Source organism: Oncorhynchus kisutch, linkage group LG14, assembly GCF_002021735.2.
Source record: "Oncorhynchus kisutch isolate 150728-3 linkage group LG14, Okis_V2, whole genome shotgun sequence".
In the NCBI taxonomy this organism is placed as follows: Eukaryota; Metazoa; Chordata; class Actinopteri; order Salmoniformes; family Salmonidae; genus Oncorhynchus; species Oncorhynchus kisutch.
Window position 1 is genome coordinate 18,074,723 of NC_034187.2, and position 72,089 is coordinate 18,146,811.

General features: G+C 41.6%; 1 protein-coding gene across 1 annotated transcript; it reads left to right on the forward strand.

The window, feature by feature from the left end:
* Positions 1-9,522: 9,522 nt before the first annotated feature.
* LOC109904577 (serine/threonine-protein kinase D1) lies at positions 9,523-59,200 on the forward strand. Its single transcript, XM_031787957.1, has 19 exons — positions 9,523-9,932; positions 27,768-27,906; positions 32,652-32,783; positions 35,961-36,124; positions 38,523-38,546; positions 38,799-39,003; positions 40,221-40,298; positions 40,710-40,902; positions 43,840-43,963; positions 44,335-44,412; positions 44,702-44,990; positions 45,299-45,351; positions 45,939-46,011; positions 46,319-46,425; positions 46,689-46,850; positions 47,516-47,614; positions 49,383-49,650; positions 51,239-51,324; positions 58,043-59,200. Exons 1-19 carry the CDS (start codon positions 9,726-9,728, stop codon positions 58,274-58,276), a joined length of 2,715 nt encoding a protein of 904 aa, XP_031643817.1. The 5' UTR covers positions 9,523-9,725; the 3' UTR covers positions 58,277-59,200.
* The last annotated feature ends 12,889 nt before the right edge of the window (positions 59,201-72,089 follow it).

Sequence of the window (72,089 nt, forward strand, 5' to 3'; positions counted from 1 at the left end):
AACTGGGAATTCCAGAAAAAAACTAGCCCCGACTGGAAAATATGTTTGGAATGGTCATCCAACTTGGACTTTGAAAGTGGGGAACTCGGGCCTCTTTCTAGAGCTACGACCTGAAGATCAATGAAATCATCATGATTAGACCGTGTTTTTTTCCCCGAGTTCCCAGTTGCCTTGAAAGCACCATAAATCCAGAGAATGCCAGACTTTGATGACAAATTTTGCCCACAAAGGACCGCTGTTCCAGCTTCCTGTTCAAGTGAGCACAGCACAATGTATGATTGTATGATGCTGCATAAAATATTTAATATGCCAGGTTGCCAGGTTGATATGTGTGTTTTTTTTAAAGTCAGTAAATGAGGCTGAATTAACTGTTTCACTGCCAGACGAGAGTCCGCTGATAGCCAGGTGTAGCAGTGGTAAAATGTTGGGACTGCTGTTGGGACAGCTTTATGTAGGCCATAACCATTTGTGGGCATGGTTTGTCACTGTTATAGTGCAATTCATGTATTGTTTAGCTTTGTGTTGTGTAGTGGCTTTGCTGGCATGCACCCCACTTGTTTTTTTGTTTGTTTTTTTGCCCACCCAGATTTACAGTTGAAGTCAGAAATTTACATACACCTTAGCCAAATACATTTAAACTCAGATTTCACAATTCCTGACATTTAATCCTAGTAAAATAATCCCTGTTTTAGGTCTGTTAGGATCACCACTTTATTTTAAGAATGTGAAATGTCAGAATAATAGTAGAGAGAATGATTTATTTCAGCTTTTATTTCTTTCATCACATTCCCAGCGGGTAAGAAGTTTACATACACTCAATTAGTATTTGGTAGCATTGCCTTCGAATTGTTTAACTTGGGTCAAACATTTTGGGTAGCCTTCCACAAGCTTCCCACAATAAGTTGGGTGAATTTTGGCCCATCCTCCTGACAGAGCTGATGTAACTGAGTCAGGTTTGTAGGCCTCCTTGCTCGCACACGCTTTTTCAGTTCTGCCCACAAATGTTCTATAGGGTTGAGGTCAGGGCTTTGTGATGACCATTCCAATACATTGACTTTGTTGTCCTTAAGCCATTTTGCCACAAGTTTGGAAGTATGCTTGGGGTCATTGTCCATTTGGAAGACCGATTTGTGACCAAGCTTTAACTTCTTGACTGATGTCTTGAGATGTTGCTTCAATATATCCACATACTTCTCCTCCCTCGTGATGCCATTTATTTTATGACGTGCACCAGTCCCTCCTGCAGCAAAGCACCCCCACAACATGATGCTGCCACCCCCGTGTTTCACGGTTGGGATGGTGTTTTTCAGCTTGCAAGCATCCCCCTTTTTCCTCCAAATATAACAATGGTTATTATGGCCAAACAGTTCTATTTTTGTTTCATCAGACCAGAGGACATTTCTCCAAAAAGTGCGATCTTTGTCCCCATGTGCAGTTGCAAACCGTTTTATGGCAGTTTTGGAGCAGTGGCTTCTTCCTTGCTGAGCAGCCTTTCAGGTTATGTCGACATAGGACTAGTTTTACTGTGGATATAGATACTTTTGTATATGTTTCCTCCAGCATCTTCACAAGGTCCTTTGCTGCTGTTCTGGGATTTATTACACTTTTCGCACCAAAGTACGTTCATCTCTAGGAGACAGAACGCGTCTCCTTCCTGAGTGGTATGACAGCTGCGTGGTCCCATGGTGTTTATACTTGCGTACTATTGTTTGCACAGATTAATGTGGTACCTTCAGGTGTTTGGAAATTGCTCCCAAGGATGAACCAGACTCGTGGAGGTCTACTATTTTATTCTGAGGTCTTGGCTGATTTCTTTAGATTTTCCCATGATGTCAAGCAGAGGCACTGAGTTTGAAGGTAGGCCTTGAAATGCATCCACAGGTACACCTCCAATTGACTCAAAGGATGTCAGTTAGCCTATCAGAAGCTTCTAAAGCCATGACATCGTTTTCTGGAATGTTCCAAGCTGTTTAAAGGCACAGTCAACTTAGTGTATGTAAACTTCTGACCCACTGGAATTGTGATACAATGAATTATAAATGAAATAATCTATCTGTAAACAATTGTTGGAAAAATTACTTGTCATGCACAAAGTAGATATCCTGAACGACTTGCCAAAACTATAGTTTGTTAACAAGACATTTGTGGAGTGGTTGAAAAATGAGTTTTAATGACTCCAACCTAAGTGTTATGACTTCAACTGTACATGCTAAAATCCCCTTTTGTCATTTTGTTCACCTGACCTAGAATTCCTCACAGTCAAATGCCGACCGTATTATCTCCCAAGAGAATTCTCTTCTGTTATTGTCACAGCTGTGTATATCCCCTCTCAAGCTGATACAACAACGGCCCTCAAGGAACTTCACTGGACTTTATGCAAACTGGAAACCATATATCCTGAGGCTGCATGTACTGTAGCTGGGGATTTTAACAAAGCAAATTTGAGAAAAAGGCTACCTAAATTCTATCAGCATATCGACTGTAGCACTCGCACTGGAAAAACACTGGACCATTGTTACTCTAACTTTCGCGATGCATACAGGGCCCTCCCCCGCCCTGTTTTTGGCAATTCTGACCACGACTCCATTATGCTCCTCCCTTCCTATAGGCAGAAACTCAAACAGGAAGTACCCGTGCTAAGGACTATTCAACGCTGGTCTGACCAATCGGAATCCACGCTCCAAGACTGGAATATGTCCATGGTAGCCTCAGAGAATAATATTGATGTATACGCTGATTCAGTGAGTGAGTTTATAAGGAAGTGTATAGGAGATGTTGTACCCACTGTGACTATAAAAACCTACCCTAACCAGAAACTGTGGATGGATGGCAGCATTCGCGCAAAACTGAAAGCGCATGCCACCGCATTTAACCATGGTAAGGCGACTGGGAATTTGACAGAATACAGAGTAGTCATTTCCTCTGCAAGGCAATCAAACAGGCACAACGTCAGTATTAAGACAAAGTGCAGTCGCAATTCAACGGCTCAGACATGAGACATATGTGGCAGGGTCTACAGACAATTATGGACTACAAAAGGAAACCAGCCACGTCGCGGACACCGACGTCTTGCTTCCAGACAAACTAAACACCTTCTCTGCCCGCTTTGAGGATAATACAGTGCCACTGATGCAGCCCGCTACCAAGGACTGTGGGCACTGTGGGCACTCCTTCTCCATGGCCGACATGAGTAAGTGACTCACTTCTGTCATCATGAAGTGCTTTGAGAGACTAGTCAAGGATCATATCACCTCCACCTTACCTGTTACCTTAGACCAGGGGTGGGCAAACCTTTTGGCTCGAGGGCCACATCGGGATATGGGGGGGGGATCAATTGATTGTTAAAATCAATTGCTGGAGCCTCCCGAGTGGTAAAGCAGTCTAAGGCACCTGGCTTCCTAGTTAAGCGGGCATTGTGTTAAGAAGCAGTGCGGCTTGGCTAGGTCAAGTTTCAGAGGATTCTCGACCTTCGCCTCTCCTCGACCTTCACCTTTACTTTGCTCCCCCCCTTGCCCTATACCCACTTCAATTTGCTTACTGCCCAAAAAGGTCCACAGACGATGCAATCGCCATCACACTGCACACTGACCTATCCCATCTGGATAAGAGGAATATCTATGTAAGAATGCTGTTCATTGACTAGCTTAGCATTCAACACTATAGTACCCTCCAAGCTCATCAATAAGCTTGAGGCCCTGGGTCTCGACCACACCCTGTGCAACTGGGTCCTGGTCTTCCTGACGGGCCACCCCCAGGTGGTGAAGGTAGGAAACAACAACGACGAGACAGCCTACAGGGAGGAGGTGAGGGCTCTCGGAGTGTGGTGTCAGGAAAATCTCTCACTCAACGTCAACAAAACAAAGGAGATGATCGTGGACTTCAGGAAACAGCAGAGGGAGCACCCCCCTATCCACATCAACGGGACAGCAGTGGAGAAGGTGGAAAGTTCCTCTGCATACATATCACTGACAAACTGAAATGGTCCACCCATACAGACAGTGTGGTGAAGAATGCGCCACAGAAATTTGGCTTGTCACCTAAAACCCTCACAAACTTTTACAGATGCACAATTGAGAGCATCCTGTCGGGCTGTATCACAGCCTGGTACGGCAACTGCACCGCCCACAACCGCAGGGATCTCCAGAGGGTGGTGCGGTCTGCACAACGCATCACCGGGGGGCAAACTATCTGCCCTCCAGGACACCTACAGCACCCGATGTCACAGGAAGGCCGAAAAGATCATCAAGGACAACAACCACCCAATCCACTGCTTGTTCACCATCCATAAGGCGAGGTCAGTACAGGTGCATCAATGCTGGGACCAAAAACCATACAGACTTGAAATCATTGGCCACTAATAAATGGAACACTAGTCACTTTAATAATGCCACTTTAACAATATTTACATCAAATCAAATCAAATTTATTTATATAGCCCTTCGTACATCAGCTGATATCTCAAAGTGCTGTACAGAAACCCAGCCTAAAACCCCAAACAGCAAGCAATGCAGGTGTAGAAGCACGGTGGCTAGGAAAAACTCCCTAGAAAGGCCAATACATATCTTGCATTGCTCATTTCATATGTATATACTCCATTCTATTGCACCTTAGCCTATCGCACCTTAGCCTATCGCACCTTAGCCTATGAGGCTCTGACATTGCTCATCCACATATTTATATTTATATATTCTTATTCCATTCCTTTACTTAGATTTGTGTGTATTTGGTATTTTTTGTGGAATTGTTAGATATTACTTGTTAGATATTGCTGCACTCTCGGAACTAGAAGCACAAGCATTTCACTACACTCGCAATAACATCTGCTAACCATGTGTATGTGACCAATAAAATGTCATTTGATTTGATGATTCGGTATTGGTTGAAGTGGAATGAGTAGAATGGTATCAAATACATCAAACACATGGTTTCCTCTATTCCAGCCATTATTATGAGCTGTCCTCCCCTCAGCAGCCTCCACTGGGACAAACATAGGTACAAGATGGACGTTTCATATTTTTAAAGTATTGACCTTGGGTGAATCGATATAATCGGAGCTAGATTCCACAAAGCCTAGTTTTGGCTCCACGCCGTTGATGAAGTCTATAGGAAACTTCCTTCACCATCGTGTGAAGTTTAGTTCGCTAAGGTGACCTATGACCTAAAGTAACACACACATCTATAACTGGAAACAGATTAGACACTTACATCTCTTGAAATAGGTAAAGTGCAAGGGCTGAAAAACATCTCTCTAGTCTCTTTCGATATCTTTTGGCATAATCTATTTCAACAAGGGGATCCATAATTATGATCCAGATGTATTTGTAATCATGAAGCGGCAGAAATGATTATCTAATCTTGCCATTAGATCAGGGTAGGTATTTTCTTTGGACCTTTGCATGTACAATAAGCTGCACACCATGTTCAACAGTCTGTACAGTGAATCACGTACAGTGAATTACCTGATGATAGAAATTAATATTGAAATATTCACTGTATGCATAATGTCTAGCTAACTGTTCCCAATTTTTCTGTGAACAATTAGTATGAAACATAAATAAATACTGAGATTAAGACAGATGATAGTCTTGTCCTGTATGATTGTAGAGCATGGCTTTTGCAACGCCAGGACTGTGGTTTTGATTCCTGGGGCCACCCAAAATCTACATACAGTAGAAATATATGTCTGCTAAATTATATATATATATATTACAATAGGCTTCACAGACAAACTTTGCAAATGTACTGTATATACTGACAGAGATAATAGAATATATCTTCATCAAAAAGACGACAGTCTCACACTGTGTCAGCCTTCCATACAAACACACAGAAACACATCCTCTTAGAGGATTCATAATGGTTCTGTTCCTCTCTTTTTTCTGGGAGAATTTACAATAATCAGAGTAATTTGCTGCCACGGTCAGCAGGCCTGAAATGATGGAATCCAACCATCCATCCATCCATCTCGATGAGAGTCTAGCATGGCTTTCATATGACATACAGTATGTCACATATTGAAGTTGACATAATGGTGGAAACTGTAACGATCTTCTTCATCTGAGGAACAGGAAAGATCGGACCAAAACGCAGCGTGGTAATTGTCCATTTTAATGTAATATAACTGAACACGAAATACAAAATAACCAAGTGAAACAACGAAAATCAAAACAGTCCTGAAAGATGACACAACACAAAACAGGAAACAACTACCCACAAACACCAGGTGGGAACAGGCTACCTAAGTATGGTTCTCAATCAGAGACAACGATAGACAGCAGCCTCTGATTGGGAACCATACCAGGCTAAACACATAGAAAACATAGAAAAACAACATAGAATGCCCACCCCAACTCACACCCAGACCAAACCAAAATAGAGACATAAAAAGGAACTAAGGTCAGGGCGTGACAGAAACAGGACTTTGTAAGAGGACTTTGTTTTCTGTCAAAATGTAATACTGTAAGGTGGATACTTTAGTTAAATCTCCTTATGTAATATATCATGATGCATTATGCTAGCTATTAAATCACGTAATGCTACATATATTTGTATGCAGTTTGACAATGAAAATGGGTTGAGGTTCAAAGTATAATTGTGGATACATTGTTCATAGAGATAAATCTCTATGACAGTGTCACTCGGGGCACTGTAAATGTACTGCTGTGATGTCTCTATGCCTTAATCAGCTGCAAGCTGCCCGTAAAATACTCAAAGCTGATATGATGGAAAAGCATATCTGCTGGTGTAAATGTATTACAGCTGAGCTGAAGCATTAATGTGTACAAGGTTGAAGCGTAGGAGGAGAAGCATCAGCTGTCCCCTCTCTCTCTCCTAGCAACCACTAGTCTTGAGCTCTCCCAGCCTGTTACCAACATGCCAGCACACATGCTGTTCTAGGAACACTGTTTAGCAAATCCACAGTATTTCTTACTGTTCTAAGAATACTGTTTAGCAAATCTACAGTATTTCTTATTGTTCTAGGAATACTGTTTAGCAAATCTACAGTATTTCTTACTGTTCTAAGAATACTGTTTAGCAAATCTACAGTATTTCTTACTGTTCTAGGAATACTGTTTAGCAAATCTACAGTATTTCTTACTGTTCTAAGAATACTGTTTAGCAAATCTACAGTATTTCTTACTGTTCTAAGAATACTGTTTAGCAAATCCACAGTATTTCTTACTGTTCTAGGAATACTGTTTAGCAAATCCACAGTATTTCTTACTGTTCTAAGAATACTGTTTAGCAAATCCACAGTATTTCTTACTGTTCTAAGAATACTGTTTAGCAAATCCACAGTATGTCTGTCACATGTGCTCCCTCTCCGGCCTCCCTCTGTCACCAGGCTGCTCGTTATGTCGCACACCTGTCACCATTGTTACGCGCATCAGCACATTATGACACTCACCTGGACTCCATCACCTCCTTGGTCACCTGCCCTATTTACAGTTGGAGTCATTAAAACTAGTTTTTCAACCACTCCACAAATTTCTTGTTAACAAACTATAGTTTTGGCAAGTTGGTTAGGACATGTACTTTGTGCATAACACCTGTGGATGTATTTCAAGGCCTACCTTCAAACTCAGTGCCTCTTTGCTTGACATCATGGGAAAATCAAAAGAAATCAGCCAAGACCTCAGAAAAAAATGTTACACCTCCACAAGTCTGGTTCATCCTTGGGAGCAATTTCAAAATGCCTGAATGTACCACATTCATCTGTACAAACAATAGTACGCAAGTATAAAAACCATGGGACCACGCAGCCGTCATACCGCTCAGGAAGGAGATGTGTTCTGTCTCCTAGAGATGAATGTACTTTGGTGCGAAAAGTTCAAATCAATCCCAGAACAGCAGCAAAGGACCTTGTGAAGATGCTGGAGGAAACAGGTACATAAGTATCTATATCCACAGTAAAACGAGTCCTATATCGACATAACCTGAAAGGCTGTTTAGCAAGGAAGAAGCCACTGCTCCAAAACTGCCATAAAAAAGCCAGACTACGGTTTGCAACTGCACATCGGGACAAAGATCATACTTTTTGGAGAAATGTCCTCTGGTCTGATGAAACAAAAATAAAACTGTTTGGTCATAATGACCATCGTTATGTTTGGAGGAAAAATGGTGATGCTTGCAAGCTGAAGAACACCATCCCAACCGTGAAACACGGGGGTTGCAGCATCATATTGTGGGGGTGCTTTGCTGCAGGCGGGACTGGTGCACTTCACAAAATAGATGGCATCATGAGGGAGGGGAAATTATGTGGATATTTTGAAGCAACATCTCTAGACATCAGTCAGGATGTTAAAGCTTGGTCGCAAATGGATCTTCCAAATGGACAGTGACCCCAAGCATACTTCCAAAGTTGTGTCAAAATGGCTTAAGGACAACAAAGTCAAGGTATTGGAGTGGCCATCCCAAAGCCCTGACCTCAAACCTATAGAAAATGTGTGGGAAGAACTGAAAAAGTGTGTGAGAGACTACAAACCTGACTCAGTTACACCAGTTCTGTCAGGAGGAATGGGGAGCTTGTGGAAGGCTACCCAAAACGTTTGACCCAAGTTAAACAATGTGAAGGTAATGCTACCAAATACTAATTGAGTGTATGTAAACTTCGGACCCACTGGGAATGTGGTGAAATAAATAAAAGCTGAAATAAATCATTCTCTCTACAATTATTCAGACATTTCACATTCTTGAAATAAAGTGGTGATCCTAACTGACCTAAAACAGGGATTTTTTACTAGGATTAAATGTCAGGAATTGTGAAAACTGAGTTTAAATGTATTTGGCTAAGGTGTATGTGTACTTCCGACTTCAACTGTATTTATTTTACTGTTTTACTGCAATGCTGTTATGGACCACTAGGAATTTATCCCTGGGGGCAGGTTTGAGATCAGTTCCCCCTCCAGAATCACTCATAAGGACCAGGTAATAATAATAATAATAATAATAATAATAATAATACGTTGCTGGGTGATTATACCTGTCCTATTTCACACATGTACAAGTGTGTATTAATATACATGTGTGAATTGGAAATGTTTTTTTGTTGTTGCATATCCCAACTACAGGTGTTGAATAGCTCCTCTCATCACTTGTACAAAATATTTGTATTTTATTCAACTTTTAAAATTATAATTAATTAGCCATAATTAGTCACGTCTTTTATTTTTTATTTCTACATATGATTGTCCCATTGCCTTATCCATAAAATATACTTCTAGATTTGGCTCTTGGCTGTAACAGAATGGAAGTCTAGTCGGTGGTAATATTTCCATTGAGTCAACATTTCGGATGTTTGAGAGGACAGCTCTTGTTCAGCCACATTGGTACCCAAACCTATAATTAAACTTTAAAAAAAGAGAGGATGAGGAGTAGCCTACCATCCATTTCGCTCCTCGTCACCGCTCAGCTCTTCTTTCCTCTCGCATCACCCTGTCTCACTGATGATGAGATCTATCATCAGTCAGCCAGGCAGGAGGCGGGCTCTGATCACATCCGAACAATCAAACATAACTGACGTAGGCTATACTTCATCGTCTTTCACCTCTCAAATGATTTAAGAGATTTTTCATAATCTCTCTGATTTTTATCATTCGTTTTATTATCCTTATAATCTCGTCATATTTTGCGTTCATGACACGGTCGGAGATTTGACATTTTAGTTTGATATTCAAAACAGGCGGCTGTTTAGCGGTTAGACAAGTACGTAGATTTACTCACCTATGTCAAATCGGTATTGTTTTGACTCCCGGGAGATTCATATGAGCGCTCCGCCAGTGATCCGACCGCCAAGTCCCCTGTCCCCGGGGTCCAATGGCATATCTTTCCAGATACAGATCGGGTTGAGCCGCGAGCCTGTTCTTTTGGACTCTGTCGACTTCAGCCTCGCTCAGGTCCGGGAGATGGCATGCTCCATCGTGGACCAGAAGGTAATATCCTATAACTTCTGTAGCGCCATTCTTATTATGGATTTAGTTGGAAAACATGTCATGCACAGATATAGGCTAGGTATTAGTGAACTATTAACTTTTGCCTACATGTTTACATTCGGGTATACAGATTTCAGTCTATTATATTGCGTGACATAATCCATACCACTGGTCACAGACGTCAATTCAACGTTTATTCCACGTTGGTGGAACATATATTGTATTGCAATTACATAGAAACAAAGTTAATTCAACCAGTGAATGCCCAGTGGGATCTGAACCAGAGCCATACAGTAGGTCATGTTTGCCTAAACATTACATTTTTTGTGTGGTTCCATTCTGATAGGACGAACAACTCAAAAAGGTCCATGGTCATTCTTAGGCAAAATAACCAAGAAGGAAATAAGTGGCTACAGTGTACACTTTTTTTTAGACCCCCCCAGTTGAGCAAGAGTAGTGGCAGCAAGGGAAAGAGACCGGTGAGAGGAAGTGGTTTCTGATAGAATTACAGGGGGGTGGGCAGCTACTCCACAAATGTATTGGTCATGGCAATATATACCTACAAAGAGGGTTTTATCATTACGAGAGAGGAAAAGTTCAACATAAGAAAGGAAATGTTAAACAAGCTAAGGACATTAAGAATCCAGATGTTTAATAAAGTTGTAATTGATCACTGATTAACAACATGGTAACTACAGGTGTAGAATCTTAAATTGAGCCTGTTTGCTTCAGCAGGAAACTAATCCTGCAGCAAAAGGTTGATACATTTTTTGTAAGGGAAAATCAAGTCTGAAATGTCAAAGTGGAAATGACAAACTTCAGAAGCCTTTTAAAACCTCAAATACTCTACAAGTTTTACATTTCCTGCATTTCAGGAATGTTCTCCTGCATCACAGTGATCAAATTAAGATTCCACATCTGTAAGTATCTCTTAATAGCTGTATGTTCACACTTTATTAGAGACTATTTTACAGCTCTTTGCTGTACTGCTGGCATGCCAGCACCACCCCAGTGAAGACTCTCAGTAGGCCTACACTACTGGCTCTGCTTGAGCCTAGTCTATAGTGTGCTCATTAATAATGACAGGCTCAGAGGGGGAGGATGTTTAAGTTTTGACTGTGAAGGTTTATATTATAATGTTCTATACTGTGCCTATGGATGCGTCGCAAATGGCACCCTAATCCCAATATAGTGTACTACTTTTGACCTGGGCCCATAGGCAATAGGGTGCCATTTGGGATGCGAACTATGTGTGTTGTGAGCATGTTGAGGAGTTATAGTACATTCCATGCACAGAGATCACTGACATTGTAGAACAGTTTTGAATAACAAGACAATTATCTACCATTCGAGCATGTGGTGATCACCTCCTTCCTCCATAATCATCAGGCCTGTTGTAGCCGACATGGTGTATGTATGACCATCTATTACTCCAAGATCTGAGGTCGTATAAACCCCTTTCATATCTAGAAGAAAAACACCTATTCTTTATAGCTTACCGTATTTTGTTTATATCTGAAAAGGGTATGGGCTAAAAAACACAGTTTGTTAAAACCCACCTGAAAACTATCTCTCAAAGACAATTTTATGTAGGCCTACATATGTTGTAACTTGATAGTTTAATTTGGTGATGACGTCTTTACCCACTGGGTACAGATTTCAATATAACGTCTATTCTACATTGGTACAACGCCATTTAATTGAAATGACGTGGCAGCAACGTTGATTCATCCATTGTGTGCGCAGTGGGTATAGTCTCCCTTCATTAGTTTATTTCCGTTTCAACATGATACCGTTTCCACAGGCCCAAGTTATTGTAATTGGTCATATGAGAAGTTATCTGTAACACATATAAGGTTCCTGGGTTGCACGTCTGTCATCCTCTGAAGCATATGTGTTAAAATGTAGGCTTTTGTTGTTGTCTAAGGGTTACAGTAGTAATACTGACATGACACTAGAAAGCAGAAACACCTTCTGTCCCAGGGTTATTAGTGTGTGTTGGAAAATGACACTAAATTCTTAATTAAGTAAGGCACAAAATATATATGAACTACAGGACATTGTACCTCAACACCTTGTTGTAGACACATTTGATCACAGAGAGAGGTTCCCTCTCGTGTATAGATGCTCAGAAACACTCATTTAAATATTACAAAGTGAGGTGAGATCTTAAATATGTGTGTGTGTATGTGTGTGTATGGGGGGGGGGGGTGTATATGTGTGTGTGAGTGTGTGTGAGTGTGTGTGTGTGTGTGTGTGTGTGTGTGTGTGCATGTGTGTGGGGGTGTGTGTGTGTGTGGGTGTGTGTGGTGTATAAAGTGACAAAGCTAACAGTATGCAACAGGGCCTAGACACTGTGCATTATGCGAAAGTAAGTTTGATTTCACATTAGCATGTCCTGGGATGGATCAAGTTGACTTCATAGAAGTTAAGATTTGGCCCTAAATGCCTAGAATTAGTAATCAAATTGCAACTGTACTAAAAGCTAGTTTGGCACGATGATTGGTCTTTCCAGGATAAATGACCTCCTTGGGAGTGGTTGCATCGAATGCTTGACAAATTCAAGGTCCAATCAAAGTTTACAGCACTACTCTGGCAAGCTCTCTGGGTCTTCTTTTCCAACTTAAAGAAGTCTGGTGTGCCGATTAGAATGTCTATTTATAGACCAAAGTATAGAGATAATCTTACTGTGGCAAAGAGAGAGTTAGATCATTTAAGGGCAATGATGATATTGATAGTCATGTCCAAAGAGGAGTTCCTTGAAAGGGTCTTGTTATAGCTTAGATGGACATGTCAATAACCTTCAATGACTGTCTGTCTGAAACTGATACTTATACTGATTCAGACACTGAGTGCAGTTACATGCACAGAATAATGTGATTATTGTGTGTAGTCAGATTAATGTAATAGTTAATTAAAACGATTGCATGCTTTGCAGAAAGAGGCGGCAGGGTAGCCCAGTGGTTAGAGCGTTGGACTAGTAACCGGAAGGTTGCAAGTTCAAATCCCTGAGCTGACAAGGTACAAATCTGTCATTCTGCTCCTGAACTAGGCCCACTGTTCCTAGGACGTAATTGAAAATAAGAATTTGTTCTTAACTGACTTGCCTAGTTAAATAAAAAAATAACAATTATCCTGTTTCTATGGACACATTGGAAATCAGGCTACCTGATGATACTGCCAATGAAAATAATAAACATTCTACATGTTCTTTTTGGGAAGCATGTTTGTTTCTGAGTTCAGACATATAAAGTTTGTATGTGAAAACGACTTGTAAGAAATTATTGTTCCGAACTTCACTCGCGCTAAAGAGGGAGGCTCACTCGGCTGGTGCTAGCACATGTACAGATCAAATACACCGCTGGAATGATGGTTAAGGTGTTTAATAATTCAGATTGCTCTGAAAACTAGGTGTTTTAATTGGCGTATGCTTCATTCAATTTTGACCTTACGCCAATTAAGATAAGCAGAGTAAGGTGTTTATTGTATAATCTATTGTATAATCTGACTCCTGCCATAATTAGTTTAATTTTGAATTATTAGTGTGCATGTAAACATACTCACTGTAAAGTTCTGCCTTTCAATTATGTTGTGTGGTTTTTATTACAGTTATAAAATGACATGCGGAACGAAGATTTACAGTAGTAATCTGTAGTTAAACAAACAGAGATCCAGATGTAGAATCTTAATTTGAGCCCGTTTCTTACAGCAGGAAAATAATCCCACAGCAAAAGGAAATGTTAATTATTATTATAATTAATGGACATTTTTGTAGGGGTTGATATATTTTTCTTAAGGGAAAATCAAGTCTGAAATTTCAAAGTGGAAATTACAAACTTCAGAAGCCTTTTTAACCAGGAAAGTTATCCTGCAACAGGTTGATCAAATTAAGATCTGTATAGTATGCAGATGTAGGTGTCCATGATGTATATCGGATTGTCGTGTCATCGTCCACCTAACATGCAAGTCCTGATCCAAATAAGATCTTGCAACCATGAACCAGCATAACCATTACTATTGACATGACATGTATGAGTGTTGAACAGTCCTTTAATAAATTCACCCGATGTTGGACAGAGAAACGAGGATGGGCAGTCACCGCCTTGACCTCTTCATTACTTCTTCAACCAGGGTCCTGGTTCCCATCAAAAGGCTGTCTAATAGACCTAATAGACTGTTAACAGGCCATCACATTGGAATCCACTAGAGCCAAGCGTTATCAGGACTAATTAAAAGGATGGTGCCTTTGTTTGAAGTTTTACCACCTTTTTACATTACCACTCTTTACAGCTCTTTTCATTCAAGTGTCCTTATTAATCAGGTGGCACCATTTTAGTTCCTCACAGGAAGTGCTAACTTCCTTGTTCAGTCTGTGTCAGTCCATAAGTAGAGCTGTGATGGGAGCTGTGATGGGAGCTGTGATGACCACATAGACTAAGCATCCATCCCACAAGTCCTTCAACCAACCTCAACCTTCCATTACAATTCTTCTACTTCTTCTTCACACCAAGCTGTCTTTATTTCTTCACCCACAATAATAAAGACTCATATTCAACACTGGGATGCTCTCATAAATTCATAATGTTGTGAATATGGTTTGAGAAACAGAAGTAATGTATGTTATTGCATTTGGAGATAAAGATGGTGATTTTTATATCATGATGATAGCCAATTCTATTTCCCTTTTTCGCTACGACTGTATGGTATACATCTGGTAGTTTTGAACTTTCACCCCTGGTGTTATACAAATGAGAAACATTAAACAAACATTATCAAGTTATAGTTTCCTATACGTGTCCCCAAGATGAAATTAATTAGCAAAATGATTACATTCTGTGGTCAGCTCCCCAAGGTTTGTCTCCTAGTTAGAGAATGGTCCCCCAGTTGCTTGGCAACTGATTTTGATTGCCTCTGAAGTATCCATATGAGTGCCATTATCCTGATGAGAGCCATGTGCAGTAGGGTCACGTACTAGCAGACGCACACACACACACACACACACACACACACACACACACACACACACACACACACACACACACACACACACACACACACACACACACACACACACACACACACACACACACACACACACACACACACACACACCTTGGGAAGAACAGAACCGAAGATGAAGGTTGTGCGATGTGCATAGGCCATTGTGGGGCAGCTGTTTTGGAAAGCATTCTAAGCACCATGCATCTTCATTAGCATAAAAGAGATGCTGTAGAGGGTCACCATTCCCTTTGAGGATCATGGCCCTTTTCTGCCCCAGCACTCTCATGAGTGCTCTCCCCTTAGTGTCGGCACCATAAAAGCCTTCTTTGGTCTCATCTGCTAATTAACTAGGATGTACAGTATAAATCTGTAGTGTCGACTTTGTGTTATCTAGTGTGTTCTTACAGACTAATATTCATCCTCTCTGGTTGCACCCTTTAAAGCTGCAGTCCGTAACTTAAACAACAACAAAACACTTGTAAACAACTGGAGGAATGGAACTGTACTAAAATGACATAGATGCCGCTATGGATGCAAGGATTGACCATCCATGAGATGCAGTAACGTGTTTGTTTACACTTGCAAACAATGGAGTAAAATATTATTACCTTTTGGGTTCTGATGGAGTGTCATGACATATGAATAAGATTAATAGCTATATAACATACATTTAAAAGTAAAAATAAATAATTTATACCAATTCTGGATTTCCCCTTTAATATTTTATATTTATGCTAGTGACCCCCCCCATTAACGAGCATTGTACTGATCCTCACCACTGAGAACAGGTAGAGAAAGGCAACAAAATACCTCTGCCTGACTGTTAATTACTTTAGTAATTAAGTAAACACTGCACTCTCAATAATTGAAATGACAAAAAATAAGCTGTGGTTTCTGTCAGTGTTGGGAAAAATTAAAATCGATACTACAGCCTCATAGCACTCACGTCTGTAGCCATGAAGTGCTTTGAAAGGTTGGTCATGGCTCACATTAACACCATCATCCCGGAAACACTAGACCCACTCCAATTCGCATACCTCCCCAACAGATCCACAGATGATGCAATCTCAATTGGACTCGACACTGCCCTTTGCTACCTGGACACCTACCTGTGAATGCTGTTCATTGACTACAGCTCAGCGTTTAACACCATAGTGCCCACAAAGCACATCACTAAGCTAAGGACTCTGGGACTAAAGACCTCCCTCTGAAACTGGATCCTGGACTTCCTGATGGGCCACCCCCAGGTGGTAAGGGTAGGCAACGACACATCTGCCACACTGATCCTAAACACTGGGGCCCCTCAGGGGTGCGTGCTTAGTCCCCTCCTCTACTCCCTGTTCACCCACGACTGCATCGCCATCATTAAGTTTGCTGACGACACAACGGTTGTAGGCCTGATCACCGACCATGTTGAGACAGCCTATAGGGAGGAGGTCAGAGACCTGGCAGTGTGGTGCTAGGACAACCTCTTCCTCAATGTGAGCAAGACAAAGGAGCTGATCATGGACTACCGGAGAAGGAGGGCTGAACATGTCCCCATTCACATCGATGGGGATGTAGGAGAGCGGTTCGAGAGCTTCAAGTTCCTTGGTGTCCACATCACCAACAAACTATCATGGTCCAAATACACCAATACAGTTGTGAAGAGGGCACGACAATGCCTATTATCCCCCAAGAGACTGAAAAGATTTGCATGGGTCCCCAGATCCTCCAAAATTTCTACAGCTGCACCATCGAGAGCATCCTGACTGGTTGCATCACCGCCTGGTATAGCAACTGATCGGCCTCTGACTGTAAGGCACTACAGAGGGTAATGCGTAAGGCCCCGTACATCTGCTTCTGAAGTTTGTAATTTCCACTTTGGAATTTCAGATGTGATTTTCCCTTTCGAAAAATGTGTAAACCTCTACAAAGATGTCCATGAATTATAATCCACATAATGATTCACCTTTCCTGTTGCTGGAGGCTTTTAAAGCTGTACTTCTAGTTGGCCTAATTCATGCTAATGTTGGGTTTTTGAGCTAATGCCCAATTGACTCCCATTCACTCCTTGCGGAGTGCACTCCTTGTCCCAGAATCAACTTTTTAGGAGATGGGAAACTCCATTGGAATCTTATTAACGGCCATTGTGTATGTTGGCCACACATCATCAACGGGCCGCGTTGACTAGATAGAGTTCAAACCATTTTTAAGCTTGAAAGGTTGTTACACATACACAATGGCCGTTAAAACGATTCCAATTGAGTTTCCCATCTCCTAAAAAGTATCTCTGTTATGGTGACAATGAGAAACCGTCTTAAAAGAGAACTATGATTAAATATGGTGTGAAATTATTAACCAAGAACGTATTCTCTTTGTCGACTATAGTTGTGTCTGGGAGAAAGAGCGTAAGAGATTAGTAGAGGGTACAGTACATTAGATTAGTCCATGTTAGATTCAGGTGTTAAATATCTCAAGTGTTTGTTAATTAGTACAGTCCATACTGCATAAGATCAATTTTATATACATACAAAATACATACAGTGTACATACAATATACATACAGTGTACATACAGTATACATACAGTGCATATACAGTATGCGTACTTATTTAACTAAGTGAGTGAGCACCTCAGACCCTTGGTTATTCACTGTAAAATGAAAAGTACAGTATAATAACAAGTAGGAATTTCATTTACAGTGAGACATGTTAATTGATTTTGTTCCGGTAATTCGTCTTTATTTAGATTTTCTTTTCTCTACTGGTTATGGACGCCCACCCATCATACCCCATGGTACCAATCATTTCTCAGCTCTTTAGTAGCTATCTCTCTAGCTTTCATATCAGACATTCTCTCTTAATGCATGCGTTCAAGTCTAGAGTTATAAAATATGAACTTTCCCCAAATGAATACCGGTTAAATTGTTCCACATTTCCTGTTTATTCCCTTCTGATTCTGCGAATTTTCCCAACTGATATTTCTGAAAAACCTAGGAATTTGGAGATAGTTACTGGAATTTTGCAACTCTATTCAAATACACTAGTATCCCTGAAGAGTTACATAAATCACATAATAAAAAAGAACAAAACGTGGCAGGGTTAGTCTAGACTAGAGAGTTTGCAATTGTATGTGTTGTGAGCATTTATGTGTACTGCACCTCGTATCACTCTGAGGGCTAAAATAATAGCAATAGCTGCAGCAACAGCTCTTCTATGTCCGCCAGTCATAGGGGTTTGTGTGTACAGAGTGAGGCAGAGAAACAAAAGCCCAGAAGTGTAACAGTATTGACCAGTGGTTGTCACACCACAGCCAGCAATACTCACAGTGAGAAACACATGATCAACCTCTGCTCATACCATACAGGGATAATAACCTGGCTGAAGATGTTTACATTTTAGCAGACACTCTTATCCAGAATGACTTACAGTAGTGAGTGCATACATTGTCATACTCCTACTCTATTTGCCTATAAAATAAAAAATGACAATACATGACATATTGTATACTGTATCATAAAAACTTTCTTTGAGGACCTAGTTACAACACCTAGTTATAAATTCCTGGTTTACAGGCCACATCAGCCCTGCAAGTCACATTATGCTCGCTTGCAAAGTGATGTGTAATTCCTATTGGAATCCAGCCAGAGTGAGGATATCCAACAATTGGAACTTTTAATCAACCTCAACCTGCATACAGAATGACTGGGTAGAGCAGATTGATTAATCAAGTAATCTAAACTGGAACAACCATCTTAGTAGGGGCTCAATATTCTCCTACTTTCTGCTCAATAAAATCATCAAAGTGCTACATTGAAGACAGAAATCATGGCAAAGATCTCAACTACTGTACATCAGTACTGTATATGTAAAAGGATGAAGGGAATAATATATACATGTACAAATATTCCCATGTAGGTACAGTTGAAAACATTCTCACCTATATTTTGAAATGTATCATATTAAAACTCCTGATGTTAAAGTTAAAACACTGAGGTAAACACTAATGCTCTGGCACTATTTCAAAGAAAGAAAAAAGCATTACAATAAACAAGCTTATTTAACTTCAGAAGGGTTACAAATAATAATCAATGTACCTTTCTTCCAAAACGGTTCTTATGTTGTTTAAGGTAGAAAGAACCCTTTGACTTACAAATAACCCTCGTCTACTAAAAAGGGTTCTTCAGATGAAAACGGCACAACCCTATCCCTCTGCACAGAACCCTTTTGGGATCCTTTTGAAATGTAATGCTTTGTACAGTCGAGTATGACAATATCTCACCTTCGGTGGTGACAAGGGCTTGGACAAGTCAGGCAATCTTGAGGCGTCTCTAGCTGTATGTGCTATACTGTGTGTGCTATTTAGTATCACCCAAGCCACATCCACACCTCTGTCTCTTGATAGGGAGTTCCTTTCCATTTACACAACTCAGTCAGGACTCTGAGCCAAAGACCACACTATCTCTGGGGTAAAGGTGTCAGTTAGTAAACACAAGGAAAGGTGTATAACCTTTTGCGTAATGTACTGTATTTTGGGAGTACATGCCATTTCTCATGAGAGGAAGGTGATCCTATAAGATTGTCAGGATTTGTAAGTTGCTATTCGATTGAAATGGTGTCTTCCTAGAAGTTCACAGATGGTGCACAGAGGGACATGTGAAAATGTATAATTTTTTGCACTTTATTTTATAAATATTCTTATTGAATTGTGAATGTGATTGATTCTCCATGTGGTTAATATATTATTATTATTATTATTTCTGGTCACATATACTGGATAGATGCAAAAGGGCACTTTTTTTATTAAAGGGCACTTTGTTGAAAATGTAATGTTGATGCACAACTTCTACTTAAAATATCAAAGTCACTCATTTCGTGGAACGACCCACGTCCATTTTGAGAGTGCTTGTGTTATTCTTAGTCTTTTTTTCCCACTCAATTCTGCTTAGTCACTCATTTCCACAAAACTGTGAACATTGGATTTGTTTTGATTTGAAATAGGTTGTGTAGTCATTGTGTACTTCCTTTGTCAGAGCAGTATAGCATTTGGTTTTTCAATTCTTGGGCATTAGTTTAGAAACGTTATGACCACGGTACATTTAGACACTTCTATCCACTGAGATGTATACAGTACTGCTGCAACAGACTGCTCTCCCACTACTTAGACACTTTTTGTTCAATTGCAGCTGATGTGCATATTCAATTTTAAATCAGATCATTTCGCCATGATTATACTTGGACATGGAACTCGACTTAAGCCTTGTTTATACCTGCCGCTAACATGCGTCCTTTGTCTTGATCATATCCGGATTTTGATTGTGCACACATTTTCAGAAATATGTCTACACAATGTATTAAAATGTGTCTCATATCTGTCCACTTTGCCCACATTGTGACCAGATTTCCTGGGCCTATTCTTTCAAAACATCATATTTATTTATTTATTTTAAGACATAATTATAATGATTAAATGGTTTCACTGTCCATATCTGTCTACACTTGTAAGATATCCAGACACAATGCATGCTTGACTACCTCCAGAGCCGGTCATGAATATCTGATCACAATCAGATCAGAATGCATCTTTTAATCGTCTACACCTGTCTGAAAATGTGGGCACAATCAGAATGAGGACAAGATCAAGACAAAGGATGCATGTTAGAACCAGGTATAAATGGGGCTTGAGACACTTATAGCACAGGTTCACTCAGTCATGAATCAATTACATTGTTGAACTTCACAGTTTGTGTACCATATTGCATTTTCTCATAGCTTTTTTGAATTCATCATGCATTCAACCCTATATTTAGTTAATGAATTCATGAAAACAAAAAAAACACATCCCCACTAACAACAGAGGACCAGACTATTCCTCTCTCAATCCACCTTTTGAAAGAATGATGTTGTTTGACTTTGAAAAGTGACCGTAGTCACAAATATCTTGTTTGAAAACCTCAACAACAAGATTTAAACCTTTGCACAGTGGAGTTTGCTACCAAGGTGTAAGGTGAAAGAAAAGCATAGGTTGATGTTCTCAGAAGGAAGGGCAACTCAATAAGACTAGTCTATGGCGTAGGTGTGAGAGCAGAACGGCAGTTAGAGCTGCATTGGTGATTCACACAGGCTGAATAGCTTTCAGAGGCTATTTCCCCCTCAGCCGACGGACTGAGCCGCAGCTGCTTCTAACAGTGTTAAAAACAGAACTTCAGCTAGCTACGCCACTGACTGCGCCTATTGTTTGAGAGAGAAGACGGCCTCCAAATTGATGTTCTTTGTACATCGCACTTATCCGTAAAAAATATAAAGCAGGAAAATAACAGTGTTGAAAGGCCATCTTGGAAGTGCCACATCAGTCTCGCCAGAGAGGCAATATAGCTAGTACTGTTGCCTGTGAATGTCCTGTGCTTTTAAAAGAAGCATTTCTCCCTCATAGGGGGGTAAATGACATGGTTCAGTCTCTCTCTGCTTTTCTTTTGATGGTTCAGACATTCAGCAGATATATGAATCCGTTGTGTCAAATAAATGAATATAATTTCAATCAGGAATCGAGCCTTGGGTTACGCTGCCATGACAACCCTACTGTTACAGTGGGGTTGCTCTCATGGTGACCTTAGTACCACACTTACCTCTGTATATTTTTGTACAGACCTCATTAGAGGCTGACAGAAGAGATATCTACTGCCATTAACTAGGTAGAGAAAATTGAGATATAGATTTGTATTTTCCACACTCTTAGAAATAAGGGTATGGTTAGGGTACAGTACAAATATTTAAAAAATATAAAACATAATCACATAATGTATCTTCAAATGTACAGATAAAATCTTACATGGTAGGCCTACTGTTCGGTACCTTTTAGGGTACATGTGTGGATAATCTACTATAATGGTACATTTTTGTACCCAATATTTTGAATATAAAGGGACAATCATCACACACTCTCAAAAACCACACCCATCATTATTACATTTCCCAGCATGCTCTATTGCAGGTCGATTTTTGTTTGTTTGTTTCAATATGTGTTTTTGCATGCACATTGATTGATTGATCTTATGCTACACAAAGATAAATATCATACATTTTTCTAAACTAATCCAATCTGTTAATATTTGGACTTATTGCACCCGTTACTGAGATGGTTGTTCCCATTTAGATGGTTTACGTAGTCTAATTTTTTATTATTCCCTACCTTGGCAGTCATTATAAATGCAGAATTCATGGATATTCTAACTTTGGCTGGATTCAAATAGGAAATGCATATCACTTTGCGAGCCAGCATAATGTGACTTGCCTAATGTGGCCTGCAAACCAGGAGTTTCAGACCACTGTGTTGCGGTAAAACTAGGCTGTCAAGTTATCGCCTTATGATATATGTAATGTATTGTCACAAAGAGTTTCATTTCAATTATACAATTTAGGCACTCTACAGGACTGAAAGCCATTGAATGCTACAACCATATCTCTATCACTAGCACACAGTCATATGGGTGGTACTGGTAACTCAAACATTTGTTTGAAAGGCACCCTGGGAAATATGCAAATAAGGCTTTACACCCTACAGGGTTAAAGCAACACCCAAAAACCTTTTTAGAGGTAATCTTTTGCCACTTAAAAGGAACACACAGCTTTGTCACAGTGGTGGCACCCTAAAAAGTCAAATTTGTACCTTTTCTGAAGGTAAGCTTTTCTACCTGTACTATCTTGTCCCCTAATGTACACTATTGGCTCTATTAAGGTGCAAACTACCAAGGTACAGTTATGTACCTATAACTAAAGGTGCAAGGGACGTACCTTGCAGGGTACCACAGTGACAAGTGTTTGTGCCCCTTAAGGAACTAATCTAAACCTTTATTTCTGAGAGTGCAGGAGCTGTTTGAATTTCAACCAGCCATACAGGTTAGGGCTTTTTCACATATAGTCCTCCTTAAAAGAAGTGATCTCAGTCCTCTTTAATTAAAGTGAACTCTGGGGTAAAAAAAATAGTCAAATAACTCAGTTCTCTTTGTATTCACACTGCCCTTGCCTTTGAATGAGGACTCAACTCTTTTGTTAGTTCACCTCATCTATTTTGTAGTCTGAGTTATCTTTGCATTCACATTGCTATGAAATGAACCAAGATCTTTTACCAACATTAAGTTAAAATGTTTACATACACTTAGGTTAGAGTCATTAAAACTCGTTTTTCAACCACTCCACAAATTTCTTCTTAACAAACTATAGTTTTGGCAAGTTGGTTAGGACATCTACTTTGTGCATGACACAAGTAAATTCTCCAACAATTGTTTACAGACAGATTATTTCACTTATAATTCACTGTATCACAAATCTAGTGGGTCAGAAGTTTACATACACTAAGTTGACTGTGCCTTTAACAGCTTGGGAAATTCCAGAAAATTATGCCATGGCTTTAGACGCTTCTGATAGGCTAATTGACATCATTTGAGTCAATTGGAGGTGTACCTGTGGATGTATTTCAAGGCCTACCTTCAAACTCAATGCCTCTTTGCTTGACATCATGGGAAAATCATTAGAAGTCAGCCAAGATCTCAGAAAGAAATTGTAGACCTCCACAAGTCTGGTTCATCCTTGGGAGCAATTTCCAAATGCCTGAAGGTACCACTTTTATCTGTACAAACAATAGTACGCAATTATAAACACCATGGGACCACGCAGCCATCATACCGCTCAGGAATGAGATGCATTCTGTCTCCAAGAGATGAACGTACTTTGGTGCGAAAAGTGCAAATAAATCCCCGAACAACAGCAAAGGACCTTGTGAAGATGCTGGAGGAAACAGGTACAAAGTATCAGTATCCACAGTAAAACGAGTCCTATATCGACATAACCTGAAAGGCCGCTCAGCAAGGAAGAAGCCACTGCTCCAAAACCGCCATAAAAAGCCAGACTACGGTTTGCAGGTGAAATGGAGAAATGTCCTCTAGTCTGATGAAACAAAAATAGAACTGTTTGGCCATAATGACCATCGTTATGTTTGGAGGGAAAAGGGGGAGGCTTCCAAGCCGAAGAACACCATCCCAACCGTGAAGCACGGGGTGGCAGCAACATGTTGTGGGGGTGCTTTGCTGCAGGAGGGACTGGTGCGCTTCACAAAATAGATGGCATCATGAGGGAGGGAAATTATGTGGATATATTGAAGCAACATCTCAAGACATCAGTCAGGAAGTTAAAGCTTGGTCGCAAATGGGTCTTCCAAATGGACAATGACCCCACGCATACTTCCAAAGTTGTGTCAAAATGGCTTAAGGACAACAAAGTCAACGTATAACAAAGTCCTGACCTTAAGCCTACTGAACATTTGTGGGCAGAACTGAAAAAGTGTGTGCGAGCAAGGAGGCCTACAAACCTGACTCAGTTACACCAGCTCTGTCAGGAGGACTGGGCCAAAATTCACCCAACTTTTTGTGGGGAGCTTGTGGAAGGCTACCCAAAACGTTTGACCCAAGTTAAACAATGTGAAGGCAATGCTACCAAATACGAATTGAGTGTATGTAAACTTCAGACCCACTGGGAATGTGATGAAAGAAATAAAAGCTGAAATAAATAATTCTCTCACAATTATTCTGACATTTCACATTCTTGAAATAAAGTGGTGATCCTAACTGACCTAAGACAGGGAATTTTTACCAGGATTAAATGTCAGGAATTGTGAAAACTAAGGGTTATGTAAACTTCCCACTTCAACTGTATTTACAATTTGGATGCTAATAGATTGCATTTAGTTCAAAGACAATACATACTAATTATAATCAGAAGATAATATTAACATGTAAATATGCTTGGTAAGAGAAAAATACATAATAATTGCAGATTAATTATTTCTGTAATTGAAAACCCAATGTAGGCTACTGCCCCTTTAAGAGCTAGTGTTGATTTTGTAACCTATTTTGTGATTATCACAAAATATTGTTGTCTTCTCACACTATTCAAACCCCACAATCAAATAAACAGCATATGAATCTCTCTTAGCCTATAGCTCACATATAGCAAACAAATAATCAGAAACATCTTGTCAGTACAAAACGCCACACATACTTTTTTTTTCTCCACGAAACTGAATCATCATCTTCTCACTTTTGCAGAACCAATGAGAGGTGTTATGGCAAGGGAAATGGTGTTGCATAATGTCAAGCCAACCTGGAGACCTTTGTGTACATATTACCTTAAAAAAGTGAGCCGGACCTTGTAATTAAAGTGAACCGAACTCAGACCACCTCTTGCGATGGTCTCAGTTCGGTTCTCTTCAGGGGTTATTTTAAGTGGTCTGAGTTCCTTTTGGAGTGTTCACACTGCACAACAAATTTGGGTTTACAAAAATTGTCTGAATGTGACCAAGTGTGAAAACATCCTAAAATGTGTGATATTGCTACTAAGACACATTATTCACAATAGGATTAGCTAACATATTAGACTCATAGTACAATTGTGAGATGCTTAACTTTTTTTAATGATAGAGATATGTTAATTTCCATGCCACTTGAAGTCTTCTTTCCTTTTGTCTTAGACAATATTTAGAATATATTATCATTGTTCATTCTCATTGCTAAAAAAAAATCTACTAGGTCTCTTTCCCTCTAGCTGTTTCTGTTGCATCGGTATCCTCAGGTGCTCCCTTTGCAAAACATATAATTATCTCTCAGAGTTATTACAATAATAATATTGCAACAGTCCATTGTCGGTGTTACTTTGTGACTAGTCTAAGGGTAACAGTTGATCAAATGACTGTATCCCTGTATGTGTGTGTGTGTGTGTGTGTGTGTGTGTGTGTGTGTGTGTGTGTGTGTGTGTGTGTGTGTGTGTGTGTGTGTGTGTGTGTGTGTGTGTGTGTGTGTGTGTGTGTGTGTGATGTGAGCTTGGCTAGATGGTGAAGTAGTGGAATTGGCTACATGCTGTAACCTAGCTCATCAGAGTAGATCAATAGCGGGTTATGCACAGCAGTGGTTCCCTCACCACACTACACAGGTCAGTCAATATGTTGCTCTTTTCTTTGACATTGGATTGATTGGCAGGCTGTTATTCCTAAAACTGTTTTGTAACTAACCACAGAAATAGTGTTTAAACGTAGTGCAAGTAGTTTGACTTTGAGAAATCCAGTGTTCTACTACAGAACATGGTGAAACAGACCAGTCTCCTTTTACTATGTTTCTAAATACCAAGGGTCTGTTCAGCTGGGTGCAACATTACAGCATGTGCAGCTCTATCCAATGCGTTTCTCTCTGCAATATTCTGCATGTTTCACCTAATTGAAATCACCCCAGGTTTGTTTAGTGTCCTTGCTGTGGGCTGTTGTCACACCCTGACCATAGTTTGCTTTGTATGTTTCTATGTTTTGGTTGGTCAGGGTGTGATCCGAGTGGGCATTCTATGTTGGATGTCTTGTTTGTCTATTTCTATGTCTGGCCTGATATGGTTCTCAATCAGAGGCAGGTGTTAGTCATTGTCTCTGATTGGGAACCATATTTAGGTAGCCTGGGTTTCACTGTGTGTCTGTGGGTGATTGTTCCTGTCTCTATGTTTTGCACCAGACAGGGCTGTTTTTGGTTTTCCAAGTTTATTGTTTTGTAGTGTTCGTGTTTATCTTTGTTTATTAAACATGAATCAATATAATCACGCTGCGTTTTGGTCCGCCTCTACTTCACCTAAAGAAAACCGTTACAGCTGTTTTCTAGTATCCTGGGTATTTATTTGTATTAAGCACAGGTAATTTTCTAACTCCATTAAAATATAGTAAGGTCTCTGTTAATTAATGTGGGCTCCTTGGCAACAGACTGTTTGGTTTAACACCTAACCTACATTTACCAAAGGAAGACAATTGCCATGTCTGTTTGTTGGCTATAGGCTTCTGCCACTTGGTAAAGACTGTATATAACATATTATAAGCTGCATAATAAGACATAATACGGGCTCGTAACATGCTTATAACAGTCTGCATCATTATGGGGCTCCATAATCAGCAGGGTAATACCAATTTGAAGAGGCATATTACCTATCTGTGACTTGCATTACTACTGAATGGAGGTTGTGATGAACAGCTTCGTAAATATCCCTGAAGAACCATTGGAGCTACTAGTATATTTATTACATCAATTGTCAGTTTGGTATCAGACAGTACAGTATCATCAATTGTGAAAATTTGAACTATGGGCTCTCTAAATTGAATTTAGAGACAACATCACTGTTCCTCTAAATGTTATAAGGTTAATGTAATCAAAATCATATCAAAGTTTATTGGTCACGTACACAGATTTGCAGGTGTTGTATGTAGCAGGTGCAGTGAAATGCTTACGTTACTAGTTCCAACAGTTCAGTCGAATGTCTAGCAAATACAATACTAATACACAAATAAAATAAAACAATGAACAACGAAATGTCAGAACAAGTCCAATTAACTCTCCACGTAGATATATTAGAGTGAGCAGTGTCAGAATCCAGAATATAAATATAAATACATGGTGTGTATAGACCGTATATAACTTGAAAAGAAAATGGTATGTACAGTAGCATGTATATTAGGGTGAGCTATGTGGAGAATAGCGTACACTATAGCGTACACTCTGTCCTAGTCTGCTGTGTGAGATGCCCTCAGAAGGGCCTCTATTGAGACTGCTGTCTTCTTGGGTTGCATACAAACAAAGCAGAAAAGGGCCTCTTTAATGTGACAATTAAACCTCATGTTTTATAATAGTTTGAAAGGAAATAATTGTACATTTCTCTCCACTAAATCAACAAGCAATATAGCAACAAATTGGGTATGAACAGAACTCTAGTCAACCAAACAAGAAAACCTATCAAATGTTAACCAATGGCAGCTACTCTTTTTGTCTCTCCCACACAGTTACCCGAGTGTGGCTTCTATGGGATGTATGACAAGATCCTGCTGTTCCGCCACGACCCAGGCTCAGAGAACATCCTCCAGCTGGTGAAATGTGCTACAGACATCACAGAGGGAGACCTGGTTGAGGTGGTCCTGTCAGGTAAGACCAATGTTCACTACACAATACACACTACCTGGTTGAGGTGGTCCTGTCAGATAAGACTACAGTACACACTAGAATAGGGTTGTGTCCATTAGCCCAAAACGGAAGAAAATAAACTAAGATAGGGAGGAAATACCCAATAGGAAACATTTGTTTTGGTTTTCTGATGCAAACTTGATGATTGTGATCCCTCCTTAGAAGGTCACGCATAGCACAACCTTATCTTCATCATTTAAAGTGGAACTTCTCAACATGCATAAAGTGTTCCTGTGGATTTGAGTATGCAGCACGCTCCTGTTTGAGGGTGAGTTCTGTTCACCTGTGTTCTTTTTGCATATAGGCTACATTCATTTAACCTTTGTCCACAGTATATTAACGCATATCAATAATGCAGATCATATCACCGCCACCTTACCGGCCACCCTAGACCCACTTCAGTTTGCATACCGCCCCAACAGGTCCACAGATGACGCAATCGCCATCACACTGCACACTGCCCTATCCCATCTGGACAAAAATAATACATACTGTATGTAAGAATGCTGTTCATTGACTACAGCCCAGCACCATAGTACCCTACAAGCTCATCATCAAGCTGGAGGCCCTGGGTCTCAACCCCTCCCTGTGCAACTGGGTCCTGGACTTTCTGATGGGCCGCACCCAGGTAGTGAAGGTAGGAAACAACATCTCCACTTTGCCTCAACACTGGGGCCCCACAAGGGTGTCTGCTCAGCCCTCTCCTGTACTCCCTGTTCACCCACGACTGCACGGCCATGCACGCCTTCAACTCAATCATCAAGTTTGCAGACGACACAACAGTAGTGGTCTTGATCACCAACAACAACAAGACGGCCTACAGGGAGGAGGTGAGGACACTCAGAGTGTGGTGTCAGGAAAACAAACTTTCCCTCAACGTCAACAAAACAAAGGAGATGATCGTGGACTTCAGGAAACTGCAGAGGGAGCACCCCTCTATCCTCTATCTGCACAACGCATCACCGGGGGCAAACTACCTGCCCTCCATGACACCTACAGCACCCGATGTCACAGGAAGGCCAAAAAGATCATCAAGGACAACAACAACCCGAGGCAGTGCCTGTTCACACCCCTATCATCCAGAAGGCGAGGTCAGTACAGGTGCATCAAAGCTGGGACCGAGAGACTGAAAAACAGCTTCTATCTCAAGGACATCAGACTGCTAAACAGCAATCACTAACTCAGAGAGGCTGCTGCCTACATTGAGACGCAATCACTGGACACTTTAATAAATGGATCACTAGTCACTTTAAACAATGCCACTTTAATAATGTTTACATATCTTACATTACTCATATCACATGTATATACTGTATATTATACCATCTACCTCAACTTGCCTATGCAGCTCGGCCATCGCTCATCCATATACTTATATGCACATATTCTCATTCATCCCTTTAGATTTGTGTGTATTAGGTAGTTGTTGGGGAATTGTTTGATTACTTGTTAGATATTACTGCACTGTTGGAACTAGAAGCACAAGCATTTCACTACACTGACATTAACATCTTCTAACCATGTGCATGTGACCAATAAAATTGGATTTGATCTGATTTAATTTGCAATTGAACATAGGCCTATTGCATTCACTGGTTCTATTCAGCTCTCCTTTCTGTCAGTTATGTAGCCTCTGGAATAGACCAGTTGACATAGGGAAGAGAGGTGAACTCTCCTTTGAACCCTTGAGGTTGAATAACAGCAGAAATTGGTAGGTTCCTTTTGTTGTGTTCAAAATGCAGAACATGTTCAAGCTTCATACAGATTGTGAACAGAGTACAAAGCATCTCCATAATAGCAGCTTGAAAAGGAGGAGAGAGATGTTACCCAGAGTAATGGACTAATCAGACGACACAATGATAATAGTGAGGACATAATGTTACTATGAAATGGATTTACATGACATAAGCTTGTGTGTATTCAGTGTGCTTGGCTAATAGCTATATGGTTAAGTCAGTCAACACAACAGACAAGAACATGAATAACTGTCTGCATGACAAAATACAGAACTATAGTGCATGTTGCTGCTGGCTGATGTAGCCTGCTACCAAAGATAATTTATCCACATATCCAGAGTGGCGCAGCGGTCTTAGGCGCAGCGGTCTTAGGCACTGCATCTCAGTGCAAGAGGTGTCACTACAGTCTCTGGTTCAAGTCCAGGCTGTATCACATCTGGCTGTGACTGGGAACTCCATAGGGGCACAATTGGTGCAGCGTCGTCCAGGGTTTGGCCAGGGTAGGTCATCATTGTAAGTAAGAATTTGTTCTTAACAGACATGCCTAGTTAAATAGTTAATAATAAAAGCTCTAGAAGGTTAGCTGCCAATCAGAACAAGTCAAGGTCTAGACATTTGGAGCTATCCCAATATGCACATTTACCAAAGACAGTAAGCTCTCAGATGCCCCTCTCTTGTGAAATAATATGGAAATAACAGAACAGTAAGTTGTCACACAAATCGTTGCTCATCTATGTGTGTCCAGTGATGTCCCTCCCCACTGGGAACAGATGTCTATTCCACGTTGTTTCAATTTAATTGAAATGACGTGGAAACAACATTGATTCAACCAGTATGTGATCAGTGGGTTTGCTTTGTTTTGGCAGTGTTCTGCCCCTCTCCACCCGCTCCCCTTGTTGTGGAAAGTTTAAATGCCTCACCCGGTGAGAAATCAGGGGTTGGCTTATCTTAGCTCAGGAGTAGGACGTGATCCAAGTATCAATCTTGACACTGGTAAAGTGTTTTTCTAAACACTTGGCAGGCTTTCTCTTCCCCCTCTGTGTGTTACAGTATGGCAGGTCATTTAGTTGTGTCTGGTACAGCGACAGAGGAGACATGGGGTAGAACGACACCTCTGTTACCTTGGCTACACGCCTCACTGGGAAGGTGACGGCTCAGGTGATTTAGTGATTTACTCGCCCAGATGCACAGATTCTCATAGACATGCTCCCCGACATCTGTCATGACACTTTTTAATGACACACTCAACAGCTGATAGATCAGTGAGCACACTAAAAGAAACGCAGGGAAAACCTTACAACTGTCAGAAAGAAGAAGTGAAGACAAGACAGTCTGTGGTTATTAATTGTGGTAATTTCCACCAAGGTGGCTGATCTGAACAAAATGTGTCCTCTGTTGACTGTGGTGTGTTGACATGTGTTTCTGTGTCTGTTTCTGCATCAGCCAGGCAGCGCAAAGTGAATCACAACAGAGAACTGCATTGATTCTAATGTATAGCTATTGTGTTATGTTAGGGTCACGTGTTGTAAAGGTTCACATTGGTATGTCTTACTGCACAGGTATTTATTTGTGTACTACTGTCTTTAATCTCAGTTTATGCTCACACTCACATTTGAGATAAAATATCAAAACAAGATATAACCTTCTTCTGTTCCTTAATCTTGATAAGTCTTAGAAGACATATGAGGGAAGACAGTGTGAGTGTGATCATGCTAAAATAGAGCAGCTGCTATAAACGCTTCCCGACTTGATAGATCCAGTACACTTGAGCTCCATTGAACTCATCAATAAAATCATTCATTCCCTTCACAGATGATCACTTGGGTTAAATCTCCTACGTACAAGGAGAAATAAAAACGCTTATGGTTGGTAAATTAACATTACGGTATGTTACACTGCATCCCAGAGAGTTGTTTTCACCAGTCAGTCTTACTGTCAAAGATCTCACAATTTGTGTTTCCTCGTTTGAGCTTTTCAACTTCTAGAGCAAGTTAATTAGTGTGAAGGAGGATAGGATGCTAAAACCACTTTTTCTGTCATCAGCATGAGGGTGTGAACAGCGTACATTTGTTACGTTGGCGCAGGATGCTACTGGATGCAAGCAGGGGTGTGTACACCATACTGTAAACATAAATATGGAAGAGAGGAAGAACTCAACTTGAACTCTGTCCTATGAGAATGCTTTCTGCCCTGTTTGTACACTGAAATGTGGCACATTGTAACACTTTTTGCCATTGTGGAAGAATCAAATGATCGATACGGTACCATACTGGAATGTAGATACACGGTGTATCATGTGAGCAGTCTTTACCACCGCAGTAAAGTTTGTGTTCTTGTAGTATGCTGTTCTAAGCAAGCCACTAGAACTACTAATTTGACATAGGAACAAATTTTAAAATGCAAATAAACATATTTAGATTAAGACTACCTAGACTCCACATTCACATACACACTAATTTTCTGAAGCATGTAATGACAGTTTACATGTTGTTAAACTTCCAAACATATATTGGCCTTTAAACAAAAGGCAAAACAATAATTTGAATAAATTGAAGCAGTTTACCCAGCAGAATGGCTAATCAGAATGTATTCTACTTGAGCGTGCTGAGACAAGCATGTTGGTGGGGAGATATGTGTGTTTGATGAGGCAGTCTACTCTCATGCTGTGCTCTCCACTCTATCCCATTGGCCCAATGCAGCCTAACTGTACCAGCCAATCAGAAAATCACAACTCCATATGCAGCAAAAAGCCTTGGTTACCTCAACATATACAAATACTGTACCAGGGAATGGCCATTCATTTTTAATTGTACATCCATTGAAAACATGGTCCCACTACACTACTATTATATCACTATTCACAGAATACAACTCAGTTCTTGAGTACTGTTTAAATCTAGGAGTGTGAGGAAAATGTTGCAAAATGTTGGAATTGAACCATTGACTATTGTTGTCGTTGTCCTGTTCTAGCCTCTGCCACAGTGGAGGACTTCCAGATCCGTCCCCATGGCTTGTTTGTCCACTCCTACCGGTCCCCTGCCTTCTGTGACCACTGTGGAGAGATGCTGTGGGGCCTGGTGAGACAGGGTCTCAAGTGTGAAGGTAGGTACTGTATAGAAGGAGCTCTGGGCTGCATCTCAAGTGGCACCCTATTCCCCATATAGTGCACTACTTTTGACCAGAGCTCTGGTGAGAAGTAGTGCACTTTGTAGGGAATAGGGTACAATTTTGGACACCGCCGTGGACTTATTTCAAGAAATGTAATTAGGTTCCAGACACTCTGACACCATTACATAACTTTCTAAGAGGGGATATTATCAGGGTACATTGGATACAGGCCACTCAGGTGTACTCTGGTCCGAAGAGGTCTCTTCAGGGTCCACGATGAGCAGCAAAGTCCCTGCTTGAAGAGTGTTGGAAAGAAGAAAACAATTTGTCTTCTGTCAGGCTGGAGGCAGTTGGAAAGTGGTTGGAAAGGTCGTGCATAGAGGGGATGAAGGTACACGCAATAGCCTAACATGTATAAAAGTATTACATAATGTGGTGTCTGACTGGAATGGTGGCGAGCTCACGAAGGAAAGTTTCCCAAAGACAAAGTTTCAACAATCCATGAATGACTTGTTCCATTAGATGACTCCTACTTATACTGAACAAGAAATATACAGTGCCTTGCGAAAGTATTCGGCCCCCTTGCACTTTGCGACCTTTTGCCACATTTCAGGCTTCAAACATAAAGATATAAAACTGTATTTTTTTGTGAAGAATCAAAAACAAGTGGGACACAATCATGAAGTGGAACGACATTTATTGGATATTTCAAACTTTTTTAACAAATCAAAAACTGAAAAATTGGGCGTGCAAAATTATTCAGCCCCTTTACTTTCAGTGCAGCAAACTCTCTCCAGAAGTTCAGTGAGGATCTCTGAATGATCCAATGTTGACCTAAATGACTAATGATGATAAATACAATCCACCTGTGTGTAATCAAGTCTCCGTATAAATGCACCTGCACTGTGATAGTCTCAGAGGTCCGTTAAAAGCGCAGAGAGCATCATGAAGAACAAGGAACACACCAGGCAGGTCCGAGATACTGTTGTGAAGAAGTTTAAAGCCGGATTTGGATACAAAAAGATTTCTCAAGCTTTAAACATCCCAAGGAGCACTGTGCAAGCGATAATATTGAAATGGAAGGAGTATCAGACCACTGCAAATCTACCAAGACCTGGCCGTCCCTCTAAACTTTCAGCTCATACAAGGAGAAGACTGATCAGAGATGCAGCCAAGAGGCCCATGATCACTCTGGATGAACTGCAGAGATCTACAGTTGAGGTGGGAGACTCTGTCCATAGGACAACAATCAGTCGTATATTGCACAAATCTGGCCTTTATGGAAGAGTGGCAAGAAGAAAGCCATTTCTTAAAGATATCCATAAAAAGTGTTGTTTAAAGTTTGCCACAAGCCACCTGGGAGACACACCAAACATGTGGAAGAAGGTGCTCTGGTCAGATGAAACCAAAATTGAACTTTTTGGCAACAATGCAAAACGTTATGTTTGGCGTAAAAGCAACACAGCTCATCACCCTGAACACACCATCCCCACTGTCAAACATGGTGGTGGCAGCATCATGGTTTGGGCCTGCTTTTCTTCAGCAGGGACAGGGAAGATGGTTAAAATTGATGGGAAGATGGATGGAGCCAAATACAGGACCATTCTGGAAGAAAACCTGTTGGAGTCTGCAAAAGACCTGAGACTGGGACGGAGATTTGTCTTCCAACAAGACAATGATCCAAAACATAAAGCAACATCTACAATGGAATGGTTCAAAAATAAACATATCCAGGTGTTAGAATGGCCAAGTCAAAGTCCAGACCTGAATCCAATCGAGAATCTGTGGAAAGAACTGAAAACTGCTGTTCACAAATGCTCTCCATCCAACCTCACTGAGCTCGAGCTGTTTTGCAAGGAGGAATGGGAAAACATTTCAGTCTCTCGATGTGCAAAACTGATAGAGACATACCCCAAGCGACATACAGCTGTAATCGCAGCAAAAGGTGGCGCTACAAAGTATTAACTTAAGGGGGCTGAATAATTTTGCACGCCCAATTTTTCAGTTTTTGATTTGTTAAAAAAGTTTGAAATATCCAATAAATGTCGTTCCACTTCATGATTGTGTCCCACTTGTTGTTGATTCTTCACAAAAAAATACAGTTTTATATCTTTATGTTTGAAGCCTGAAATGTGGCAAAAGGTCGCAAAGTTCAAGGGGGCCGAATACTTTCGCAAGGCACTGTATATGCATTCAAATTGTCATCAATAAAATGCATTGTGTTTGTTGTCCATAGTTTATGTTCGTTGTCCGTAGCATAACCCCACCGCCACCATGGGGCACTCTGTTCACAACGTTGACATCAGCAAACCGCTCACCCACATGACACCATACATACTGTCTGCAATCTGCTCGGTACAGTTGAAACCGGGATTCATCTGTGAAGAGCACACTTCTCCAGCGTACCAGTGGCCATTAAAGGTGAGCATTTGCCCACTGAAGTCGGTTATGACGCTGAACTGCAGTCAGGTCAAGACCCTAAGAACTACGAGAATGCAGATGAGATTCCCTGAGACTGTTTCTGACAGTTTATGCAGAAATTCTTCGGTTACGCAAACCCACTGATTCACCAACTGTCTGGGTGGTTGTTCTCAGATGACCCCGCAGGTGAAGAAGCCGGATGTGTGGGTCCTGGGCTGGCGTGGTTACACGTGGTCTGCAGTTTTGATGCCGGTTGAATGTACTGCCAAATTCTCTAAAACAATGTTGGAGCTGGCTTATAGTAGATAAATGAACATTAAATTCTCTGGCAACAGCTCTAGTCGGCATTCCTGCAGTCAGCATGCCAATTGCACGCTCCCTCAAAACCTGAGACATCTATGGCAATGCACCTGTGTAATGATCATGCTGTTTAATCAGCTTCTTGATATGCCACACCTGTCAGATGGATGGATTACCTTGGCAAATAAGAAATGCTCACTAACAGGAATGTCAACTAGTTTGTGCACCACATTTGAGAGAAATAAGCTTTCTGTGTGTATGAAACATTTATGGGATATTTTATTTCAGTTCATGAAACATGGGACCAACAGTTGACATGTTCAATTTATATTTTTATTCAGTGTAGTTCCATAAAGACAGTCTCTCACAAGTTTGATGCAAGTATAAAAATGACCACGTTACACGTGAACTCACCTTTGCTCTGAAACCTTCTGTTTCTCTCCCCTGAAGGTTGTGGTCTGAACTATCACAAGCGCTGTGCCTTTAAAATCCCAAATAACTGCAGTGGTATCCGCAAGCGGAGGTTGTCCAATGTCTCTCTGACCGGCTTGACCACACTGACCACCACACGGTCCAATGAACCTTCGCCTTTCACCTCTGACGAGGCCTTACTGGTGAGTTTATCCTGGTTGCTGGTGAGTTTACCCTGATTACTGGTGAGTTTACCCCTGGTTACTGGTGAGTTTACCCCTGGTTACTGGTGAGTTTACCCCTGGTTACTGGTGAGTTTACCCTGGTTACTGGTGAGTTTACCCCTGATTGCTGGTGAGTTTACCCCTGGTTACTGGTGAGTTTACCCCTGGATACTGGTGAGTTTACCCCTGGTTACTGGTGAGTTTACCCCTGGTTACTGGTAAGTTTACCCCTGGATACTGGTGAGTTTACCCCTGGATACTGGTGAGTTTACCCTGGTTTTTGGTGAGTTTACCCTGGATACTGGTGAGTTTACCCTGGTTACTGGTGAGTTTGCCCCTGGTTACTGGTTAGTTTACCCTGGTTACTGGTGAGTTTATCCTGGTTACTGGTGAGTTTGCCCCTGGTTACTGGTGAGTTTATCCCTGGTTACTCGTGAGTTATCCACTGGTTACTGGTGAGTTTACCCTGGTTACTGGTGAGTTTATCCTGGTTACTGGTGAGTTTACCCTGGTTACTGGTGAGTTTATCCCTGGTTACTGGTGAGTTTACCCCTGGTTACTGGTGAGTTTATCCCTGGTTACTGGCGAGTTTACCCCTGGTTACTGGTGAGTTTACCTTGGTTACTGATGAGTTTATCCTGGCTACTAGTGAGTTTACCCTGGTTACTGGTGAGTTTAACACTGGGTACTGGTGAGTTTACCCTGGTTACTGGTGAGTTTACCCTGGTTACTGGGGAGTTTACCCTGGTTACTGGTGAGTTTTCCCCTGGTTACTGGTGAGTTTACCCCTGGTTACTGGTGAGTTTACCCCTGTTTACTGGTGAGTTTACCCCTGGATACTGGTGAGTTTACCCCTGGTTACTGGTGAGTTTACCCCTGGTTACTGGTGAGTTTACCCTGGTTACTGGTGAGTTTTCCCCTGGTTACTGGTGAGTTTACCCTTGGTTACTGGTGAGTTTACCCCTGGTTACTGGTGAGTTTACCCCTGGATACTGGTGAGTTTACCCTGGTTACTGGTGAGTTTGCCCCTGGTTACTGGTGAGTTTACCCTGGTTACTGGTGAGTTTACCCTGGTTACTGGTGAGTTTATCCTGGTTACTGGTGAGTTTGCCCCTGGTTACTGGTGAGTTTATCCCTGGTTACTGGTGAGTTATCCACTGGTTACTGGTGAGTTTACCCTGGTTACTGGTGAGTTTACCCCTGGATACTGGTGAGTTTACCCTGGTTACTGGTGAGTTTGCCCCTGGTTACTGGTGAGTTTACCCTGGTTACTGGTGAGTTTATCCTGGTTACTGGTGAGTTTGCCCCTGGTTACTGGTGAGTTTATCCCTGGTTACTGGTGAGTTATCCACTGGTTACTGGTGAGTTTACCCTGGTTACTGGTGAGTTTATCCTGGTTACTGGTGAGTTTACCCTGGTTACTGGCGAGTTTACCCCTGGTTACTGGTGAGTTTTCCTTGGTTACTGATGAGTTTACCCTGGTTACTAGTTAGTTTACCCTGGTTACTAGTTAGTTTACCCTGGTTACTGGTGAGTTTAACACTGGGTACTGGTGAGTTTACCCTGGTTACTGGTGAGTTTACCCTGATTACTGGTGAGTTTATCCTGGTTACTGGTGAGTTTACCCCTGGTTACTGGTGAGTTTACCCTGGTTACTGGGGAGTTTTCCCCTGGTTACTGGTGAGTTTACCCCTGGTTACTGGTGAGTTTACCCCTGGTTACTGGTGAGTTTACCCTGGTTACTGGTGAGTTTTCCCCTGGTTACTGGTGAGTTTACCCCTGGTTACTGGTGAGTTTACCCCTGGTTACTGGTGAGTTTACCCTGGTTACTGGTGAGTTTTCCCCTGGTTACTGGTGAGTTTACTCCTGGTTACTGGTGAGTTTACCCCTGGTTACTGGTGAGTTTACCCCTGGTTACTGGTGAGTTTACCCTGGTTACTGGTGAGTTTACCCTGCTTACTGTGGGTCATCATGAAGAGCTACACACACACATGTGCATGCTCACACGGGCATGGATGGACGCACGGACCCAGGCACACACACACACACACACACACACACACACAGACGCAGGCACACACAGACGCAGGCACACACACACACACACCATAGATTACTACAGTACATGCCTACACATTCCCAACCTCTCAATGGCAAATTGTTGAATTATGATGAGTAGCATGTTCCTAATATAAAGGACCTGATGTGATTATGAAGGCCTTTGTGGCTGGTTGTTTTCATTATGAATTCTGTTGGAGCAGGTCTTTACTCCAGCAGCAGTCAGGCATGTGTGTGAATATTGTTATGGTTTAACTCTGATCTCTCTCTTCACCTCCTCCCTGTGTGTGTCCCTGTTCTCTCCTCGCTGCATGCTCAGTCTCCTGTCAGTCCCGGCATGGAGGTAGGTACCCCAACACCCTGCCCTCACGTATTGCAGTATCAATACGCCTATTATCACCAGAAGCACATCGCTGTTTCCCTGTTTTTTTTGTGTCATATGCCAAAATAAGACGAATAAGACAAAGAAAGGAGATTGAATAATATAATTTTAGCTTAGGTTGTTGTTGCTTGTGATCTGTTACCTACCATGTGCCTTGCTCTGAGTGGGGCATCAGAGCAACACTGACTAGTCTACCCTGCTTACCCTCCACAGCAGAAGACACAGACAGACTTCTTTTCTGGCAGAGAGAGAAGGTCCTCTTCCTACATCGGCCGGCCTATAGAGTTAGACAAAATCCTCCTGTCCAAAGTTAAGGTGCCTCACACCCTCGTCATCCACTCCTACACACGCCCCACCGTCTGCCAGCACTGCAAGAAGCTACTCAAGGGCCTGTTCCGTCAAGGCCTGCAATGCAAAGGTACCGTGAGAGATAATGAGAGGTTACCAGTGGTTGGTCGGAGGAGGAGGTGGGGATGATAGTGAGTCACACAGTACATACTGTAATACTGTGTGACTCACCTGTGGGCTTTCGCCAGCTCAATATTATTATGGTATTATTTTTGGAAATCTCAAGACTCTGTTGTCACAGAGTTGGCAAAGCTAACAGATGGCAGTTGTTTCTACCTCAAGCTTTCTTTGTGACATCTTAAATAACTATTGTGGCCTGATTAATAGATAGCCCTGTAACTTTATAATTACATGGTAATTGCAAATGCAGAAACAGTGTTGTGACTACCATAGACGTCATATAATTCACAGATGTACTGTAACTCTATGGTTACTACAGTGTACACAAGAATATGTCAATCGTTATTGAAATATGTTGGTAACCCATTGTATACAAGTGATAACGCCCTCAACGCTGGTGTTTGGGGTAAATATTGGAACGGTTGGCCGGCCCTCGACTTAGTCTCGGATGTAACACACTAGGCGTAGTGGGTGCGGAGTCAGGTGCAGGAGGCAGAGAGTTCAGAATAGCACTTTATTACACACAGGGAAAAATAGTACTCTCCACGAAACTGGGCGTAATAAAACAAATGCCCAAAACAGGTAACTAAACAACACGCACTACCACACATCACACAGTGGGAAAAAGAACCAAGCCCGCACAAAGAGCAAGCGGGCCTACCGGCTTAAATAGCCCAACTCAAAATGTAAACAAGAAACAGGTGAAACAAATCAGACAAAACCAACAGAAAATGGAAAAGGGATCGGTGGCAGTTAGTAGGCCGGTGACGACGACCGCCTAGCGCCACCCGAACAGGAAGAGGGGCCACCTTCGTTAGGAGTCGTGACATCGGGCTTAACAACACCCGTTCCAATAGTATATCCTCTAAACACCGGCTTCTCGGACATTGTCACTTCAATAGAGTTGTACTTTATATATTCAGCAGAACAGAGTGTGATAGTATCGTGTGTGATACGGTTCATTAGGTACTCTAGCAGACAGATGAGGGTCTGTTTGTACTCACAGTGCTATTAGACAGGTTTAATATGGACAGGCCATCTCTCTCTTTCTCTCTCTTTCTCCTTTCTCTCTCTCTCTCTCTCTCTCGCTCTCTCTCTCTCTCTCATTTCTCTATCTTTCTCCTTCCCATCTTACACACTCTCTCTGTTTCTCTCTCACGGTTACAGATTGCAAATTCAACTGTCATAAACGATGTGCGCCCAAAGTGCCAAACAACTGCCTTGGAGAAGTGTCTAAAACTGAAGGCAAGTTTCACTTTAGATAGTCATTTGCTTTAAGTGTGGCAGATTTTTCCTAGTAAGTGGTGGTCCATCTCATGTAGTTTCCAAGAAATGTCACAGGATTTCTTTCAATTCTGCAACATTTACTTCAGTTATGAGAGACTGTAGGAAGAGAATCATATATAGGACACCAGCTGAATTCTTGGAAGTACCAGAATATTCCTTGAAATATCAACAGAATTATGACTGTGAAATGATGTCACTGTTTTATTTAAAAATCTCTCCCACACTACCACTCTGATATTCTTTGTATTTTCTGCTTTTCGTTCCTTATTTCTTCTTTTAAAAAACAGGGTTTCTCTGTCATACTTCATTTTCTACTATTCTCTTTGTCTACACCTTGTGTGTTTCCAACTGTTGCTCCTCCTCCTCCAGATCTGCTGAGCTCAGGGGCGGAGTCTGATGTGGGGATGGGGGAGGGTTGTGACGACCACGACAGTGACATGAACAGTGGTCTGATGGATGACATGGAGGAGGCCATAGTGCCTGACTCGGGCCTGCTGGAGGCTGGCCATGGGGAAATGGGAGACCTCCATGACCCAGAGGATGACTGCAACAGGGCTATAAGGTGATTGACTGGGCCTGGGACTAGGACAGGGGGACCCCCAATGGCTATGGCTGTGGATATGTACAGTAGTCATAGGTCCTGTTAAAATATCCATTCTAGCATACTGCTTAGAATGAAGCAATTTACCATGGCTCAAGCCTTACCCTACCCATAATCCTAGCCCTAGCTTCATGTCCACATTCCGGTTCAACCTTAGCCTTAACCACAACCCTAACCCTAGCTTCATGTCCACATTCCGGTTCAACCCTTAGCCTTAACCACAACCCTAGCTTCATGTCCACATTCTGGTTCAACCTTAGCCTTAACCACAACCCTAACCCTAGCTTCATGTCCACATTCCGGTTCAACCCTTAGCCTTAACCACAACCCTAGCTTCATGTCCACATTCCGGTTCAACCTTAGCCTTAACCACAACCCTAACCCTAGCTTCATGTCCACATTCCGGTTCAACCCTTAGCCTTAACCACAACCCTAGCTTCATGTCCACATTCTGGTTCAACCTTAGCCTTAACCACAACCCTAACCCTAGCTTCATGTCCACATTCCGGTTCAACCCTTAGCCTTAACCACAACCCTAGCTTCATGTCCACATTCCGGTTCAACCTTAGCCTTAACCACAACCCTAACCCTAGCTTCATGTCCACATTCCGGTTCAACCCTTAGCCTTAACCACAACCCTAGCTTCATGTCCACATTCCGGTTCAACCTTAGCCTTAACCACAACCCTAACCCTAGCTTCATGTCCACATTCCGGTTCAACCCTTAGCCTTAACCACAACCCTAGCTTCATGTCCACATTCTGGTTCAACCTTAGCCTTAACCACAACCCTAACCCTAGCTTCATGTCCACATTCCGGTTCAACCCTTAGCCTTAACCACAACCCTAGCTTCATGTCCACATTCCGGTTCAACCTTAGCCTTAACCACAACCCTAACCCTAACTTCATGTCCACATTCCGGTTCAACCCTTAGCCTTAACCACAACCCTAACCCTAGCTTCATGTCCACATTCCGGTTCAACCCTTAGCCTTAACCACAACCCTAACCCTAGCTTCATGTCCACATTCCGGTTCAACCCTTAACCACAACCCTAACCCTAGCTTCATGTCCACATTCCGGTTCAACCCTTAACCTCAACCCTAACCCTAGCTTCATGTCCACATTCCGGTTCAACCCTTAGCCTCAACCCTAACCCTAACCCTAGCTTCATGTCCACATTCCGGTTCAACCCTTAGCCTTAACCACAACCCTAACCCTAGCTTCATGTCCACATTCCGGTTCAACCCTTAACCACAACCCTAACCCTAGCTTCATGTCCACATTCGGGTTCAAGCCTTAACCTCAACCCTAACCCTAGCTTCATGTCCACATTCCGGTTCAACCCTTAACCTCAACCCTAACCATAGTTTCATATCCACATCCCAGTTCTAACCTAACCCTAGCTTCCTGTCCACATTCCGGTTCAACCATTAGCCTTAACCCTAACCCTAGCTTCATGTCCACATTCCGGTTCAACCCTTAGCCTTAACCACAACCCTAGCTTCATGTCCACATTCCGGTTCAACCTTAGCCTTAACCACAACCCTAACCCTAGCTTCATGTCCACATTCCGGTTCAACCTTAGCCTTAACCACAACCCTAACCCTAGCTTCATGTCCACATTCCGGTTCAACCCTTAGCCTCAACCCTAACCCTAACCCTAGCTTCATGTCCACATTCCGGTTCAACCCTTAACCTCAACCCTAACCATAGTTTCATATCCACATCCCAGTTCTAACCTAACCCTAGCTTCCTGTCCACATTCCGGTTCAACCATTAGCCTTAACCCTAACCCTAGCTTCATGTCCACATTCCGGTTCAACCCTTAGCCTTAACCACAACCCTAGCTTCATGTCCACATTCCGGTTCAACCTTAGCCTTAACCACAACCCTAACCCTAGCTTCATGTCCACATTCCGGTTCAACCTTAGCCTTAACCACAACCCTAACCCTAGCTTCATGTCCACATTCCGGTTCAACCCTTAGCCTCAACCCTAACCCTAACCCTAGCTTCATGTCCACATTCCGGTTCAACCCTTAACCTCAACCCTAACCATAGTTTCATATCCACATCCCAGTTCTAACCTAACCCTAGCTTCATGTCCACATTCCGGTTCAACCATTAGCCTTAACCTCAACCCTAACCCTAGCTTCATGTCCACATTCCGGTTCAACCCTTAGCCTTAACCACAACCCTAACCCTAGCTTCATGTCCACATTCCGGTTCAACCCTTAGCCTTAACCACAACCCTAACCCTAGCTTCATGTCCACATTCCGGTTCAACCCTTAGCCTTAACCACAACCCTAGCTTCATGTCCACATTCCGGTTCAACCTTAGCCTTAACCACAACCCTAACCCTAGCTTCATGTCCACATTCCGGTTCAACCCTTAGCCTTAACCACAACCCTAACCCTAGCTTCATGTCCACATTCCGGTTCAACCCTTAGCCTTAACCACAACCCTAGCTTCATGTCCACATTCCGGTTCAACCTTAGCCTTAACCACAACCCTAACCCTAGCTTCATGTCCACATTCCGGTTCAACCCTTAGCCTTAACCACAACCCTAACCCTAGCTTCATGTCCACATTCCGGTTCAACCCTTAGCCTTAACCACAACCCTAACCCTAGCTTCATGTCCACATTCCGGTTCAACCCTTAGCCTTAACCCTAACCCTAACCCTAGCTTCATGTCCACATTCCGGTTCAACCCTTAGCCTTAACCACAACCCTAACCATAGTTTCATATCCACATCCCAGTTCTAACCTAACTCTAACTTCATGTCCACACCTCAGCTCAACCCTGACCCAATCCGTAACCCTAACTGAGTCCTGAAGTTGAGAAGAAAAGCATTCACACGGCCAGAGTTTTTATGTTTGACTCCCTTCATTTCAAAGCCCATCTACTAGCAACAACATCCCACTTATGCGAGTGGTCCAGTCAGTCAAAAACACCAAGAGGAAAAGTAGCAATATCATGAAGGAAGGTTGGCTAGTGCACTTCAGCAGCAAAGACACTCTGGTAAGTCTGATTATATTAATGTATTTTTATCACACCAACTAATCAATCTGCTGTAGAGTGGCAAAATTCCATGATTTCTGGAAAACCTGCACATTTTGGAAAACGTACTGAAAATTTGCAACACTAATGTTCTGCCATTTTATAGACTTCATCATCTTTTCTGTGTTTTTTTGTAATGTTTTGTGTAAGTTATTTTGTGAATGCATGTCTTTTAAATGTTAAATGTTGTTTTTATTTAGTCAAATCTGCTATGGCATAATAGATGCTGTAAGAGTAGATGGAAACCCCCATTGCCAAGAGGGGGAACCCACCAGGAAAATATGTTATGTAGTCCCAGTCTGTGCAAGGCTCTCTATCTGTTTCCACTTCAGAGGAAAAGACACTACTGGAGGCTGGACAGCAAATGCATCACCCTTTTCCAGAATGACACAGGCAGCAAATACTACAAGGTAAGAAATCAATTGAAATGTTATATATATTATTATAGGTGAAGGGTGAATGGAATCTAATAACTGAAGTTAATGGACCAAGATTGATCAGACATTGATCAGATTGAAATATCATGTTTATATTGAAATGCAAGTGCTCTAACCACTGTAAAACGACTGCTACTACAACAATCAATCAAATGTATTTCATAAAGCACTTTGTACAACAGCTGTTGTCACAAAGCACTTGACAGTAACCCGGCCTAGTCCCCAAACAGCAAAGAGCAATACTACCTCTGCTGTGTGGCAGGAAATTCCGTTGTCAGAGGTGTTGTCTCTGGACCCAGCGAAGACCTTCAACCTGCTGTCTGAGGGCTCCAACGCCCACTGCTTTGAGATCGCCACGGGCAGCCTGGTCTACTATGTAGGGGAGAACCTGGCGAGGCCGGAGGGCCCGGGGAGCATGTCGGCCCACAGCAGTATGCTGGTCAGCGGGGTCGGGCCGGATGTGGCCAGGATGTGGGAGATGGCCATCCAGCATGCCCTCATGCCCGCCATCTCTAAAGGACTGTCACACGGGTCACGTCACAGTGGCCACAGTAAGTATAAGCAGAGTTAATTGGATAAATGAACTCTTATAGAAATGAATGTAATTTTATTGAAGCAACCTTGTTTTACTCAGCACTAGGGTTGAAAAATTCTGGTAACGTTCCCAAAATCCTGCTTGGAAGATTCCTGGAATCAGGAGGGGAATAGGCAGGAAATCCTAAAGCCTCCAACCAGGATTTCTGGGAATTTGGGGAAAGTTACCAGAATTTTGTAACCCTACTTTAGCATTAGGAAGGAACACTCTCAAGGTTATAGTATGGAAGACTATTAACTCTTAACATTTCCCTTACATCAACAGAGGATGTTTCCATCAGTATTTCAGTGTCCAACTGCCAGATTCAAGAGAATGTGGTAAGTAGGATTTGGTCTCACGTTATTTGAATGACTTTGGGTATATTTTTATTTTCAGATTTAGTGACTATAATGTTGGTCATGATATATCTATATTATATATAATATTGCGGTAATAATATATTGCGGGTCATGCCTGCTCCTCCTTGCATGGTTAGATAATTTTTTAGATTTTGTAGGATTTAAAAAAATAATAGACAAAAGACAGTAGACAACTTAACATTCCACAGACATGGATCCACTAAACTAGACATGACAGTGGCTGGGACTGTCCAACCTTCAACATAAAGAAAAAAGCTGAATGCGTGGTTAGATTTCTGAGGTGACATCATCTTCTAAGTAGCTCAAATGGAGATGATTTTGATTACCCACTCAGCCGAGCAGTTGCCATAGCTACTCTCGATAATTAGTCACAGTACCACTGGTTATAATTATATTTCTGCGTAACTCTTCCAGTCGTGTATGAGATTAGTGGGTATTAAGTTGTCATGTGAGAAGAGATAAAAATGGTTGTAGACAAACCAAAAACTAAATATTTGTGACAGTATACATATTTAAACCCATTGACTGGATTTTCACACCTACAGGATATCAGCTCAGTGTATCAGATATTCCCGGATGAAGTCCTTGGATCGGGCCAATTTGGGATTGTTTATGGAGGTGATGCATTTGTACCTCCTTGTCACACTGATAACCTGGCAAAAAAAAGTGTTCACTTGATTGCACGAGGGACACAGCCTTTTATAACAATTCTCTCCTGATCTCATGCCAGAAAAATATTTGCATGACCAAGAAGGTGTTTATTATATTGTGAAATAATGCAGTACATTGTTAAAAGGTCTTCATCAGATCAATTTGAATCTTTTGAAAAAGTATTTGAGATAGTCATTCATTCAGAGAAGTAAAACCTGTTTAAACCTGTAACCTGCCATTGATTTCTCCATAATATAATGTCTCCATACTACAGGAAAGCACCGAAAAACTGGCCGGGATGTAGCAATTAAGATCATTGACAAGTTACGCTTCCCCACCAAGCAGGAGAGCCAGCTACGCAATGAGGTCGCCATCCTTCAGGTAAACACACCAGTACGCGTGGTCCTGTGTGCTCCTATGAAACACACACTATTAGAACCTTTTTCTCAGATGTTGCCAGACACACGTTATGATGAACACATGAGAGGAAAAACAACAGAACTAAAGACAAAAATAGAGATATTGTCTCAGGAGGTAAATAATTAAGTTATTATCATGACAACACAGTGGATGTTTGGAGAGCCTGTCGAGCTCTCTGCCTGCTTCATTTACAAGGCTCCTGTGTTTCTGTTTTTACTTCCTAGAACCTGCACCACCCTGGGGTAGTGAACCTGGAGTGCATGTTTGAGACGCCGGAGCGCGTCTTCGTTGTCATGGAGAAGCTCCACGGAGACATGCTGGAGATGATCCTGTCCAGTGAGAAGGGGAGGCTGCCTGAACGCATCACCAAGTTCTTCGTCTCACAGGTAACCCTGGCTGACAAGCGTTGTCGCTCGCAGACAATGGACGGATGTGCTGTAGCAGTGCCACACACCTGCTTTTACTGTGACACTCACATACTGTATAGAAACACAGTCAGTGAAGTAAAAGGTTTACAGGTATGCTTATGTATTTTTCTGATAATAATATTATAATATTGGTTTAATCACGTGTTGTTGCACTTTTCACTATGATATGCAATGTATTAGTTGCTCTTTGCTGTAGTCAAATGACCTAGTGGCCTCATGGCTGAAATGTTATTCATATTTTTAAACATGATTTGTTTTTAAACGCAGACAATCTGGTGTTTCTATGTCAAACTAATATTTTTGTTATATTTCAGACTTCTGTGATGTATATAAAGTGTAATATTAGGATGCAAACTCTCAATGTAATAGATTTCAAATCTATATCTGACATGGTACAGGTGTCTTCTTTTTTTAAAGTCCATAACCATGTTTTGAGTTGTATGCTTTAGTTTCAAAATAGATTTGTTTAAGACTACCAGTCAGTGTGGAACTGATTTAGCTCATTGCAGTAATGTTTGTCAGTATATAAATGCAAATGACCAGATTATATGAAATGTTTTAATCATCCCTAATTAAAGTAATCATTCACTGTGTACAAATCATTACTTTCACATATTTTTCAGATTCTTCAGGCTCTTCGTCATCTCCACTTCAAGAATATCGTCCACTGTGACCTCAAACCAGAGAACGTCTTACTGGCGTCCGCAGACGCTTTTCCACAAGTAAGCAAACCTACAGCTCATCCTCCAAACAAGCCAAAACAGAAACATCAATTTCACAGACATAAACAGACATTCATCTATCAGTCTACTCTAAGATAATGTGGATGATTATGGAAACTGCACGCTCAGTGTCTCTACAATGTTCTATGTCTCTTGATTTTAATGATACACTCCCAATTATGCTGCCCTTCTCTCCATAGCCATAGCCCAGTACTGCTCTGTACTGTACTATGAGTCACTGTCTTAGGCATAGCCAGGCATTGGATGGGTGTTAAACAAATTGCATTTGTGTTATTTACAACAAATATTTTCTGAAAGGGAAGAAAGAGAGTCCGTTCTTATATATCTGTATTTCATTTCTCCAAATATGCTCTGGCAACATCACTGGCGTCATTATAGTGCTGAGAACTGACATCCTCTGGCAACATCACTGGCGTCATTATAGTGCTGAGAACTGACATCCTCTGGCAACATCACTGGCGTCATTATAGTGCTGAGAACTGACATCCTCTGGCAACATCACTGGCGTCATTATAGTGCTGAGAACTGACATCCTCTGGCAACATCACTGGCGTCATTATAGTGCTGAGAACTGACATCCTCTGGCAACATCACTGGCGTCATTATAGTGCTGAGAACTGACATCCTCTGGCAACATCACTGGCGTCATTATAGTGCTGAGAACTGACATCCTCTGGCAACATCACTGGCGTCATTATAGTGCTGAGAACTGACATCCTCTGGCAACATCACTGGCGTCATTATAGTGCTGAGAACTGACATCCTCTGGCAACATCACTGCCGTCATTATAGTGCTGAGAACTGACATCCTCTGGCAACATCACTGGCGTCATTATAGTGCTGAGAACTGACATCCTCTGGCAACATCACTGGCGTCATTATAGTGCTGAGAACTGACATCCTCTGGCAACAGCACTGGCGTCATTATAGTGCTGAGAACTGACATCCTCTGGCAACATCACTGCCGTCATTATAGTGCTGAGAACTGACATCCTCTGGCAACATCACTGGCGTCATTATAGTGCTGAGAACTGACATCCTCTGGCAACATCACTGGCGTCATTATAGTGCTGAGAACTGACATCCTCTGGCAACATCACTGGCGTCATTATAGTGCTGAGAACTGACATCCTCTGCAGTCTTGCCAAAGTCTATTTTGGTAGATTTCTGTAGCTACAGTAAATCGTCTGTAGACCATATCGTGTCCATGTCGAACAGACAGTGTGATAACGTTAAGTGGCCTTTTGGGTAATCCTTGCCAGCTGATTATTATTATGTCTGTGGAACCAACTGTTTGGATGGTGAACATACAGGATGTTATGTATTAGCCTTCTCTAACAAGTCTTAGTCCAGTTACTCTAGTAGGAAACCCTTGATTACCACCACCCTTTCTCATGTTCAAGTGAATACGAGACTTGGAACTGTGGCAGTGTAATATTCACTACCACACATGACCGTGTCTCAAACGTCACTGATATTCCCAACATAGTGAGGAATCTAGTGTAATATTCACTACCACACATGACCTTGTCTCAAACGTCACTGATATTCCCAACATAGTCGGGAATCTAGTGTAATATTCACTACCACACATGACCTTGTCTCAAACGTCACTGATATTCCCAACATAGTGGGGAATCTAGTGTAATATTCACTACCACACATGACCTTGTCTCAAACGTCACTGATATTCCCAACATAGTGGGGAATCTAGTGTCATTTCAGACACATCCTATCTGTGTCTCAGGTGAAGTTGTGCGACTTTGGCTTTGCCCGAATCATTGGAGAGAAGTCTTTCCGTCGGTCAGTGGTGGGCACTCCGGCCTACCTGGCCCCTGAGGTCCTGAGGAATAAAGGCTACAACCGCTCCCTGGACATGTGGTCTGTGGGGGTCATCATCTACGTCAGCCTCAGCGGCACCTTCCCCTTCAACGAGGACGAGGACATTCACGACCAGATCCAGAATGCTGCCTTCATGTACCCACCCAACCCCTGGAAGAAGGTGTCCCAGGAAGGTGGGTGTCTGCCGAGCAGCAATGACTCATGCATTACTGTGATAACTCCTTTACTGTAAAATAATATTTGATATAGTTGTGTTGGAATGATACATCATTACTCGGAAAATCAGACTAGAATAGCCTCTTCCTGAGTCTCTGTTGGATTTTGTAATCATATAGTGAATGTTTGCTACATGGTCAGAATGCCTTTTATGATAATCTGATTTAGTAGCGGTGCGTTGGTAAAATCACTGGGGAACCCTAGCCAGAAAGAAAAGCCATATTCCAACCTATGTGTTGTGATAATTGTGTTGTTTGCTCTAGTTAACATTAGCATTCAACATCTAGCTACATATTGAACTTCCGTCCTCTCAGTCCAGGGGCACAATGTATGAATTTATGGTTGGATTCGAATCAGCATTATAATCATTGGCCAGTACTGAGAATGTTGTAAAATCACAGGCCCAAATCCCTACCTCCATCCATGGATAATTTAGGAAAGGGACAATTTTATCTAGCCACCGGAGGAACACAACACAACTAGATGCAGCAATTTAAGTTGTTTCTGTCAATTACGTATTTATTTTTATGCGATGTGATAGGAGTGAAGCAAAATCCAAACTGGCTTCCCGTGACACTTTTTTTGGTGTGTCAGGACCATTCACTGTTGTGCTCGCTCAGTTTAGCTCAAAGCTGATTGGCTATTATTTTATACTTTTTTGTCAAGGGAGGCCAAATGCTCACTGGCTTCCCTTGCATTCAATGGTACAGGGGGCAACAATGTCATACTCTTTAGGACCAGACAGAATCAGATAGATGTCATACACATACAGAAACAGAGGGACGCTGTTTCGCTCACTCAGATGCTTTCTCCGGTGAGATACATTCAGCCTCTTACAAATTGAAAAGAAATTATGAAACACAGAGACGAATGATCAATTTAAAAAATATGTTTTCACATGAATACATGCATTTACGAGGTCAGTGAGTCAGTTTTATGTTTATCTGAGGGAGTCTGCAGATTTTTTTGAATTGATTTGTGTTAGGGCCTGTCTAGCATAGGAACCTCTCTTATCACAATTTTTCTCACCTCTAGTGCTCAGTGGCTCACAAAACCACTTTGAAAGCCTACAACACATATCCTGGCCCCAACAACTATGCTGCTATTGAATTGAGCGGATGGCATGCGTCATTGTCCGAGAGATGGAAAAGGAAGGAAAGAAAGTGTGTGTGTGTGAGAGTGAGAGAGAGAGTGTGTGTGTGTGTGTTGTGTGTGAGTGAGACAGAGGGAAGAGAAAGCAACAGAGGGAGAGTGTGTGTGTGCTTGAGAGAGAGGGAGGAATAGACAGAGGGGGGAAGAGAGAGAACCAATTCTTGTTGCAGCCTATTCATGTGCATAATGCCAAGCGATCCCTGGTACTATAGAGGAGTGGCCTAAAGGTCAAGAATCCCAACTGGGACTCAGAGAACCATGACCCCTGAAATAATCTTAACATGATGTTGGCTTTGCTCATTAGCCCTTGCATGGCTCTGAAAGGGGCCTGCACCAAATCCTCTAGGTTTCCCACCATGAGTTATCCTCTGACGGCCTGCTTTGTTGTTCCAGCAATTGACCTCATTAATAACTTGCTGCAAGTCAAGATGAGGAAGCGCTACAGCGTGGACAAGTCGCTCAGCCATGCCTGGCTACAGGTAAGCTCTCCCTACTACGTACACTCCATACTGCATATATCACAAAATAGTTTTAAAAAGAAGACATTTTCGGCCTGTCTTTCAGCCATCCCTGGCTACAGATAAGCTACCCTTCCATAGCTGCGGAAAGTATTGGTGCTGAGGGTGCTGCAGCAAACCCTTGAAAAATCACAATTTAAAAATATATTCATAAAAAAATATATTAATACAAATAGTAGTATTTAGTAGTATTATCGGTCTGATATAGACCACAGGAGGTTGGTGGACCTTAATTGGGGAGGACAGGCTCGTGGCAATGGCTGAAGCGGAATGAGTGGAATGGTATCACATACATCAAACATATAGTTTCCATGTGTTTGATGCCATTCCATTTCCTCCGTTTCAGCTATTATTATGAGCCGGCATCCCCTTAGCAGCCTCCACTGATATAGATGTCTGTAATGCATGGAGAAAAAAAATCTGCATCTCCACTTAGTTGTATAATTAAGAATAGTATCTTGCAGGATTCAATAGTTGATATTGTACGAGTAGTTCCCATGCCCCTTTCTCTGCTATTGTCACTCTAATGGAATCCAGAAAGAACAAAACCCTTTCCTCAAAGATTTACATCAAAAGGTGCAAAGTTATGGGCAAACACACAAAACATCCACATCAAATTAAATCGTTTTCTTGATCAAATAGCATCACTTTTTGTGCAATATTAAATTACTATCCTTACAAACCACTTAATGTAAAGGTACGTTACTGCATTGTACATAGGCTGGTTATCTAGGTTTGGACCTGTAGAATTTCTATCACCATGATGAAAAACAATGCACAATGCAGTAATTGAGTACATTGAGACATAAGTGGTTTGTGATGTGAGAATGTGGCTCCGTTGGTATAGTGTGGCACTTGCAATGCTAGGGTTGTGGGTTCGATTCCCATGGGGGACCGAACATATGAAAATGTATCCTCACACTACTGAAAAGGAATGAATAAAAATGTTCAGTTTTCACGTAGAAAGAAGTTGCATTTGCGAAGTATTTCAAGAAACTGGATAACATGCAGTACCTGTCAAAAGTTTGGACACAACTAACCATTCAAGGGTTTTTCTTTATTTTTACTATTTTCTACGTTATAGAATAATAGTGAAGACATCAACATTATGAAATAACACATATGGAGTCATGTAGTAACCAAAAAAGTCGTATACAAATAAAAAATATATTGTATATTTGAGATTCTTCAAATAGCCACCCTTTGCCTTGATGACATCTTTGCACACTCTTGGCATTCTCTCAACCAGCATCACCTGGAATGCTTTTCCAACAGTCTTGAAGAAGTTGGCTGCTTTTCCGTCCGTCTGTGGTCCAACTCATCCCAAAACATCTCAATTGGGTTGAGTCTGGGTGATTGTGGAGGCCAGGTCATCTGATGCAACACTCCATCACTCTCCTTCTTGGTCAAATAGCTCTTACACAGCCAGAATGTTGTGGTAGCCATGCTGGTTAAGTGTGTCTTGAATTCTAAATAAATCACTGACAGTGTCACCAGCAAAGTACCCCCAAACCATCACACCTCCTCCTCCATGCTTCACGGTGAAACCACAAAGACATCTCTCTCACAAAGACATGGCGGTTGGAACCAAAAATCTCAAATTTGAACTCATCAGACCAAAGGTCAGATTTCCACCGCTCTAATGTCCATTGCTCATGTTTCTTTGTTTTTTCTTGTGTCTCTCCTTCTTATTGGTGTCCTTTAGTAGTGGTTTCTTTGCAGAAATTCGACCACGAAGGCTTGATTCATGTAGACTCCTCTGAACAGTTGATGCTGAGATGTGTCTGTTACTTGAACACTGTGAAGCATTTATTTGGGTTGCAATCTGAGGTGCAGTTAACTCTATTGAACTTATCCTCTGCAGCAGAGGTAACTCTGGGCCTTCCTTTCCTGTGGCGGTCCTCGTGAGAGCCAGTTTCATCATAGCGCTTGATGGTTTTTGAGACTGCACTGGAAAGAAACTTTCCTCCTCAATTTTCCTCATTGACTGACTTTCATGTCTTAAACTAATGTTGGACTGTCGTTTCTCTTTACTTATTTGAGCTGTTCTTGCCATAATATGGACTTGGTCTTTTACCAAATAGGGCTATCTGAATACCTACCCTACCTTCTCACAACACAACTGATTGGCTCAAAGGCATTAAGAAGGAAAGAAATTCCACAAGTTAACAAGGCACACCCGTTAATTGAAATGCATTCCAGGTGACTACCTCATGAAGCTGGTTGAGAGAATGCAAAGGGTGGCTACTTTGTAGAATCTCAAATATTACATATGTTTTCAATTTCATTTGTTTTTGTTTGAATTTTACCCCTTTTTCTCCCCAATTTCGTGGTATCCAATTGTTTTTAGTAGCTACTATCTTGTCTCATCGCTACATCTCCCGTACAGGCTCGGGAGAGACGAAGGTTGAAAGTCATGCGTCCTCCGATACACAACCCAACCAAGCCGCACTGCTTCTTAACACAGCGCGCATCCAACCCGGAAGCCAGCCTACCGGCCAAGCCAATTGTGCATCGCCCCACAGACCTCCCGGTCGAGGCCGGTTACGACAGAGCCTGGGCGCGAACCCAGAGTCACTAATGGCACAGCTGGCGCTGCAGTACAGCGCCCTTAACCACTGCGCCACCCGGGAGGCTTGTTTTCATTTGTTAAACACTTTTTTGGTTACTACATGATTCCGTATGGGTTGTTTCATACTTTTGATCTCTTCACTATTATTCTACAATGTAGAAAATAGTAAAAATAAAGAAAAACCCTTGAATAAGTAGGTGTCCAAACTTTTGACTGGTATTGTATATCAAGCAAGTATTTTTATATTCCACAAGTATTATCAGATCAACTGTTTTGTTCAGATAATCATCAGACTCAAGTTAGAAATTATGGTAAACAGTAATACAAAAAATCACAAAAGTAGTGCACTGGGCCTTTACTAGTACAGTATGTCTACAATGTGGGGGGGGAAAACTCCTTTAAATTAGAGATTTAACAGACAATGTAACAGATCAAATAAATAAAATGGTACTGTACATATCACAAAGGAGCAAGAAGACTTATTGTATTTGGATAAGTTTGTCAGCCATCCATGGCTACAGTAAGTATTTTATATAATTTTTTCATTTTTCTTTTTTAACCCTGTTTTCTCCCCAATTTCATGGTATCCAACTGGTAGTTACAGTCTTGTCTCCTTGCTGCAATAAGCCGCACTGCTTCTTGACACAATGCCCACTTAACCCAGAAGCCAGCCACACCAATGTGTCCGAGGAAACACCGTGCTCCTGGCGATCGTGTCAGTGTGCACAGCGCCCTGGCCGCCACAGGAGTCGCTAGTGTACGATGGGACAAGGACATCCCTGCCTGCCAAACCTTCCCCTAATCCGGATGACACTGGGCCAATTGTGCGCCGCCCGATGCGGCTCCCGGTCGTGGCCGGCTGCGACAGAGCCTGGACTCAAACCCAGAATATCTAGTGGCACAGCTAGCACTGCGTTGCAGTGCCTTAGACCACTGCGCCACTCGGGAGGCCGGCACAGTAAGTCTGTCAGCCATCTATGGCTACACTAAGTCTGTCAGACCCCCCTGGCTACACTAAGTCTCTCAGACCCCCCATGGCTACACTAAGTCTGTCAGACCCCCCATGGCTACACTAAGTCTGTCAGACCCCCCATGGCTACACTAAGTCTGTCAGAACCCCTGGCTACACTAAGTCTGTCAGACCCCCCTGGCTACACTAAGTCTGTCAGACCCCCCATGGCTACACTAAGTCTGTCAGACCCCCCATGGCTACACTAAGTCTGCCAGACCACCCATGGCTACACTAAGTCTGTCAGACCCCCCCTGACTACACTAAGTCTGTCAGATCCCCCTGGCTACACTAAGTCTGTCAGACCCCCCTGGCTACGGTAAGTCTGTCAGATCCCCCTGGCTACACTAAGTCTGTCCGACCCCCCATGGCTACACTAAGTCTGTCAGATCCCCCTGGCTACACTAAGTCTGTCAGACCCCCCTGGCTATGGTAAGTCTGTCAGACACTCCTGGCTACACTAAGTCTGTCAGATACCTCTGGCTACACTAAGTCTGTCAGACCCCCCTGGCTACACTAAGTCTGTCAGACCCCCCATGGCTACACTAAGTCTGTCAGACCCCCCACGGCTACACTAAGTCTGTCAGACCCCCCATGGCTACACTAAGTCTGTCAGAACCCCTGGCTACACTAAGTCTGCCAGACCCCCCATGGCTACACTAAGTCTGTCAGACCCCCCCTGACTACACTAAGTCTGTCAGATCCCCCTGGCTACACTAAGTCTGTCAGATCCCCCTGGCTACACTAAGTCTGTCAGATCCCCCTGGCTACACTAAGTCTGTCAGATCCCCCTGGCTACACTAAGTCTGTCAGACCCCCCATGGCTACACTAAGTCTGTCCGACCCCCCCATGGCTACACTAAGTCTGTCAGATCCCCCTGGCTACACTAAGTCTGTCAGACCCCCCTGGCTATGGTAAGTCTGTCAGACACTCCTGGCTACACTAAGTCTGTCAGATCCCCCTGGCTACACTAAGTCTGTCAGACCCCCCATGGCTACACTAAGTCAGCCAGACCCCCCTGGCTACACTAAGTCTGTCAGACCCCCCTGGCTATACTAAGTCTGTCAGACACTCCTGGCTACGGTAAGTCTGTCAGACCCCCCTGGCTACGGTAAGTCTGTCAGACCCCCCTGGCTACGGTAAGTCTGCCAGACCCCCCAGGCTACACTAAGTCTGTCAGACCCCCCAGGCTACACTAAGTCTGTCAGATCCCCCTGGCTACACTAAGTCTGTCAGACCCCCCTGGCTACACTAAGTCTGTCAGACCCCCCTGGCTACACTAAGTCTGTCAGACCCCCCTGGCTACACTAAGTCTGTCAGATCCCCCTGGCTACACTAAGTCTGTCAGATCCCCCTGGCTACACTAAGTCTGTCAGAACCCCTGGCTACACTAAGTCTGTCAGAACCCCTGGCTACACTAAGTCTGTCAGACCCCCCATGGCTACACTAAGTCTGTCAGACCCCCCCTGGCTACACTAAGTCTGTCAGACCCCCCCTGGCTACACTAAGTCTGTCAGATCACCTTGGCTACACTAAGTCTGTCAGATCCCCCTGGCTACACTAAGTCTGTCAGATCCCCATGGCTACACTAAGTCTGTCAGACCCCCCTGGCTACGGTAAGTCTGTCAGATCCCCCTGGCTACACTAAGTCTGTCAGATCCCCCTGGCTACACTAAGTCTGTCAGATCCCCATGGCTACACTAAGTCTGTCAGACCCCCCTGGCTACGGTAAGTCTGTCAGATCCCCCTGGCTACACTAAGTCTGTCAGATCCCCCTGGCTACACTAAGTCTGTCAGACCCCCCTGGCTACACTAAGTCTGTCCGACCCCCCATGGCTACACTAAGTCTGTCAGATCCCCCTGGCTATGGTAAGTCTGTCAGACACTCCTGGCTACACTAAGTCTGTCAGACCCCCCTGGCTACACTAAGTCTGCCAGATCCCCCTGGCTACACTAAGTCTGTCAGAACCCCTGGCTACACTAAGTCTGTCAGACCCCCCATGGCTACACTAAGTCTGTCAGACCCCCCCTGGCTACACTAAGTCTGTCAGACCCCCCCTGGCTACACTAAGTCTGTCAGATCACCTTGGCTACACTAAGTCTGTCAGATCCCCCTGGCTACACTAAGTCTGTCAGATCCCCATGGCTACACTAAGTCTGTCAGACCCCCCTGGCTACGGTAAGTCTGTCAGATCCCCCTGGCTACACTAAGTCTGTCAGATCCCCCTGGCTACACTAAGTCTGTCAGATCCCCATGGCTACACTAAGTCTGTCAGACCCCCCTGGCTACGGTAAGTCTGTCAGATCCCCCTGGCTACACTAAGTCTGTCAGATCCCCCTGGCTACACTAAGTCTGTCAGACCCCCCATGGCTACACTAAGTCTGTCCGACCCCCCATGGCTACACTAAGTCTGTCAGATCCCCCTGGCTATGGTAAGTCTGTCAGACACTCCTGGCTACACTAAGTCTGTCAGACCCCCCTGGCTACACTAAGTCTGCCAGATCCCCCTGGCTACACTAAGTCTGTCAGACCCCCCTGGCTACGGTAAGTCTGTCAGACACTCCTGGCTACACTAAGTCTGTCAGACCCCCCTGGCTACGGTAAGTCTGTCAGACCCCCCTGGCTACGGTAAGTCTGTCAGACCCCCCTGGCTACGGTAAGTCTGTCAGACCCCCCAGGCTACACTAAGTCTGTCAGACCCCCCTGGCTACGGTAAGTCTGTCAGACCCCCCAGGCTACACTAAGTCTGTCAGATCCCCCTGGCTACACTAAGTCTGTCAGATCCTCCTGGCTACACTAAGTCTGTCAGACCCCCCTGGCTACACTAAGTCTGTCAGACCCCCCTGGCTACACTAAGTCTGTCAGATCCCCCTGGCTACACTAAGTCTGTCAGATCCCCCTGGCTACACTAAGTCTCTCAGACACTCCTGGATACAGGTAAGCCCTACAGCAAGAGAAATGAGTGACATGAGTTTGTCATCCAACAGCCGCAAAAAATCCTACAAATTTTTCTTTTTTTGACACAATCAAAAGAATACAATTGAAACCTTAGGCTAATGCTAACTACTGTGTCCCTGCTAATGATGTCCTTCTCAGGACTACCAAATGTGGCTGGACCTACGTGGCCTAGAATGGAAGATGCACGAGCGCTACGTCACGCATGAGAGCGATGACACCCGCTGGGAACGCCACGCTGAGCAGCACGGCCTGACGTACCCCGCCCACCTCGTCAACCCACACGCCGACGTCAGCGAAGGGGTGGAGCCTGACCCCGAGTCGGAGGAGGTGGACTCCATGGCGGCCCTCAGCGACAGAGTCAGCGTGATGTGAATACTGTAAATGCAGGGATACTGTCCCCTTAAGAGTCAACGTGCTGTAGTACTGCACACTGCTGCCTCTGCCCCCTTAAGAGCCGTCTCACTCCCTCCACAACACAACACACCACAGCACAACTAACTGACTGACTGACTGAGTCCTCCATTCCCAGCCAGCAGCTAGGGGCTCGATATCCAAACTCTGCCTTTAAACTAACTGCCTAACTAACAAATAATCCAATTTCTAATTGTCTGTATATGAGTCAATCAGGTGTATTGCCTCCCTGCCTCATGAAAGACAATCTAACTACTTATACTGTAAAACTCTGGGTGTGAAGGATCATCCAGGTGTACTGTATGTTAAGTCAACAGCAGCAAACAATCCCCCCCAAAAAGCCAGCTAAACGATTTAGTCAAAACCAAAATGAGATGTGTTTCACTGTGATTGGGTGCGACCCAACGAGACAGCTCAGGACTAACCTTAGAGGTATTAAGAGTGAGAACTGATACTATTATTACTCAAGTTTTATCTCACTCTTGAATGTACCTTTATATGATGACATGATAAGAATTCACAGAAAACCAGTATAGCCAGAAATGGTGGAAAGACAAAGACAGAGAGGGAGATAGAGAGCGGACGCTGTCGGCTTCAAGAGTGTGGAGGCAAAATCCTGAGGCCTGGATACAGAGAAACAGTGAATGTAGAATACCTGTAAGCATTTGTTCTCATCATGAGCTAGCTGCTTTTCTAGTCTATAGTGTTGAAATGTGTTCATGATGTGATGCTGAATGTTGCGTATGTGGCTACTGTACAGTATGTTTGTGCTCTTTGCGCGATTGCAACCAGCCTTTAATGCATTTTTGCCTGCAGGGAATACATTATTTTCTCTGGCTACACATTTAAATAAATATATTTCAAAGCTGATATGTAAGTCTTTAATACCATGGATTTATTACATGATTTGTGAGTTTGCTTTACACATACACCCCAATGCCTCATGCCTTATATTTTGACCTACATTTGAGTACACTCGCAACAGGAGTTATTGAGAACATATGTTTACAAATTGCAAGTTATTTTAAACATGGCACCCATACTCATGCTGCATCTTCATCCATAGTTTAGGGGGACTGCATGAAGAATGAGCATGGAGAATCAGGGAGAAAGATGAGGGGAAAAGAGCCATTCCCCATACTGGGAGAAGAAAGTCAAGCCAGAGGTGAGACAAAACCATATGCACATTGGCTGAATGCCACTGATGAGAGAGAGACACTATCATTCATGTTGAGATTACATTTATATGATTGAGAGCTGGTTGAATCGGATGGTTTATTATTGGTATGAAGGCCTAGGTACAGTAGGTTGGGTAATTCATTCTGGGGACTAATTCGTAATCAATTTCCAGAGATATACATTTATTTATTATTATTTAAGAGATAAGTTATCCGTTTGCATACTTTGGAGATATGAAGGCACATAACAACTTATGCTGGTTTATACTGGCACATTGGAAAGTTACACGCACTGTTGAATGTACAACAAGTACTATTCTACCATGAGATGGCGCTCAATACAAAATGTTTTCCGTTAGTCAACGGATCAGAGTCCACGAATACCTACTTCTGTGTTTAGTTGGGCACCAAGGGCCACAAGAAAAACATACAAAATTAAGAAAGACGGTAAATGAAAACATGCATTCCATACAAGACAAAAATATGAATATTATGAATTACCAGCCTTGTGACTATTATAGGAAACCCAAACAAATAAGAGCAGAAGTGATTGCTTCAAGTAAAATGATTTGCAAACACTAAGACGTATGTTTCCATCGAACATGTAACTATTAAGGAATAATAACACGTTTAAAGTGCATCCTTCCATAAATACTACCCTGCTAAAACTACCATAAACTTAAATCACCAAGTTCATTTCTTAAAAATATTTTATTGAGTGAATTAGAACCAGCGCAATTTTTTATTTATTTATCTCATAGTTTCTGTTGAACATAAAGGAATGCTGTGTGCACTTCTCGGCATGATTGTCAAAATAGTGGACGAGGTTGTACACTTTGCCTTCTTTGAAAGCTTGGTCAAATCAAGATTACCTACCGGTATGTGGCATATCGAAACAGAAAAATGCAGCAGAGAAGCCATCTCCTCTATAAGGATTGCTTTTGAAATAATGAATAATGAATAATTAGTATTGTTGACTTATTGCAAACATTATTACAAACATATCACAAATTGTAAACTGTAGCCATATTCGATAAGAGTCAGCAATACATTTTTGGAAAGGCAGGATATTCACTTGTTATGGCTGGTTATAGGCTATACTCTAATTTGGGTGTGCCTACACGATTCTTCAGGTATAACAATAATGCAACGAAAATTACAGTTTAGTCTCCCAAGGATTTGATTAATTAAGGGACGAAATTCGAGACACCGGTCATTACCAATATTCAGATGCTTGAAATAAGAAACTAACTTAGCACAAGTGTAATTATTATTGTTTTTTATTAAATATTGTATTACCATTAGCATATTGTTATTATTACTTAGACATTTAACTGATTGTATTATTGATTATACTTTATAATTAATTATTATTAGGCCTACATATTAGGCCTACATTATTATTAACAATGTTATTTTTGTTGCTGTTATTATAAGATCATTATTGTTATTTTAATAGACTCATAATCTTCATACCATTATTTTCAAAGAAGATTTACTAATGCATAAAAAATACATTAAACATTATAACATGATAATGATATTAATTTTGCGGGAGATATTCCACAAATATGCGAGAATTCAAATATTGTGTCTAGCCTTCCCACACAGCGTGCACGATCAATCAAAGAGAACCAAACAGATATCTCAATAATGATAATCAATTCAAACAGGAAAATGTATGAAACACGATACAAAGGATGGAACCAATGTTTAGGCCCTACTGGTGAATGAAAATCTCACCTCGAATAGCCCTCATCGGCAGTGGCCCCCCATGTCTGCAAAATAAATGGGCCTAAATAAATCACATTCACATAATTTCATGAATTAATCTGCATATTCTACTTCTGTTTGTAGCATTTGATTAACAACAGAAGAGAGCTGTCGACAACATGTAGACTATTTAATAGCGGGTTTTGCCGTAGAAGATATGTAGACTAGTGTATATGCTAATGAGAAATCACAAGTTCTACCGATGATAAACCGTATGTTCTGTTTCCAGATAAACATGCTGAATGGGATTGTGGCCATAGTAGCCTAACTCGTTTATTCATTCTTTTCCAATTGTTGGCACAAATAATAATTCCACCAAAAGGAAAAGGAAAAAGCTAAATGATGTAGTACTTCTGTTAGACAACAAGAACCAAAAAAGTCCCTTTGCAAATTGAGGAGGGTATGTCAATTTTGAGACCATAGCCTATACCAAACGAGACTTCTTCATGTAGGCTACACTACACTAGTATGTGGTCTTTCTCTTCCTGCACCGTTTAGTGGTGGCTTGTATTCCTCCTCTGATATTGATTTTATGTCAGGACTGTTTTCCTTTCCAGGTTGCCCCCAAAGGATCATTTGAAAAGAGTTTCTCAACTTTGAATATACAATGCTTGGTGACCATTAATGCGTCAGTTGGTGTTTATTTGACACAACATCACAAGTACATTTATAGATCAGTGTTGGTTGCCCATGAGCGCCGTACTATAGCGGCGGAGGCTCACTGAGCCCATGTGAACAGAGACGACTCCATTAGCGCGCGGAAATAGCGTGGTGCTGAGTGGATGCCAGTTCGCTGTCTGAAGAATGTACACCTGCAGTTGTACTCTGCCATCCGTCACTCTGCAACTCCAAACACATTCTTTACAACAACCGTGGTCGCATCGGTCAGTGAGCGACGACAGCAGGAGACAACTTTTCAAGCATAACTTATAAACACGCCTTCAACACACACATTGCATACACATAACACTGAGTTTTAAATTACACCCCTCTTTAAAAATCCAACAGAAAAAATAGGCCTACATTTATTTCCGCAAAATGAAAGTATTTTCATATTATTTCTTTTCGTTTGTAATTCTGTCTACATCTTGCAATCTCTTTGGTAATTATGACACCTCATCCTTATATAACTTAATTTCCTGCACATGCCGATTTTGATAGGGTCTTCATAAATAATATGAAGACCCAATATATTGGGAAGACAAAAATTATTTTGCACATTTTAGTCTGTTTGAATTTGATCACAATATGACAACACCCATTCGTGCATGGAATATTCCCTTTTTTGTCAGCAGAAGAGGAAATATATTTTAATATTAGTTTCAAAAATGAAACTTACTTGTCCAATGAATAGGCTATATAGCGCTAGAGGTTGCTAGGTCGTGCACGAGGACAAGTGGAACGAATAAAAGACAGATCACATCTAAAGTATAAAATCATCGGGTTCCAACTGAAACCAGGAATAGCTCATCTAAAGAGCATGACACGCAGACAAATTGAATGAATAACTTTACAAATCACACACTCCACCAGTGGTGTTCTCAATCCAAATATATTACATCAGATAAACATTCCGTTCATTCCAATTATTCAACAGTATCACCTAGATTAAATGACTCCACCAATGGACCTGAATACAACTTCTCACTCACTGCTTGTGTAACTTATGCCCTAGTTCTGAAAAAAAGTGTCAAATCGTTTTTAATCTTATAAAGACTAACATTTTTAAAGTACAATTAGTTGGTAGAATAATTATGATTCAAATGTAGTAAAATACACAGATGGAATACTTAATTCCATTAGTTGGAGGTTTGTTAAATGGGGTTGGGTAAGGGGAGGGGCAGCACACAAGGCTGAACTTTGCACTATGCTTCACTCCCTCTGAGAAGCCCTTCCGGTGTTGGTGTTGGAGTGCTTAAGCCCTCCATCCCCACAGTCAGGCCTCCAAATTATTGTTGGAGTGCTCCGGTCTGTTTAATATTTCAGCAATATTGCTATCCCCTTAGTCAAAAGTTAAACTTTAAAACATGTATTTTTCCTCTGGATGTCCCCACAGGGAACAGTTCAAGTTCTACAAATTGGGCTAGCTAAATATTATGATAACCTTTTCCCTTCTAATTTGTAGTGGAGTCTGAACACATGTTAGGCTCAACATCAATTACTGTGCAACATTTCAAGTGCATGGCTCATGGAAATGTCAGGGAGCTAGTGGTGGGGAATCAACCTCGCTGCACTGCACCGCACTGTGCCAGAGAGCATCATGGGAACTTATTTAGCCCAAACACAAATGTGCTGTTGTCTCTATCCAATGAGCGCTGTTGCCTCTAGTCGGAGAGAGAGAATCTGGAAAGTCAATAAGCAATTTGTCTGTCAATTAATCGAGAGACAGATTCAGGTTCACAGGCTCTCTCTCCCCTCTCCCCTCTCCCTCAAAGTCTGTTTTCCTGGGATTATTTCACACCAGGCCTGTTTATGCTCATATACTTTTGTTTGTTATGGTAGTGCTAGCTGTTTGGCCAACAGAGTAGTTAAGAGGCTCAGAGAGAATTTCCGTGCTGATCGACTCAACGTTCACTCTGTTGCAAAGTGTGTCTGACTAGAAAAGAGCGAGAGAGCGAAATAGCCCTGATTATTCCACCATAGTCTCCTAGTAGTGGTTAGATGAAGTTATTCTGGGTCACTACTTCTCTCTCTCCGGCAGCCAGAGCAGAGCCACCCGGCGAGCGAGAAGCCCCTCTGTGTCTACAATTCAATAGTTGGCATCAATGAGCACACCCTGCCTCGCACGCAAGGGGCCAGGAGCGGAAGTGGTCGAGCAGGGTAACATTTCCCTTATTTGGCCCCACCACCACCATCCACCACCAATACAACAAACTGTGCAGTTACAACACCAACACTGCAAATTCCCTGTGTGTTTGTGTTTAGCTGCCAGGGATGCCATACTGACCAAACGAGTGGTTGCACTCTGCTGGGATTGAGGGAGGCAGGGATTGGATGACTAGCTGTATGGGGATTTTTTGAGTCTCTGTGTGTTCTTGGGCAATGTGGTGGAGATTAGTGGGATTACGGGTTTGGCAGAGGGAGGAGGGTTTAGGGATTAAACAAACCTTCCTTTCTGGCTCTGCACAGACACAGCATGCCAATGTTAGTGGTCCACTACTTCGCACGGGTCTGCCTGAATCTGCCCTCAGTGCTGTCTGTTGATCCTGCTTCTTCCCACAAGCATGTCCTTCTTCTCATCGGCAATTAAGAGGAACATAAATGTTGGTCCTCCCAACTCTAACTGGGCTGGGCCTGCTCATGTTAGGCTGCATACATACACTCTGAGCAGCTTTCTTCATGTCGCAGAGGTGCCGTTTATGTCTGTCAGTCACCCACTCTATCTCCCGCTCAGTCAGTCAGTGACTATGTCATGGAGCTATTTTATTCAGATGAATTCTCAAGTCTGTGTGCCAGTTGGTGGGAATGTAGGTCAGGTACAGACAGTATAATAATGATGGACCTGGGTGATTCTGTCTGGAGGGAAAAAGCTGTGGAAATATCATGAGAGTCCACTCATCAAATACAGTAGTAGAGCCTATATACACATTTCATACATCTCATCAAATACAGTAGTAGAGTCTATATACACATTTCATACATCTCATCAAATACAGTAGTAGAGTCTATATACACATTTCATACATCTCATCAAATACAGTAGTAGAGCCTATATACACATTTCATACATCTCATCAAATACAGTAGGAGAGCCTATATACACATTTCATACATCTCATCAAATAGAGTAGGAGAGTCTATAAACACATTTCACACATCTCATCAAATACATTAGTAGAGTCTATATACACATTTCATACATCTCATCAAATACAGTAGTAGAGTCTATAAACACATGTCATACATCTCATCAAATACATTAGTAGAGTCTATAAACACATTTCATACATCTCATCAAGTACAGTAGTAGAGTCTATAAACACATTTCACACATCTCATCAAATACAGTAGTAGTAGATAAACACATTTCATACATCTCATCAAATACAGTAGGAGAGCCTATATACACATTTCATACATCTCATCAAATACAGTAGTAGAGTCTATAAACACATTTCATACATCTCATCAAATACAGTAGTAGAGCCTATATACACATTTCATACATCTCATCAAATACAGTAGTAGAGTCTATAAACACATTTCATACATCTCATCAAATACAGTAGAGTCTATATACACATTTCATACATCTAATCAAATACAGTAGTAGAGTCTATATACACATTTCACACATCTCATCAAATACAGTATTAGAGTCTATATACACATTTCACACATCTCATCAAATACAGTAGTAGAGTCTATATACACATTTCACACATCTCATCAAATACAGTAGTAGAGTCTATATACACATTTCACACATCTCATCAAATACAGTAGTAGAGTCTATATACACATTTCACACATCTCATCAAATACAGTAGTAGAGTCTATATACACATTTCACACATCTCATCAAATACAGTATTAGAGTCTATATACACATTTCACACATCTAATCAAATACAGTAGTAGAGTCTATATACACATTTCACACATCTCATCAAATACAGTAGTAGAGTCTATATACACATTTCACACATCTCATCAAATACAGTAGTAGAGTCTATATACACATTTCACACATCTCATCAGATACAGTAGTAGAGTCTATATACACACTTCACACATCTCATCAAATACAGTAGTAGAGTCTATATACACATTTCACACATCTCATCAAATACAGTATTAGAGTCTATATACACATTTCACACATCTCATCAAATACAGTAGTAGAGTCTATATACACATTTCACACATCTCATCAAATACAGTAGTAGAGTCTATAAACACATTTAATACATCTCATCAAATACAGTAGTAGAGTCTATATACACATTTCATACATCTCATCAAATACAGTAGTAGAGTCTATATACACATTTCATACATCTCATCAAATACAGTAGGATACTCTATAAAAACATTTCACACATCTAATCAAATACAGTAGTAGAGTCTATATACACACTTCACACATCTCATCAAATACAGTAGTAGAGTCTATAAACACATTTCATACATCTCATCAAATACAGTAGGATAGTCTATAAACGCATGTCACACATCTCATCAAATACAGTAGTAGAGTCTATAAACACATTTCATACATCTCATCAAATACAGTAGTAGAGTCTATATACACATTTCATACATCTCATCAAATACAGTAGTAGAGTCTATAAACATATGTCATACATCTCATCAAATACAGTAGTAGAGTCTATAAACACATTTCATACATCTCATCAAATACAGTAGTAGAGTCTATATACACATTTCACACATCTCATCAAATACAGTAGTAGAGTCTATATACACATTTCATACATCTCATCAAATACAGTAGAGTCTATATACACATGTCATACAGCTCATCAAATACAGTAGTAGAGTCTATATACACATTTCATACATCTCATCAAATACAGTAGTAGAGTCTATATACACATTTCATACATCTCATCAAATACAGTAGAGTCTATATACACATTTCACACATCTCATCAAATACAGTAGAGTCTATATACACATTTCATACATCTCATCAAATACAGTAGAGTCTATATACACATTTCACACATCTCATCAAATACAGTAGAGTCTATATACACATGTCATACAGCTCATCAAATACAGTAGTAGAACTTATAAACACATTTCATACATCTCATCAAATACAGTAGAGTCTATAAACACATTTCATACATCTCATCAAATACAGTAGTAGAGTCTATATACACATGTCATACAGCTCATCAAATACAGTAGTAGAACTTATATACACATTTCACAGAACATTAATATAACCTTAGAACAGGTCTGTCTTGTAAAATATATTTGATCTCAATGAGAATAATCTGTATAAATCAAAGGTTAAATGAAAATAGCATTTGCAATATTCCATTTAAGAATGCGGTGATGTATAAAATAGCTGTTTTTCGTCTTAAGTGGAAGGGTAGTTTCCCTCTAGTTTGACAGGTGTTTGGCTGCCTTACGATGTAGGAACTCTGAGTCTCACACTTAAGATGGAGTGCAAATATGTTTTTGACCCCCAAGGAACCCTGAAAAAGACCTCCGCCAGAAAAGTAGTCAATATGAGTACTAGATAGTTGATTTGATTCAATAAATTGATTGTCATTAACTGTTGTTCATTTTACACTATACATTGTTGACACAATAAAAGCAAGTATTGAAAAGATCATTTCATCTCTATTTTCTATCACTGTACATGAATCTTACAGTGAGCCTGTCAAGTACAGCATAGACTAAACAATTAAGAATCCCAATAGCAATTCCTAAAATGATGTAACGTATTAAACCAGCTTCTTCCAAAGTCTTTCAACGGTATCATTTAGATGACAAGTAAAACACTGGCATCAAATTCGTTGTTTCTATATAAAAAGCAATGGGGAAAAATGACTATAATGTAATGGACTCAATTCCATCTCACTTGTAATGTCCATTAAGAGAGAAAGAGAGAGAGTGAGAGAGCGAGAGCACAATGAGTGGCAGGGTCACAATGAAGGGTATGTTCAGCAGTTGATTTGACAAATTAGGAATTACGCAAGCATCCCTCCAGTTCCCTGGATCTTTTAATGAGTAAATATTAACAGTAATGGCATGCAATTTCCCCCGGTCAAATTCACCTTGCTATCTTTCTTATTCACCTCGGTGACACCATCCCTGTTTGCTGAAGCTGTGTCTAACGTCACCTTGGTAACCATAAAAAAAGCCCCTACTGTAAGTTAGAAAGAGAACATTAGTCCGGAGCTTTAATAAAGGGCCCCTATTACAAACCAATGTTCTAAAGGCATGAAATCAGAGTTACTTTCATATGAGCATCATCATTTCAATCAGAGTGAGGGAGATTGGATAACTGTCCATTACAGAGACACCAGGAAAGCTCCAATTTGAACAGGAACTAAAGGAAAAATAATAAAGTCCCTTGATTGGTTTCTCTAGTGTGTCCTTGGTATAACGTTTCAGGATAAAATACCCGTTTGGCATGCAAGTTCTAAATTGAGTTCTAAATTGTTACCTAATTGTTCTCTATATGCTGTCTTTTAATGTTATTCTTTTTTCTCACAGTAGGGCTGACTGAGAGAGTGCTACTTTGACTTCAATCAGAAATAGAACATTCTCATGACGTTTTATACGCCCTTAAAAAAGGTGCTGTCTAGAATCTTAAACTGTGTAGAGGGTACTTTCTTGAGGTAAGACTAACTTACCTTCAACTTGAAGTTAACTTCAATTTCAACTTACCTTCAACTTAACTTTAATTTCAACTTACCTTCAACTTCAACTTACCTTCAACCTCAAGTTTCTTCAATTTCAACTTCAATTTATCTTCAGCTAAGGTCCTTACAGCAGCATGGAGACTGTGTTGAGTGAAGAAGACTTTTAGAAATGCAATCCAATATCTTTCTATATGTTGCCTGTGGGTATACAGAAACCATGGTAACATGAACTTGTTTTTGTAGAAAAATATGAAAAGTGGACTTGTTTGCAAATTACTGACTACTATTGCGTTAAGCTTCATGCTTTTGGCCGTACTGTGTTTTCTGAAAAGAGATTGGCACCTCAAAGAATAGGTTTGTTTTGTCATCATGGTGTCCTGCTGAAAATCCAAATTGGGCGCCTCACAAAATCACTCTCAGTTTATTGGCTGACATGACATTACATTACTCTGGTGGGAGCTAAAGCTAGAATTACAATATGTACTTGTCATTCTATTCTTGTTGTGTACAGGATTACATTCTGTGTTTTATTTTCAGACAGGAGAATAGTTTAAAAAAAATAAAACGACTTGAAGGCAATATAATTCGCCACAAAGTAATGGTCCTCTGATTATTTACATGAAACACATTCTTTTTCAACCAAGCGTCACAAATAGTTTCACTTTCTGACATTACTCCTGCTTAGAGGAATCTAATTACACAGTCACATGAAGAAAGCCTCTGTGCTCTTCATTTTAAGTCGTGTCACATGGCTTAGAAAAAGCCTTTGGGTTCTGTGACTGAAGGGTTTTACCTGATGTTTCAACCTATCAAACACCTTTTCAAACGACTGCTTTGACAACCTCCCTCTTGTAGTCTGGACAGTTTGATACGAACTAACCTGGGGTTTGTTCAGATGGGTTTGTGGTGGATGTTTATTAGTCTGTAAATATTTGTGTGATAGTTTCGTTCCGACATTCTCATTATGCCATGTTACGTTTTTCTTGTCGCAAGAGATGGTCTGTATGATGACTTTTATAACTTCAGACTTTCCATGGGAACAACAGCACCATTAGTGTGATTTGTATACTGTACTGATAATAGGAATGGTTCACCGGATTGCCGGTTTAGCCTCAGCATATTTGAATCGAAGTACTCTGTATTTGACCTCTTCGTGAACATTACCTAACATAAAATCTTTGCAGCTATTACAGGTTTTGCATCTGCATCATTGAATGATGAGTATATTTGACCTGAACATAACATTAAAAAATATTCTAGCTATTTTGTCTACCTTGGAGATATCGGCAGCCATATTCTCCCCAGCTGACTGAGCTAGAGGTGAACTGACACTGCTGCTGACAATGTCATCTAGACGCCTGACTGTTTACAAATATTCCGATCCCAGGCATGTTGACTTGGTCATGGTTGTTTATAGCAGCAGTCCAACAGCATTAATCAACAGCCAGCAGAGGTATCTGAAGAGACTGGTTCCCTGGCTAGAGAAGATAAATAACACTCTGGTGGCTCACGATGAGTTCAGCCTGAGGAGAGAGGCTGGAGAGAGAGAGGTGAGAAAAAGAGAGAGAAATGAGAGAAGGGGGGGATGGGTAGAGAGAGAAAGAAAGAAAAAAGGGGCGGGTAGAGAGAGAGGAGAGAAAGAGGGGTAGAGAGAGAAAGGTAGGAGAGACAGGGGTGGAGTAGAGGGAGAGAGAAGAGAAAGAGTGGGGGTAGTGAGAGAGAGGAGAGAAAGGAGGAGTAGAGAGAGAGGGAGAGAAAGGGGGGAGAGATAAAGAAAGAGAGAGAGAGAGAGAGAGAGAGAGTTATCTAGGAGCTGACTGATTCTCTGCCTTATAACCTGATTATAATCTTGACCTTGGGGCTTAGCAAGTAATTCTGGGATACCACAACTCCTGCCATGCAGTGGGAAACTAGCCTAGGCCTACCCTACTCTATTTCGGCTTAGTAGCTGCTGTATTCAGATGATTATTATTGTGCCTAGGGCAGGCCAGCCTATTCCAGTTCAGCTATGCAAAAACATCGAGAGCAGAGCAGGTTGGAAGGATGTAGTGCAGAGTCTTGTAAGGTAGATTTATTATTGTTTCTATTGTTGTGATCTTAACAGGTATTGTATGTGGTCCAAAGTTGCACTGTGAGAGGAGGGTGGTAAACACAATCTCTCAGTCTTGTAAGGGGCTATTAAATGATTGGAGTATGTAGTCTGAACATCATAATATTACACTGGCCCTTTGTCTGTGCTTTCTGTGCAAATCAGTGCTAATCAAAGAGTCCATTTCCTACTTGAGGGAGATTGGTAAATTATTACATATTCACCAAATTAGTGTCACAACGAGCGACAAAACCACCATTGCAATCACATTGCACAGTATCTGAAGTATGTAAAAACTGCAATGGGGATTTTTAATGAATTTTCGAATAAAAGGTGGAATGGACTGATGCCGTGAGAATATTGTATTTATGCATAAGATATCGTACCTATACAGATTTTAAAAAGGGATGCAGAAAGTTGCTACTGTGGATACTCATGGATTGCGCACACACATAAGTGCCTTTACTAAATCTGAGACATTTTCAGACTTCTAACAACTGAATATCTATCACTTAGATTTTTGTAGTGACATGGATCGCTCTCAACAACACACAATACAAATAGATGTCTCATTGCTTTTCTCTGGATATGTGTGATTACCTGAAGATTTTTAAGCTTAATACAAAGTCATTGTAACCATAGATTTAAAATGCTGCCGTACACAGCGTTGTCTATTTCCACCGCTTCCATAATGATATACGGACGACTGTAGAAATGAATTCACTTCTGTGTAAAGTTAATCATGTAATCTATCAAAGTACAAAGTGGACATAATTGATGGATTGTGAGAGAGTCCAATTCATGTCAAACATAATGACAATTAACAGCCAAACCGCTGTAGGAGTAACTCTAATAGCCCGAATACAAAGGCCATAACTGGCACAACCATTCTTCTTGATAAGACATGTCTCTGTTTACAAAATCCAAACCCTAAACATATTGTTCTAAGGAGCATATTGAGAGAGTTTGTTTTGAATCCTACACATTCCTTTGTCCCTCGGGCCCTTTGCATTTTTTTCTTGCTGGCACCTTGTAGAGAAAATCAGAGGGAGAAGCTAGTGAGAAAAGAGTGATGAACACTACAGTGACACTGGCATTGTTGCTAATACTTCAAGACACACGGACGATGTCTTAACGGGTCGTTGACTTACTGCACTTGACTCTATCTCACCATCCATTTAAATTAACTTGATAGTGAATGCTTGCAAGGTGAGGCCATTGTTCTGTCTCATGTGCTAATCTAGCAGGTAGTATTTGTGTTTGTGTTCCAAGGAATCTATCGAATCCATTTTTGGGGGGCCAACAGGTATTTATGGTTTACCATCAAACTACATGGGCCCACTGAGAGGTGTTTTTTCTACTCTGGGAAAGGGCCTTCTACCCCC

What these genes read in the sequence shown, in the direction of transcription:
- LOC109904577 (XM_031787957.1), top strand. Translation starts at nt 9,726, where the DNA reads ATGTCAAATCGGTATTGTTTTGACTCCCGGGAGATTCATATGAGCGCT. An exon ending in TCAGCAGCAAAGACACTCTG is followed by an intron (nt 43,964 to 44,334) that starts GTAAGTCTGATT and finishes TTTCCACTTCAG; the next exon opens with AGGAAAAGACACTACTGGAG. An exon ending in CAGGCAGCAAATACTACAAG is followed by an intron (nt 44,413 to 44,701) that starts GTAAGAAATCAA and finishes GCTGTGTGGCAG; the next exon opens with GAAATTCCGTTGTCAGAGGT.